Genomic DNA, 72,089 nt, shown 5'->3' on the forward strand with positions numbered 1-72,089 from the left:
TTTATTACACCTCTAAGTTTTTCATATGACTCACTCTTGTATGTATTTCCTATTAATTTATTTTCTTGGCCTTACATCACCCAAGTATAATAATCACCAACAATGTCCTCAGAAAGTTTATACTGGTACTGATGATGTAATGTCAGCCACAAAAGATCCCACATTTCTTTTCATGTATATAGTTGTGAAACATTTATGCTTAAACCAAAACAAAGAGAGTTTTTGGAGAGCATAAAATCACTGGGAATATGACAGCCAAAATAAACGGGGAAATTGTGGAGAACACAAAAATCACACGGGATAATGATGTTTTTGCAATTTAGTGACACAAACTTCTATGGATTCTCTTCCATCACTCACATGGGTTGGCAGGAATACTGCAGATAGATCCAAGATCTTTAAGATGATTACTGGGGTGAAATTTTATAAACAGAATTTATTGTAGACGAAATAAATCAACCAGAAGATTCCTGCGACAAGGGCGATTCTTCCGCGAGTTTGCAGTCAGACAGAACTGAATGAATTGTGGCTTTGAATTTAAAAATGTTCAATTCAAATCTGCTGTAAGGCAAATAGATTCAGAGATTCATGCAAAAATTTATCATATATCTAAATCTGAAGTATGATATTACTGGTAACGTTGTCGGTTTTATGTCCTACTAACTACTTTTTCAGTTTGAGAAGATGTTGACATGTCAGTAATTTTGTTCTTTTATGTGCCAGGAAATCTATGAACACAAGACTGGCATATCTGAGCACCTTCAAGTATCACAAGAGTGAGCTAGGATCAAACATAACACCTAAGCCAGTTGGCGTGGTTGTGATCATATTACTGTTATCCATTGTTGATTGACCACACTTCAGAAAGAGAGGAGGAACTGGAACTCACCATTCTCCATGTGAGTGGTCAAGGAATCATGTGTAGATAGGAAGAGAAACTTCTCATCTTGAATATAAATATACTTTTTTTTAAAGTGCTATATTTACATCACAGATGCACAACAGGTTCTTTTACATTCACTCTGGAACTGTGTCGAACAGTACCAAAGTTCTTTGTTCTATAAATTAAATCCTAAACTACAATGCAAAAATAAATAATATCAGTCCTTGAGGAATAAAATAACTCTTATGGTAAGAAGTTCTGCCCATCATTATATCACCTGATTGGCAGAAGCAGGTGATGCAAGAAGCTTACTTCTACCTGCTCTCTGCTGCTCTGAGCTTGGAGTTGTTTGGTTTGGATCTGTAACAGCACTGGTGCTATTTGTCTCTTCTGTTTCAGTTGCGTTTGCTCCTAATTCTGCTCCTCCAAAGTTTAATCCCAGAAGATTACTGAAGAAAGCAAGACCTTCCTCCGCAGATTCATTGACAGCAGCAATCAGTTCTTCTTCACTGAGTTGTTGTGATGTTTCCTCAGTAGAGGTTTCAGTTGTTGACTCAGGTCTGAAAAATATTCACAGCGAACAACAGTTCAAATTTATTGCTTTAGTCAATCACCCATGAATGTATAATTTGAAGGTGAGATGACATTTTTAAGAAGATGGGATAATCAAGAAAGGACAGCGTAAGAAATAATTGTTTGTTTTGGATGATTTCCTACAAAAGTGTAGCGTTACAAAAATGTAGCAAAGTTTGGGCTGGGAAGACTTGGGAGAAAGGAGAGGAGCTGCTTGACTAAGTGGCATGTGATATAGATGTTGATTCCCATAGGGAATCTGAAATATTTGTTCTGAATGAGTAAATTTATAATACCAATGTAAATGGTCCGTTATTGGACACTATAAATTTTCCAGCTAACTAATTCCTGGTTGCCAGTCTTTCACCCCCATGTGCTAGGCTGGGCTCATCAGTTGGTACCTAGCACACCTACCAAGACGCTGGCTAGTGCATACTGTGGAGGCCACTGCGCAGGCTGTGTTAGGGGTGCAAGTTCATCAAGTAAAGTGACTAATTTGACAAAATAAAATTGAACTAATAATGTTTCATTCAGCAGTCCTAAGAGCGTGTTCATCAATCCTATTGAGGGTGTCCTCATTTTGGGATTTCAGAATATGGCAACCCTACCTGGAGTCAGAAGAGGTCATAACAAAGACACTCAAGATAGAAAAACAGTGGGAAAGGAATAGCAGGGATGTGTATCAAGCAAAAGCAATAAAGAGCACAGATGGTAAAGTGTTGTACAAAGACATTTTCAACTGAACTCAGACTCTTCTACACAAGAGAAAGATAAAGCTAGGTAGAGGAATGGGGGATTGCTAAGCATGCAGTTATTACTGAGGGTTAAACTGATTAGCTATTCAATGAAAGTCTGGGAAAGAGCGCAAAGTGAGTAGTAACAGGAAAGGAGCAGTTTAGATTCAAGCCTGACAGGGGAGCTATTGATGCTATGTTTGTTCTCTGCCAACTCATCAGAATATGTTGTTGCTTGAGTCATCAGTCCATTGACTAGTTTTATGCAGCTCTCCATGCAACTCTACCCCGTGCTAATCTTTTCATTTCTATGTAACTGCTGCATCCTACATCTGCTCTAATCTGTTTGTCATATTCATATCTTGGTCTACGTCTACAGTTCTTACTGCCTATACCTATACTTCCCTCGAGTACCAACTGCACAAGTTCTGGGTGTCTAAAGATGTGTCTTATCATTCTGTCTCTTCTTCTCATAAAATTTATCCAAATCGATCTCCTCTTACCAATTCGATCCAGTATCTCTTCATTAGTGATTCGATTTATCCATCTTACCTTCAGCATTCTTCTGTAACACCACATTTTGAAAGCTTCTATTCTCTTTCTTTCTGAGCTGATTATCGTTCATGTTTCATTTCCATACAATGCCACGCTGCAAGTCTGAATTTTATGCCCCCCTTACTTCTGCCATCGTTAGTTATTTTACTACCCAAGTAACAATATTAATCTACTTCCTTTAAGACTTCAGTTCCTAATCTAATATTTCCTGCATCACCTGACTTCATTCGACTACACTCCATTACTTTTGTTTTAGACTTATTTATTTTCATCTTGTACTTCTTACCCAAGGCTCTCTCCATATCATTCAGCAATTTCTCCCGATCTTCTGCAGTCTCAGATAAAATAACAATTTCATCATCAAATCTCAGGGTTTTTATTTCCTCTCCTTGGATTGTGATTCCTCTCCCAAATTCCTCTTTGATTTCCTTTATTGTCTGTTCTATATAAACACTGAAAAGGAGGGGTGACAAGCTGCAACCTTGCCTCACTCCTTTCTGGATTGTTGCTTCTTTTTCAAAGCCCTCATTTCTTATCATTGCAGACTGATTTTCATACAGATTGTAGATAATCCTTCGTTCTTGGTATCTGATCTCGATCACCTTCAGAATCTCAAATAGCTCAGTCCAATCAACATTATCAAATGCCTTTTCAAGATCTACAAATGCCATGTATGTAGGCTTGTCCTTAATTTGATCCGCTAAGATCAGACGTAAAGTCTGGATTGCTTCATGTGTACCTATATTTCTTCTGAAGCCAAATCGACCTTCTCCCAACTCAGTTTCACCTTGCTTTTCCATTCTTCTCTATATAATACATGTTAAAATTTTGCAGGCATGAGATACTAAACTAATGTGCAGAAGTTTTCACACTTGTCAGCTCTGTCTTTCTTGGGAATATTCTACCAATAATTGGATGGCACTTCTCCTGTCTCATACATCTTACACACGTTGGTTTCTCCTAAGGCAGTCAGTAATTCAAAGGGAATGTCATCAATTCCAGGTGCCTTGTTCCTATTTAGGTCTCTCAAAGCTCTGTCATATTCTGACCTCAAAATTGGGTCTCTCATTTACAACCTCTTCTTGTTCTAGAATCATACCATCTATGTCTTTACCTTGATACAACTGTTGGATATGTTACTGCTATCTTTCTACCTTGTTTCCTTTCCCTAGAAGAGGTTTTCCATCTGAGCTCTTAATATTCATACACCTAGTTTTCCTTTCTTTAAACGTTTCCTTATTTTCCTGTGTGCAGCATCTACCATTCCTAGGACCATATAACCTTCAACATCCTTGCACTTCTCCTTCAGCCATTCTTTCTAAGCTGTCTTGCACTTTTTATCCACTTCATTCTTTAATCACCTGTATTCCTTTCTGTCCTCTTCATTTTTGGCATTCTTGTACTTTTGTCGTTCATCAGTCAGGTCTAGTATCTTCTGAGTTATCCATTGATTCTTAGTTGATCTTTCCTTTCTTCCTAACATTTCTTCAGCCATAGAGACCTCATTCTTCATGACTGTCCATTCTTCATCTATTGTGTTTTCTTCAGCCTTTTCATTTAGTTGTCATGCAACATTTTCCTTGAAATAGACCCTCACACTCTTTTATTTCAGCTTGTCTAGATCCTATCTCCCTGCATTCCTTTCTTTCTTCAGTTTATTCAACTTCAGATGGCATATCATGACCAACAAGTTGTGGTCAGAATCTACGTCTGTTCCTGGGAAAGTTTTGCAATCCAGCACCTGGTTTCTGAATCTCTGACTAATCATAACAAGTCTATCTGATACCTTCCAGTGTGTCCAGGTCTCATCCACATATACTGCCATCGTTTGTAGTGTTTGAACTGAGTATTAGCAAGGACTAAATTATGATTGGTGCAGAATTCAACCAGCCGGCTTCCTCTTTCATTCCTTTGTCCCAATTCGAATTCTCCTGTTGCATTACTTTCTCTTCCTTGGCCTACCACTGCATTCCAGTCTCCCCTCACAATTATATTCTCGTCACCTTTTACACATATATATATATTACTTTATTAATTAATTCCAACGAGCCAAAGGCTCATATACAGGAACTGTACAATACAAATTGTTTAGCGTCTAAAATTAATATGATCCCTTCATATCTTCATCATCTGCTGAACTAATAGGCATATAGACTTGCACTATTGTGGTGGGCATTGGTTTGGTGTCTATCCTGACAACAATAATCCTTTCACTATGCTGGTTGTAGTAGCTTACCCACTACCCTATTTTCTTATTTATTATTAAACGAACTCCTGCATTTCCCCTGTTTGATTTGGTGTTGATAATTCTGTAGTCACGTGACCAAAATCCTGCTCTTCCTGCCAATGTTCTTCACTACATCTAATTTTAGTCTATCCATCTCCCTTTTCAGATTCTCTAACCTACCACAACGATTCAAACTTCTAACATTCCAGCTCCAACTCGCAGAATGTCTGTATCCATCTTCCTGATGATCGCCCCCTCTCGTGTAGTCCCCACCCGGAGATCTGAGTGGGGGACTATTTTACCTCCAGAATATTTTATCGAAGAGGAAGCCATCATCAGTGCATCATTCATAGAGAGAGAGCTGCATGTACTCGGGAGTTAGTTACGGTTGTAGTTTCCCATTGCTTTCAACCGTGTAGCAGTATCAACACAGCTAAACCATGTTGAGTATTGTTACAAGGCCATATCATTCAGTCATCCAGACTGCTGCCCTTGCAATTTCCGAAAGGGTGCTACCCCCATTTTGATGAACCATTTGTTAGTCTTGTCTCTCAACAGATACCCGTCCGATATAGTTGCACCTGGGGATCGGCTATCTGATTCATTGGCATGCAAGCCTCCCCACTGCGGTAAGGTCATATGGTTCACAGAATATATGGAGAGGGAAACAAAGAGCTTTCAATGGTATTCATTGACATGGAGAACACATTCGATAGGATCCCAGGAGATAAATTATGGAGGTACTTGAGGAAGAAAGGTAGGTGTACTTGAGCAGAATTCTCCTCACTTTTATCTTTGGACATGAACAATTCCTCCAAAATTTAGTAATAGCTGAGAGATAAACAAGACTAGTAATTTCCTCTCAACTAGAACTACACTTTACTCTTTCTATGTACAAAGAAATGAAATACCATCATTAACTAGAAGAAAACTTTGACCAACAGATCAGTGAGAAAGTGAATTCCCCTTAAATTATTTCACTTCCAGACAAACAAGTACTGAAATGATAACAATGAGCTGACTCATAGCTAGCATACTTAAAATGAACATCATACAGCTTAAAAGTGTCCTCTACACAAAATATACAATTGAAGAGCTTATTTCCAAAGTGATATAAATCCAAAATTGATGATTTTATGATTTTTGCCTTCATAAAATAGTTTATAGGTTCTCTCATCATATAGTGCAGTGTTATATCTCAATACGGGGTGGTCAGAAACAAAATGAACTGGGTATATGAGCATTAGAGGATTGGTCATACCGATAAATAATTTGAAAATTATAATTTGATATCTCGCAGTGTTGTCATTTTATCAGCTGCTGAAGTTAGCCAATCAGATCGTTTCACGGGTGAATTCAAATGGTCTTTGCGGGGTGGTGTTGCTAAATCTGCAGGTAGCTTAAGACCACCTTGAAAGCACCAGCTGAAGAAGGCTTGCATTGCAGTACAAGTCTATTGTACACATACCACGTGGCTGCTTAACAAACATTTCCGTAAGTGACCACTCGCCCAGCAGCTACCGATGCAGAGAAATCAACATCAAACACAAACACACTGTGGATTCAAGCAGGTGTCACCATAGCGTAGTCACTATGGCGCTTGGAAGATCATGTTCAAATCCCTCCCCTGCTGAATATTTTTCTTTGATTGGTGCTCTGAAGCTGGTTTTAAGCCTTGTGCCAATTTAGCCACACCGCCTTGCAAATCCCTTGCCCGTGAAGTGCTCTCATTGGCTAACTTCAGCAGCTGATAAAATGACAGCTGCATGAGATATCAAATTATTTTTAAAAATTGTTTATCAGTATGACCAACCCTCTAACACTCATATACCAGGTTGACGTTGTTTCCAACCACTATGTATATCTTATATCCCATGCTAGTACAGATAAAACTACATTTATTTGGAAAGTGACATAACTTTAATGTGTATTTGTATTTATTTCCAATGTCGGTTATATCCGCTTTGACCAATCTGCTGGCTCAGAGTATAACAATATTTTTGGAGAAGTTGGTACAGTAAATGTTCTTGGCAGGGACTGGCACCTCTACACGTGGAAAACCTCAGATAGGGAGCTGTTGAATCAAAATTAGATTTTAATATCTCAGAGTTGAAATCTATTCAGATAAGCACAAACCAAGTGTTCTGAAATCCGCATTTTCAAGGCTGTCAGGATGTTTTCACACATTGTTGAAGAGGGGTAAATAATGGTTATGTCTCAAGCCCAGACAAGAACAGTTAGGCCATCCAGTGGAACAGGAGAAGATGAAAGACATGAAAATGATTCTAAATAAACTCAGCATAATGGAGGATTCATCCTACAATGCCATTTTATCAACATGTATTTGCTCTAGCTGGCAATATTCATAATGATGCTGACAAGGATGGAGGTGATTGAAGATGGTATAATTTATTGTATGTTTTGAACATTATTATAAAATATGTTTCGCTCATGTAAGTGCTGTAATAACTGTAATCAACTCACAATTACTTTTAATATTAATTTATTTTTTGTATACCCTACTTTGTCCTCATGGCCAATGTCTAGTTGGGGAAGCAAAGCAAAGCAAATTCATCTCTGTACAGGACATGAAGGCCCTTGGAGGGGTGGAAGGTAAAGGCTTCTAATATCTGTAACCTCGACACTTGATGGGGTAGAGTGGTTAGCTCTACGCCCAGCTGCCTTTGCCCCCAGGAAATAACCTGGTACTCATTTTGGTGTAGGCTGAGTGAACCTCAGGAACATGTGCACCTCCGGAAGTGGAAATATAGTTTTTTAAATTTTACGACTTCCCGACGGGGATTCAAACCCATGTCCTTCCAGGTGAACCGAGCACGCCTTTACTGCCTTGGCCAGGCAGCCCCTCTGTTGGGGAAAATCAAAATAAATAAAATTAAAACTAAAACTTTCTTTATGATCAGTATTTCAAATGTAGACAGTAGTGGCTCGTGAGGTATGAATTGAAGCGGTCACACAGATGAGAGCATAAATAAATGAATAAATGAATAAATAAATAAATTCAAACCTCACAAGGCACCACTGAACATTTACAGTTTTCAGAGATACCAAAGGGCCAGATTTTTGTCCTGTAGGAGTTCCTTTACATGCCAGATGTATTTGAGCCAGTTTTGAACCAGCCAACTTGAGCTCAGACGGCCAGCATTCTACCGTCTAAGTACTCAGCCTGACATCATCATCATCATCATCATCATCATCATCATCATCATCATCATCATCATCATCATCATCATCGTCATCATCATCATCATCATTTGGATCATTTAACTTTACAGCAGGGTTATGAATATGCAGAAATGTGAATTTGATGCACAGAATAGAGTACATTGTATAGTAAATTGTCAACTGAATACACAAAGTATATTGTATAGTAAATAATGAACACCGAATTAAAGACAGCAACATCATTCAGACTGTTTTCATCCTTACGAAAAAAGTACTAAATGTAATGATTAAATTGTTGGATTTATAAATATTACACACTGCACTCGCACTTGCTTTCACAATTACTACAACAGCAACTTTCCAGCCTTCAAACAGGACTCCAAAGTGAAAAGAGAGTACCATTAGAAACCCTCAATCTGCCGTCCACCACAGTGCTAGCAGTCAGCTCCAGACACGTCGAGCTTGTGACTGAGGCTCCTGTAAAGTTTAGTGTTCTGCCTCGTCCACATGCCCAGTGGCAAAGTAGCGGAAAGGTTTCCTTATACACTGCTCCTTCAGTCATAGAGGGGTTATGTCCAGCTGCTGCATTTAACACTGGGACTTGTAGAATAGAAGCATATGATGTATGTAATTGGCTGTATTTATGCCATGATAATGTAAATACCTTAATTTCAATTATTTTCTAATTTTAATTTCTACCTGAAAAGCAAGGAGGCTCATGTCTTATAAGAGCGTGGGGATGGGAGGCATGTGACCCTCTGCCCTTAAAGAACAGCCGCCACTAAATGCAGGTAGCCTATACATTGTTGTGTTTGAACCATTTAAATGTTCATAAATGTCACTCAAAATATACGTCAATGAATGATTTAGTTCCAAAACAACCTATCTCCAACTTACACGAGATAATTACCACCATTTTCATCAATGAGAGGTTTTTAAAATACAGTGTCAGGATGGGTATAGAAGTAATGAATGAAACTACATTATATTCATAATCATATAAGAATTTACTTATAAGAAATTAAAAATCTTTACGTTTCACAGAGACCTTAGCTCCGCGTCTTCAGAAGCAAATCTCGACTGTTCACGAGGATGTCTTCTACAATAATAATTATAAAAGCATGGGGATGGGGGGATGTCACATGATTCTGTGCCCTTAGAAGACAGCCACCACTGAATCCAGGTATGCATTGTTGTGTTTCTATAATAATAATTAATGTAGGAAACTTCCTTGTGAACAGTCTAGATTTTCTTCTGAAGACATAGCAAAGTTCTCTGCAAAACAATAAGAGTTTCAGCTTGTTTTCTTGACATGGCATAAGCCTAAAAGCCCATATCATGTCTAAAACAATAGTGATTTATCAAGTTTCATGGATTTATGTCAGTTTGGAAATAACCTCTTCAGTTCTATGGAGAATTAAGTTCTTCAGGGGTTCCATTCTGGGGTTAATCAGATAAATTGGTCAACAGGGTTTGTTAAAAGTTTCCTTACCTTTGCTCAGGTAGAGTGGTATTTGATGGAGGATCAGGCACCATACCCATTGGTCCCATGCGGAAACAACCCAACTGGTACTGAGCTTGAACATCTCCGAATAAAACGGGCTCTAAGTGCAAGCACCAGCGGAGACCATCGCTTGTTGGAGCCAGATCGCTGAAGCGAGCACACATCTGTGCTAAGTCTGAGATCATGTCCAAACACGCAGGTTCAGGGTTGGCTCCTGTTGAGGAAATAAGAATTCATCCTTAATAAAGAGATCTTTTTACTCAGTCAAGATATCAAAAGTCTATAGCAGTGTTTCTCAACATTTTCACACTTGTGTACCCCTTTCAAAACATTTTCTATAAATTGTACCCCTTGATTTTAAAATACTGTCATAGGCAGTAGTGGCCAGCCTTTAAGAACTTCCAGATGGTGTCCTCCCTAGAGAACAAAAAGAGTTTTTATCTTCTCTCGACAAATTTAGTAAGAAATTAGACTCGAATAATGCTAAGAAAATTACATTTCATTAAAAGAATAAGGAAGACCGCTCAGCGATACCAAACTTAAATAACTGACTTTTAGTGTGCAGTTCACTGGTAAATTATTTCAGGTTGAAGATACTGTGTTATGGGCTCTTGAGCTTCCATCCAAGGATATAATGATGGTGACGGGATTGAGATGTAAGGTGGACGGTTTCTGAGGGACGATGGGTGAGGAAAGAGGCTTTAAGCTCAGCAGTGTCTGTAGCATTAAAGGTGTCACCACAAACCCCTTTACATGCATGTGCCACCCAAATCTCCATGGATGCATATAATAAAATTAAATAATATTTCATGGCATTGTTTGTCTTATTATTTATATTTGAATAAGAAAAATAATAAAGAATTATATTGAAACATAACATTTGAGACCAGGAATTTTTATTCAAATTGCAAACTTGAAGAAACATAGGCCTCTGGCTTGCATCCAGCATTTTGTGAGGGTTGTCAGCAATGAGTTAGTTTGTTTTTGCTTGGAAGACTTAAATGAGTAGGTTTGAGTGGCCTTGCAAGGACCTTAGCATTATTAGCATTTTCTGAGCATTATTCGAGTCTAATTTCTTACTAAATTTGTCGAGAGAAGATAAAAACTCTTTTTGTTTTCTAGGGAGGACACCCTGTCTGCCAACAACTGCGACATAATTTGGATGGTATTTGCTGCCCCCAGCTGCTACGCAACTCCTAGGTAGGACGAAAGCATGCACTCGAAAACTGAAAATTATATTTCGTGCTTTAAAAAAAAAAAAGATATTTGTTCATGGCGTCGACCTCTAGCCCCAGGTCAGGGATATTAATCATTTACAATTTAAAACCCCTGACCAGGCTAGGAATCGAACCCGGGGCCACAGGGTGACAGGCGGACGTGTTGCCCCCTACACCGCGGGGCCGGACATTTGTAGTGCTGGTTATTACTGTACTCACATGGAACGCACAAACATTTCTCAAGATTTGAGTTCACAGGCATAGTGATTGAATAAATGAAGACAAGCTCAAAGGGATTCATGTTTTGCTTTACCGTGTTTACCTCATTTCAACATCAGATTCTCAGTGATAGTATACTTTAAATAGGTATAATCATCATTATATATCCAAATGCTAAAAAAACAGCTGATAAGGGCAGCCTTAATTGCTCTTCTTTTTTTTTTTTTCCTGTCAAAGTTGTCAAGAAAGAGGTGTGGGAAATGGTACTGTGCCCCTCCCACCCGACCTGAAAGTTCACCGGCAATGACTGGTAGTAGGTAGTTGTATTTTAAATCGCTGATTCTTTTGTTCAGTGCCTATTTTAATGTAAAATAGAAGAAAGGAAGTAAAGAATTTATAAATGAAAATTGCGTAGAGTGCAGATATAATTTTACAGTATTTTTAACACAGAAATTAGTTCATTAATATTAATTCAAGTACATGTTGATCAGATATGCCTTACTTCATGGACATGCTTTTGGGCTGGGGTCTATCTGAAATTAGCATCATCAATTTAGTGTAGACAATTTTGCATGGTAGCCAGGCAACCAGTGTTCGTCATCTATCTATACTAAGTCTTTGTTATCTTCTTCCTCATGTTATTACCATATGCTAGAACTCTGCTTTCTATATGCAGTAGGCATACATAGTTAGGTAAAATTTCTTACAAAGAAATCACAAAGCTCATCCACCTATTCAATACAGTAATATGACATTCACAAATGTAGATATTTGACCATAATTGGGCCTTCTTCAGCTGAATAATGAAATCAAATTAATAGTTAAATAAACATGTTATAAACAAACAGAATTAATAATTTATCACCAAAATATTAATACAGGTCAAAAAGTCTGAATACGTTAGGATCTTAAAATGAAATAATTTAACTAAATTTTATTAAATGGGACATCAACATTTTAATATCCACTATAAAACTTTGATTAGGAATATTCAAAGCACTTCAACCTTATATTATTTTAATGTCCGACTCGTTGGTTGAATGGTCAGCACACTGGCCTTCTGTTCAGAGGGTCCCGGGTTTGATTCCCGGCCGGGTCGGGGATTTTAACCTTCATTGGTTAATTCCAATGGCCCGGGGGCTGGGTGTTTGTGCTGTCCTCAACATCCTTGCAACTCACACACCACACATAACACTATCCTCCACCACAATAACACGCAGTTACCTACACATGGCAGATGCCGCCCACCCTCATCGGAGGGTCTGCCTTACAAGGGCTGCATTCGGCTAGAAATAGCCACACGAAATTAAAAAACCCTTGCATGTCATAAGAGGCTGCTAAGGGAACAACGAAAGAATCTGTACTCGCTCTGTCGTCTTCTAGGCCCAAAAACTTATCCAAGATTCTATGCTTTTCTGTGTGGTGGAGAAATGTACATATATCATTTTATTATGGGCAAGTACATGCTTATTTGCTGTTTAAGAAATCTGGTATACTCATGAGTCACTTTCGACACATCAGTTTTTATTTTCTATATTTTATATTTATTCCATTGCTGCGGTTAGCCAGTAGGTGCCAGGCCAAGAGTTTGTTGATGCAAAGGTAAAATCAAAACTCACTATTTAAAATATGATGTCTACTTGTGCCTGTCCAAGGGAAACAACTCTTTTAAATGATCTATACAAGTGTGTAATGTTGAGAAATGAACTGCTAGAAACAGATTACATGGAACATCTGACTAAACCTTTTTTATACAAATTGCTCCAATTATGTTAAAATTTGCCTGCACTATTATTTGTTGTGTTTTTATTTGGAATTTCTTACTCAAAGAATTAGTTACAAGAAATTTAAAACATTTTACTTTTATCATAGTTTTGTGTCAAATAATGGCAAAACATGCTCAATAAACACACAACCAACATGACAGCATGACAGCAGAAATAATTTTTTAAAGTATTTTTCTCTTTTACAGACCTTATACCGGTACCCATCCCAAAAATGTATTTTTAATGAAGATATTGAACAACCAAAAAGTTTTCAGTTGGAAAAGGGTTACGTGAATGAAGTGGAAACAATTGGCACTGGATTTGTCTGTAATATGATAAGAAAAAAGAATCCAGAAGAAGATGACTGGACTTATTATTTAACAATTTCACACACAATGAAGGAAAGGAAATTGAAAGTAATTTCAGTCCATAGTAAAGAATTCAGATGAGAAGGCAATTCTTATGATTTTCTGACAAAATTGGCAGCCAGCAGGTGATTTGAATGCAGCAGTAGCCTATATCTAAGAAGTTTCAGTGAGCAGAAACTGCTTGGGGAAGGTTTGAATCTCTTGACTTATCATGTGTTTCTTGTTTAGCTTTGTTGTTGTTGTTGTTGTTGTTGTTGTTGTTTTTAGCATAGAGGTTAGGATTTTACTACAAGACTAAGTTTGTTGGAATCATTTATTAACATTCTTCAAAAGTTTATCATGAATGTTATTTTTCTCTATAAAAATCTATTCTCCACCTTAACATGGTGATAAAACCAATTTGAATGAAGCATTGAGATACTGAGGATGCAGCCTTCTACAGTAGTAAAAATGAAAAATGAAAATTAACAATTGAAAAATTAAAGACCTGATATGAATTAGGTAAGATGATTGATGAAAGAATGTTTGATTGTTAAGGTAAGAATAATTTTGTTATTTGGAAACTGTGAAACTACTAGGCCTACTACTACAAAAGACTTTTCCACCCACAAAAGTAAGAAAATAATATGATAGGTACATTTTTCTCCTGTGATTCCTGTAAATGATATCACTACATTGTTTTCTCTACAGCTCAGATACAATATGTGTATTTTTGTTGACAAATACCCTCAGCAATGATAGATGACATTTAACAGTATCAACATTTATGTCAAATTTGGTCTTACCTTATTTTTAAAGAGCTCTTCTTGTGATTGTAAGGAATCAGACTTAATCAGTTTTTTGATCTGCCCATTCCTTACTACATACCTTTCATTGAGTCACTCAGAAGTAGACTTTCTCCGTAAGAAATATTCACTGCAATGCCTTGCGAAGGGGAAACGTATTTCATTGCCACGCATCCTGTAACAGAAATTATGGAACTGATTTGATCGATATTAGATATACTATTGTATTTCTGAAATCAGTATTAAGAAGCAAAATAATAAATATCTTATCTTAGGTAATCAGGGAGTATTGACATATGATGAATGTCTTCCTTGACATCATTTTTACTTCAATATAAGCCACTACGTCAGGATAATTGATATCACTACTTCAACCTCCCTGTTTGTAACCACATTTTAATCCCAGTTCTTTTTAAGTAAGAATAAACAAAAATGGATTTTAATTATGAGAGATTCCTTTTCAAATCAGCCGTTATGATTGTAAGATCTCTCTCCTTCAAACATTATAACTAATGTAGAATTCTACTTTTTCAGAATACCGAGCTTCAGAGCTGCAGTTGCTTAAGTGCGGGAAGTATCCAGTATTTGGAAGATAGTGGGTTCGAACCCCACTGTCGGCAGCTCTGAAGATGGTTTTCCATGGTTTCCCATTTTCACACCAGGCAAATGCTGGCTGGGGCTGTACCTTAATATTAAGGCCATGGCTGCTTCCTCCCCACCCCTAGCCCTTTCCTAACCCATCAAGATGCAAGCAGTGCATGCATACCAACTGATGAGCCCAATTTAGCACACGGGGGCAAAACACTGGCAACCTGGGATGAGTTAGCTGGAAAATTTATAATGTCCAATAATGGACCATTTATATTGGTATCAGAGACTTATATGCCCACTAGCATAGCACGGATCAGCCGATGGGGGTGATGATTGTAGTTACAAAAATGATAGAACACGCTGAAGGTGCATGAATGACTTGCCATTATAAGGATACTGATACAAGTGAATTACAGTTCTGCTGGCTGTACAGTTATGTCCTTGAATATTTATTTAATTTATTGTTTGTTGTTAGTTTTAGTATATTTTCTTTTTTTAAAAATTCCATGGGAGGTTCTAACCCCCCCATAAATCCCCCTGGCTGCGCCCCTGTATATGCACCCTCCTTTACATCCTTACTACAACCCCCAAATACTCTCCTAACCATGTGAAGAGATCTGTAACCTTTCTTAACAACCTCATTAACATGATTACCCCAGTGAAGATCATATTAACACCTACCGTAGTTCCCCATGAGGTACTATCATCATCATCATCATCATCATCATCATCATCATCTCTTCCACAAGTCAGTACAATCTCAACAGGTCCTATTTATATAAACGCCATCCTTAGGTTGGTCATCCTTCAAGAAATTTTCATCATCATCATCATCATCATCATCATCATCATCATCATCATCATCATCGCTGAGGCAATATTTCAGTGGGATGATGCTAGACTGAAAATTCAGCACTGATACATGCCTTCTTCCATCAAAACGGCTGCTGCCCTGACCTACAAGATTGCCTAACTTGTCACTCATTCGAAGTATCTGGCCTTGGAGAAGTGAAAGTAAGGGGAACTTGTAAAAGGGGATTAAAGCCCTCTCAGGTAATTCCTACGAGCTGGGAATTCCTGCTGTGTTAAAGAAGAGAGACTTGTAAATAAACGGCAATTAGTAAGTTGGCCATTCATGGTTGAATAGGATTGCCTGTGTACATATGTGTGTGTGTGTGTATGGTGTGTGCATTTATTGGGTCATCCTGAAATAAATTAGAGCAGGGTGCAAAATCACAGGGGGGGGGGGGAGGGAGGGATTTCCTCCCACCGACGATTTTATCTCAAAGGTTCCCCCCCACTAAAATTACCCGAGGGGGATTCTTTCATAATAAAATTATGAGGAAAATGTAGAACACACATAATTTATGACTGAAATTAATGACTTTTGCTGTACATATTTTTATGAGAACATCTGCAATAATTCAAGTGACTGCCAGACCTTCAGCAATAAAACAGCGTACCAGTGGCATTCCGGTCTGAAACCTGGGAAAAAATACAGATTACTTGAAGCGTTCCTCCTTTGTCATTTCTCTAAGTAGCTCGAGCTTACACCTCTCCTGTACTTCTTCGAGAGGGTGTGTTTCCGATAAGTATCCAATAGTGTATAAACCGACAATTTTTTTCAGTCAAAACTTAGCCCTGATAGAGGAAGGTTTCACCAATAAAGCTATAAATCAGGACAAATCGAGCCTCGTCTGGCCTTTCGTAAGAAAGCGACAGTCTCTCAAAACTTCTCAGCTGATTGGAATAATGTTCTAATGTTTATCATTCTCGTTATAATAACAAAATTCAAACAAAAAGATCTACAATTTACATTTGTCTGGGGGGTAGGGGGTAATTAAATTACAGGAGAAATTTAAACCCTCCCCCCTGTGAAATACTGTCTGAAATAAACACTAGTAGTTAAGCCCTATGTCCCTTCCCCCCCACCATTTATTTCTGATTTTGCACCCTGAATTAGAGTAGGTAATAAAATGGACAGTGTTTTATTTCTAACAATATACTGCTACATGGATGTTGTATGTTATATTCCCACAAAAATAAGTACCTCAGACCTATACATCATTGCAAGCAACTACCAAGAAACAAAACAGTGCTACTGATCAAACATACAAAGAATGATAAATGCAAATGTCAAACTAAATGTAGATGTCATTAAGGATGAAGGAAATATTTATCATTTCTGATCATCCTTTAACCTCTCACATCCTGTTTCTAGATAAGTGAGGTTAATCATGGGTAAATTTAAATTAGAACTAGTGCCAATCAAATTACCTGGACCTCCAAGGTCAATATAGGTGAAGTTCAAGTCCATACAACAGCGGCAGGTGACATCTTCACAGGAGCAGTTTCTCCCAAATGAGGAGTCTTCATTTGAGCTATCCCTTTTGACACCTTCTCCATCATCTGTATCCCACAAGAAGATATCTGTGGAAAAATATAATATCTTATCAGGGTATATGAGTAAATAAAAAATCTGACACTCAGTTATGATAAAACTATAACTATTTGGACAATTTCATTTTCTTGATGGATTTGCAGATAAAATTAATTAAATAACACATGCACTTAATCAATGACAAGATTTTAAGTAGACTATTATTATGCAATATCTTAATAACACTGTTAGTATCTAAATAAGTGTTATCAGACTCCTGAAACTGAAAAGGAGAGATAATTATTCCTGTTATAATAAATAGGCCGGCCCCATGGTGTAGGGGTAGCATGCCTGCCTCTTACCCGTAGGCCCCAGATTCGATTCGCGGCCAGGTCAGGGATTTTTACCTGGATCTGACGGCTGGTTCGAGGTCCACTCCTCCTACGGGATTAAAGTTAAGGAGCTATCTGATGGTGAGATAGCGGCCCTGGTCTAGAATGCCAAGAGTAATGGCCGAGAGGATTCGTTGTGCCGATCACATGATACCTCGCAATCTGCAGGCCTCCAGGCTGAGTAGTGGTTGCTTGGTACCCCAAGGCCCTTTGGGGCTGTTGTACCTTGGGGTTTGGTTAATAAAAAATGACCTCCATGTAGAAAAAGCAGCTTAAGTTCACACCTGATAACAGTGGCACCAACAATAGTACCGGTACACTACCGTATTAGAGTTTATGAACCTGGGGAGACATCTTTGATCCCAGCTTGTGGTGGTATTTGAAGGTGTAGCTGTTAATCAAGTTGTAGTTTAGGGCTCAGGGTTCGATTCCCGGCCAGGTCAGCGAGTTTTACATGGTTCTGAGGACTCATTTAAGGTCCATTCAGCCAGTGTGAGAACAACTGAGGAGTTATCAGATGGTGAGATTGCGGGTCCAGTCTAGAAAGTCAAAAATAACGACCGAGAGGATTCATCATTCTGACCATGCATCATCTCGTAATCTGCAGACCTTCGGGATGAGCAGCGGTTACTTGGTAGGTGCAGGCCCTTCAGGGCAGTAGTGCAATTGGGGTTGATATATCAATAGAATAATAATGCAATAAAATGATAATGGCAGGATTCTTCATATTCAGACGAAACACTACACTACCAACCACCACAGAAACACGCAATACTGATTATACAGGGTGTTAGGTGTATACGTGCAGATATTTCTTGTAGCAATGGAGAACGATGTGACGAACCACTATATATCAAACTTTTAGTACTCCGCGGAAGTTATTTCCGAGAGCAAAGTGATACGATGTTTTTAGAATAGGTAGTATGCCTCGTTCTGCGAATGAATAGCTTTCCGTTGATAACAGGCAAGTCACGCGCCATCCGTGCCAAACTGGTTTCTGTTTATGTTTCAGAGCAAATATACTACTGTAACAGCTGAACGCTACCTTTGCAATGCCACGAGATGTTACGTAATATACTTGCCAAACTGGTTTTATGTTTACGAGCAACTGAACTGCGATAACAGCTGAAGGCTGCTACCGGTGTTCACCATGTTACGTTACATTCTCGCCAGACTGGTTTTGTTGTTAGTATTTAGTTTCCGTCAGACAACCCTAGTTATCGGTTTTGGACCCTGGAGCTGTATCGCATTGTCAGCGTTAATACTGGTTCATTTGCTGTTACGTCATTTAGGGGATTGGGATATCTGTGGTCGTCAGCCCCGCGGTCTATTGAGTATGGAAATGACCTGAAAACCTATGTCTTTACGCCAACGAAAGCAAGCATGGGATTGAATTGAATTAGGCAAGCACAGCCAACGTTTTACTTCAAACGAATAATGGACATGTTATACAAATAAATAAATTAAACGTACCTACATTTCGTGCCTCCTGCCGGGCTGTGTGGCTCAGAAGGTTGAGGTGCTGGCCTTTTTACTCCAACCTCGCAGGTTCGAACTTGGCCCAGTCCGGTAGTTTTTGAATGTGCTCAAATACGTCACACTCGTGCCGGTAGATTTAGTGGCACGTAAATAGAACCCCTGCGGGACTAAATTCCGGCACCTCGTCGTCTCCGAAAACCGTAAACGTAACGCAAATACCATTATTATTATTATTATTATTATTGACTACTCGCCAATAATGTCTGCCTAGAAAATACTTCTCATCGTTTATAACTATGGATCTCGACAGTTGTATAATGTCCTAATTATGATGATTTTCAAAATTGGCTTTAAGTCGCACCGACACAGATAGGTCTTATGGCGACGATGGGACAGAAAAGGGGTAGAAGTGAGAAGGAAGCGTTCGTGACCTAAATGAGGTTCAGCTCCAGCATTTTCCTGATGTGAAAATGGGAAACCACGGAGAACCATCTTCAGGGCTGTCGACAGTGGAGTTCGAACCCAGTATCTCCCCGATGAAAGTTCACAATTTCGCGCCCCTAACCGCACGACCAACGTATTTCAAGCTCTAATGCTGGGCTGAGTACCTTGGACGATAGAGCGCTGGTATTCTGATCCCATCTTGGCAGGTTCGATGGAGGCTCAATTCGGGGGTATTTGAAGGTGCTGAAATACGCCAGTTTCGTGTCTGTAGATTTACTTGCATTAAAAAAAGTCCTGCGGTATAACATTCCAGTACCTCGGCGTCTCCAAAACCCACCAAAGTAGTTATTGGGATGTAAAAAATTACATTATTATTTCGTGCTTGCAAACGAAAAGCATATGTGTAATGGTAAAATAAAGCAAAATAAAAGTGGCCAGTCTGAGTTGCTCAGACGTTTAAAGCACTGGTTTCTTGTTTCCAACTTAACAGGCTCGATCTTGGGTCCGTCCGGTGGCATTCGAAGGTGCTCGTCAGCCTCGTGTCGGTAGATTTACTGGCACGTAAAAATAACTCCTGCGGGACTAAATTACAGCACCTCCAGGAACAGTATGAGTAGTTAGTGGGACGTAAAGCAAATAACATCACCGGTATTATTATTATTATTATTATTATTATTATTATTATTATTATTATTATTATTCAGTCTTATTATTATTGCTAGTACTCATATTGAACTTCTTATTACTCTTTTTTCTCGTTTTTTATTATTATTATTATTATTATTATTATTATTATTATTATTCACCTGTTCATACTTTCGTCTTATTCCTCTTTTTACTCTCCTTTTAAGTCGTATACTTGTTATTCATATTTGATGTTTTGTTATTATAATTATTATTTTTATAATTATTTTTATTATTTAGTTTATTTCGTTTATTTATAACATCTCTTTAGCTTCATGTGACACAATACTTTTTCCGTCTTTAATTCACCTTTTGTGTCGTGTGCCGGTGTACTTCTATGTTTCTGTCCTGTGCTTCAAGACAGTGCTGCAAGATCTGTGTTTGTTTCCCCAGCCCGGGTGTGTTTCGTTTCTCATGTGACAGAGTTACATCTTACGTTCTGTTACATGTTTAAGTTTGGCCTTGTGATACATCGCCTTTAATCTGCTCTGTAGCCTTTAAAAGTGTAGCATGGTCAATGACCTCAGTGCTTGTTTTGTTCACATATCTGGACTAAGAACTCGTCTCACTCGGCACAGCAAGTTCAAGGCCAACCACTTCTATCTGTTTGTTTGTTTATTTATTTACCCAGGTATGTATGTCAACATTGTACTATGTCAACATCGTACCATGAAAATTTACTCAATAAACGGGGTGTTTGGGGGGTCTCTGTCCTGGGTGGTGTGTTCTGCGGGCCTCCTCTGGGGTCCGTGTTGTTGCTGCGGTTATCTCTCTGCGCGTTCAGGTATTTACTAACATGTTCAATTCAATTTGTTGTATGTACAAGACATACGTCCAACTTGATTTATTTCATCCTCACAACTCTACTTCCGTACTCCATGGCCCAAGAGCTACACGTATAGCTGACGGCCCACCCACCCCTCTACGAGTGTGGGAATGAAATAACTAATTTGATTGAATTTTTTTCATATTTCAGTAGTGATGAATATAAAACAAGCATTTTTTGAATTTTTATACGTGTTAATGATGATGATTGCTGTTTTAAGGTCATCGGCCCTTAAAAACGCAGTGTCTTCTGTTTTAACTCGTAGTGAATAAGAAACAAAATATAAATTTCTCGAACACACGTAAAGAACCAAAAAACCGAGCTCGATAGCTGCAGTCACTTAAGTGCGGCCAGTATCCAGTATTCGGGAGATAGTAGGTTCGAACCCCACTGTCGGCAGCCATGAAAATGGTTTTCCGTGGTTTCCCATTTTCACACCAGGCAAATGCTGGGGCTGTACCTTAATTAAGGCCACGGCCGCTTCCTTCCCACTCCTAGCCCTTACCTGTCCCATCGTCGCCATAAGACGTATCTGTGTCGGTGCGACGTAAAGCAAGTAGCAAAAAAAAACACATGCAGTGTAGGATTGAGCAACTGCCGAAATGCGTTCAAGGTCAATGTCTAGCGTTTTAACAAGCACGTCTTCCGCAGTCGCGCACTGAAACTCTCGATTTATAATTTTTGTTACCGGTACATCAGTTTCCCTGCTCGGATTTATGAGAATATCGACCTATCGAGACTCAAAATACTATAACGATACTGAACTGTACTGTACTGCCAAGCCATTACGTTGCAGAAATGGCGTAACATCTGACATACCAAAGTAAAACTTGTAGCAATTGTTCAAAGTGATCACCCTGGGCTTCCCTGCAGGCTTCACTTCTCCGAATCCAGTTGCGACGCATTCGAGCCAAGACACCAGGGTTGTGTCCGACTCGTTGGCTGAACGGTCAGCGTACTGGCCTTCCGTTCAGAGGGTCCCGGGTTCGATTCCCGGCCGGGTCGGGGATTTTAACCTTAACTAGTTAATTCTAAAAGCACGGGGGGTAGGTGTATGTGTTGTCTTCATCATCATTTCATCCTCATCACGACGCGCAGGTCGCCTACGAGAGTCAAATGGAAAGACCTGCACCTGGCGAGCCGAACTCGTCCTGGGATATCCCGGCACTAAAGCCATACGACATTTCATTTCATTTCATTTCATTTCATTTCACCAGGGTTGTTCAGAATATTCTCTGCTGCTTAAACAATACGTTCACGGAAGTCGTCCGAAGTGGTTACTTAGGTTCGATATACTTTGTGTTTCATGTTCCCCCAAACATTAAAGTCCATTGGAATAAGGTCTGGAGATCTGGCTGGCCAATTGATAGTTCCACATCGTCCTGTCCACCGTTGAGGAAATGTCTGCACCACCGTGTAAAATCCACGTGGTTCTGCGTAGTCGAAGCGACACGTCCTCTGAAAGCTCAAGTAACGTACTGTATCTACAGGAGCAAGGTAACATTAATAAAAATATGATTAGTCCACGTAACCGACTTCCTACTACACCCATCCAGGTATTAATTCATAACCGGTGCTGGAAATTGCCTTCTCCTACTGAATGGGGATGTTCCACAGCCCATGAGTGGGATATAGTGGATTCGAACTCCTCTGTCGGCAGCCCTAAAGAGGTTTTCCGTGGTTTGCCATGTTCACACCAGGCAAATGCTGGTGCTGTTCCTTAATTAAGGCCACGGTTGCTTCTTCACGATCCTAGCCTTTTCCTGTCCCGTCGTCGCCGTAAGATCTATCTGTGTCGTGGCGACGTACATCAACTCGTAAGAAAATGGTAATCAGCTGTCAAAGACACTACACCCGTTGAATATGGTCAGGATGCACTCGTTTTTCATGCAGTGTCCTACGTACGGTCCAAGTTGGTACACCAACGGCACGTGTTATACTACGCGTACGGCGCCCGGGATCATCGTTTACTATTGTTAGGATGCCCGGCTCCATGGCAAAACGGTTAGCGTGCTGGCCTTTGGTTACAGGGGTCCCGGGTTCGATTCCCGGCAGGGTCGGTATTTGAACCATCATGGTTATTTTCCCTGGCATGGGGCTGGGTGTATGTGTTGTCTTCATCCTCATTTGATTATCATCAAGATGCGCAGGTCACCTACGGGAGTCAAACCAAAAGACATGCACCTAGCGAGCCGCACCCGTCCTGGGATCTCCCGGCACTAATATCCATACGCCATTTCATTTCCATTGTCAGGATGTCTTCTTCCGCGTCTAGAATTACACGTGGCCGTTTAGGCCATCGCTTCTGAAAGCGTAATGTAACACAACCTGCATCGCGAATACGCTGCAGTACAGCAAGTATCGTTGTTGGATTCGGCACCCGTCTGTTGGGAAGCCTTTTCCGATAGATTCATGGAGGGCGACCAGTGTTCTGTTATGCCACATGATACACTAGCAGCATATCATGGTATTCGTGGTTTTCATACACTGGCATTATTCAAATACTACGACGTTGTGCAACACATCTGCGCAGCGGTTCATCATATATTCGCGGGCGTTTGACTGTCGCGACCGATCGGACCTTGAAAAAATAGCCCTCGTACTACTACGAAGTAACTCGCGTACTAGTACGGACGATAATTCGTCTCTCTGACAGCTGTTATTCAGGTCAAGGTCAGACAGACAGCTCATACCTCTAGTCCGGTGGTTTCATGTAGGGGCGGGAACCCGTCCCACCACATCCCCATCGCTAGGAACAGCACACGACCGAACCGGCACGTGACAGGTCTAGTGAATTTGTCAAACTGCTTACGTGAAATATTCTCCCACAGTGTGATTTCAATACCATGGATTCTTGGGAGACCAACTCGCCGTATGCAGAAATACCCCGTGTTGACGTGTACGTAAATAAAGTTTCTTACGTCAACGAAAGAATGCGTGGGATAGGATTTCCAAGTGAGTAGTATCAGAATTGAATTGTCAAAGCACATCGAACGTTTTGCTTCATATCAATAAGGGGCATGTTATAAAAATAAATAAATTAAACTTACCTCCTTTTCGTGCTTCCAAACGAAAAGAACTTGTTTAATGGTAAATTAAAGCATTCTGCTTTTGCAGTGCCTATTAAACGTATCAAAATAAACGTTGCCAGGCTGAGTGGCTCAGACGGTTCAAGCTCTGGTTTCATGAACTTAGCAGGCTCGATCCTGGCTCAGTCCGCTGGTATTTGAAGGTGCTCAAATACGTCCGCTTCTGATCGGTAGAATTACAGGCACGTTAAAGAATACCCGTGGGCAAAATTCCGAAACCGCGCGTCTCCATTGGCACGTAAACATTTACTATTATTATTATTATTATTATTATTATTATTATTATTATTACTGAGCGAGTTGGCCGTGTGATTAGGAGCGCGCGGCTGTCAGCTTGCATTCGTCGTAAAGCCACCTACCAATATTATAATAAAAACTGTGTTAGTCCATTATTATTATTAACTATTACGAAAATAAAAGTTAAACGCCCCACTCAAACTTCGTAGCTGGTAATCTGTCAGAAAACACTAAAGAAAATAGTGAACTTTTAACAAGTCCGAATTATTATTAATCTTATAATTGCGGACATGTCTCCGGAATTACCGAAACATGTACTTACAAATTGTTTTACGTCGCACCGACACAAGTAGGTCTTACGGCGACGATGGGAGAGAAAAGGGATACAAGTGGGAAGGAAGCGTTCGAGGCCTTAATAAAGGTACAGTCCCAGTATTTCCCTGATGTGAAAATGGGAAATTACGGAAAACCATCTTCCCGGCTGCCGACAGCGGAGTTCGAATCCACTATCACCAAAATGCAAGCTCACAGCTGCGCGCCCCTAACCACACGACCAACATATTCTAACCTCTAATGCCGGACTGAGTAGCTCGGACGATAGAGCGCTGGTCTTCTGACCCCACATTGGCAGGTTCGATGGCGGCTCAGTTCGGTGGTATTTGAAGGTGCTCAAATAAGCCAGTCTCGTGTCTGTAGATTTACTTGCATTAAAAACACTGCGGTAAAAATTTCTGGCATTTCAGCGTCTCCGAAAACCGTGAAAATTAGTTAGTGGAACGTAAAGACATTATTATTATTATTATTATTATTATTATTATTATTATTATTATTATTATTATTATTAGTAGTAGTAGTAGTAATATTATTATGATTACGGAAGTTCTAATGAAGCGGGTCCATTACAGTCATCACTTTACCTATCGGCACTTACTGTCCAGTAATAAGCCTTCTGTCCGCCTCTGTGGTATAGTGGTTAGTGTGATTAGCTGCCACCCCCCGAAGGCCCGGGTTCGATTTCGAGCTCTGACACGAAATTTGAAAAGTGGTACGAAAGTTGGAACGGGGCCCATTATGCCTCGGGAGGTCAAATGAGTAGAGGTGGTTCGATTCGCACCTCAGCCATCCTGAAAGTGGTTTCCCGTAGTTTTCCACTTCTCCTGGCAAATGCCGCGATGGTACCTAGCTTAAGGCCATGGCCGCTTCCTTCCATCTTCCTTTTCTATCCCTTCCCATCCCCCGCAAGGCCCCTGTTCATCCTAGCAGGTGGGGCCGCTTGGGCGAGGTACTGGTCATTCTCCCCAGTTGTATCCCCGACCCAATGTCTCACGCTCCGGGACACTGCCCTTGAGGCGGTAGAGGTGGGATCCCTTGCTGAGTCCCAGCGAAAACCAACCCTGGAGGGTAAACATATTAGGAAAAGGAAGAATAAGCCTTCTATTACAAATGCCCGGTGGCAATTCCACAGTAGCTCTTTTTCCTTCGAGCAATGTTCACGATGGATGAAACTACGGTTTTTGAAATTTGTCTCATTAATAACAATTTCAATGAATACTTATAGCCTTTTCTTTCAGTGTCCACCGTCCTTTCATTGACCTGAAAAGTTTATGAATAAGCATAGACAACTCGCATTGTCTATTGTCAGAAGTTCATCGTAGACTGTCGCAATAACAGCACAGAAATGTTGCGCCCATTTTTCATTACTTATTAACTATTTCCTTTAATTTTGTCAGCTTGGATTACTGAGTAATGCCAATGACGTCTTATAAATCACACACAACTACACAACACTTGATTCGCATGCATGTGCTGGTACAGGGGGCATGTGTTCATAGGGCCCACAAAGACATTCTATAGTACAGTATACCTGAATACGTAATTTACTTTATACCGAGCGAGTTGGCTGTGCGGTTAGGGGTGCGAGGCTGTGAACTTGTATTTGGGAGATCGTGGGTTCGAACCCCACTGTCGGCAGCCCTAAAAATGGTTTTCAGTGGTTTACCGTTTTCACATCAGGCAAATGCTGGGGCTGTACCTTAATTAAGGCCACGGTCACTTCCTTCCCACTCGTATTATATGTCGCCGTAAGATCTGTCTGTGTCGGTGCGACGTAAAGCCAATTGTAAAAGAAAGCTTATGTTTGAAGTGAGCGTAATCTGTGCTAATATAAATTATGCAATGTAAACACAATTCTTTTCTTTTTGTGTTGATGTAACATGTGAACATCACTTACTTACAGATGTGATTCACGTTGCACATGACGATGCAACTCTCTATTGGAATGATGCGTAAACTGTGTGATAGTACATATATCACACCCCCGAATTATATGTAGAAGTTAGAGATATTATTGTCAGTATTCGATTTATTATTATTATCATTATTATTATTATCAGTATTTCATTTGTATATTTTGCCATTTATAAGCTGGAAGATATCCACATATGTAGGTATGAGTAATTTGTTTTGCACGAGTGGGAAAACATTGCTTTAATAACTCTGGTAATTTGAATGAGTCATATGACTACCCCAGTGTTTGTTGATGTACTTGTGTCAGGAAATTCCATTAGTCATGTATATATCCCAGCCTGATGAGATGAGCTTGTTGTTGTACCAGGGAAATTTGATGATTCATGTAAAACTCCCGAGTGTTTGTTTATAACTTGGGAGAAAGAAGAGGTTTACTCATGATTGGCTGGCAAGCACCAATCCAGACGTCTCATCTGAGAGGAGGGGGATGTTGATGTCTATAAAGGTTGATCATACGGCGGCAACCAAGACATTGTATGGGACATTGTAAGAGTGATTGTAAAGGTGAAGGTAAAGGAACGAGAAGGAAGATAACTACAACTACAACTACAACTGACGCACTGTACGGGAAGGAAGTGGTGCTGATACACGGTACTGGAGTGACACGGCTGCAATGGACTGGACTTCAAACGTTCGTGGAGCGTAGTCTTGTTATGTTCGTGGAAAGTGGATGATTGTGGAGAGTGCTTGCGCATTAAGTATTGTAGCACTTGTGGCGGCCTAGCATTATATGTTGGTGAAAGCTATCTCAGACTTTCCATAAATTTATGTTGAGGATCGACAGACGTGTGTATATATCTTTACAACAAGTGTTAAAATATGTGAACACAGTAGTACAAGGTACAGTGTCTGTGTGATGTGATAACTACCGATTATGAGAATCGGTAAGTCGAATTGATATAGAGACAGTGAAGGGTATTTATCTTCATACATGTACATTGTTCATCGGACTATCTACAAATGGTAGCTTAGTTCTCGCTTTCGTTTTCCCACGATTTTCATTATTATTGTTGTTGTTGTAAATATGGAGTCTGCCAGCAATATTTTATGTGTGTATTATATGTATAATGTTGTATGTTGATGAGGTGCTCATGCACGGAATTTGTTAAGAATATAGTTAGCTATTTTAGAATCAGTGTTATTGATGAACCTAGGTGCAGTTCCTACCTAATTAGTCGTTTTCAGGAGGTTACGTAAGGCCTGCAGCAGATGTACCAGTACGCAGCATTATGTACACGCCCTGGGATATACAGTTTATCATGCTCTTATCTAAATTCGAGGGATCCATTCTGGTGAACTCTGGCGCCCATACTACGGACATTTCGGTTAATTATGCTTATTAATTTTATTAAGTTTTTGAGTAATTTTATTTATATATTTTTATTTATTTATTATTATTATTATTATTATTATCATCAAAAAAGTTACAACTGATGCGATAGAGGGTTGATGCAATTTTGGTGAATCCCCGAGCTGTGTATCAAACGGGCACCTGGGCTGGGCTGGGATGGGACATGCACGCACAAACAAAAACATCAACACAGTGGATCTGATTATCAGTCAGTGTTGCCAGTTTCCTGACGTAATTTCCCGCTATCACCGTAGGTTGTAGGGTTGGATTACGTCATCTCTCTCCTCACGTTGAATTCGAAACTCACGTAGCATCATTCAAAGGGGAATACCCGACCTGCATTTAGAATCAGATCAGTACAGAGATTCGGAGTCAGTTATGTTAAGTTCAGTTGGTGACTTGATGACGTGTGCACAAGCTTATATTATGAGTTCAAGTACCGGCAAATCCAAGAAAATCCAAGCGGTTTCCAAAACTGCAAGAAAGAACGTGAAAAGGAAGAATCTGTTAAAATTTGGCAAAGAACTTGTCTCTTAAAAGTGTAGGTGAAGCTTTCTTGCCAGTTTCCAGCAGCAATAATGATGTTACGTCTTGTTTTAAATCCAAGTCTGGCGCGTCGGTTGAAAATGTGAGAATGCAACACAGAAGTCAGCGAAATTCAATGACATTTCAGCGTAAGAGAGTGATTTTGAAATTATAGTGTGAAAAATGTAATTGGCACTGATCGTGTCCGGTACAGATAAAGATTTGAAAATAAAATCTGTGACCTTTCAACTGTAAAAGAACTGGCCGTTCTTCTGATAGTAGAAAACTCGGCCTTTGCTAGTGGTGTGCCTGATTTGTGTGCAGTGCAGCAACTTAATTTCACTTTACCGATCACAACAGTACCGGCCGAGCGATCGTTCAGAAACTAAAACATGATAAACACATACCTGCGCAGTACCATGTCACAGAGGAGGATTGGCTTTACTCTCCACTGGGAATGATGAAACCAGCAATATTAATGTGGGAAAGTGTCAGGGGCATAACGTTAGGACCTGCAGGGCCTGCAATGCAGGCGGGCTCAGAAAATTAAGGGGCCGCGAAGACTCTTTGAATAAAATATATATATACAGGTTCTCTCATATAAAACCAGACCAAACGCAGGGTGTTTGTACTCTCCGCTACGGCAGTTGCAGTATGGCAGCATAGTTCTTGACCTTGCATGCAGACTGCACGTGTTCGACCTGGTAAGCATGAGTCGCCATTCTGAATTTCAGCTGTTAACATGGTGAGACAGTTATCATTGCCGCACTGTATTTTCGTATGTAAAAGTTATTTTAAGTACGAGTCGGCTCGACGGGAACGCGATGCATTTGTTCAGCAATTTCCTGGTGAAGTGCCACCTTCTCGAGCACAGATTCACGTAATTGTACATAAATTTCAAACCAATGGCTCAGTGCTCAATAAAAAAAAACATGCGCGCGCATGTACAGTTTTAACAGAGGGAAAGCTAGATGACGTTGGTACGAATCTTGAATGGTCACCGAATAAATCTCTCACAAAATTAGCACAACAAGTAGGAGTTTCGGTTTCTTCTGCACACAGAGCAACAAAGCTGTTATGCCTAAAATCGTACAGGTTTACACGGGCCCATTGTTTAAAACCTGCTGATCCAGCCACAAGAGTGAGATATTGTGAGTGGTATCTTGTATCATTGAAAGATCATTAATTTATTGGACCCACAGCTTGTGTTATTTTCGGATGAGACCTAGTTTCATCTTAATGATCGTATGAACAGTCATAACTCTCGCTTTTGATGTACAGAAAATCCTAATGATGTTTATGAAGTCCCTCATTATGATAGGAAGATTGGTGTTTGGTGTGCTGATAGTGCAAGACGAATAATTGGGCCTAATTTTTTCGAGACGACAGTAAATGCAGAGAGGTGCCAAGATGACATTTTGACGCCATTCTTCCATCAGTTAACGGAAGAAGAAAAATCGCGAGGATAGTTTCAACCATATTCAGCCCTTGCTGACACAGCAGGAGATTTCCTTCTTACAATCTCGGATGTGTTTGCAGACAGAGTGATCAGTGCTGGTTTATTTCCCCCTCGTTCTCCAGATCAAACAGAGTATGAATTTTACTTGTGGGGTAAACTGAAAGAAAAAGTGTATCGAGCAAATCCTCACACATTGGAGGAACTGAAAGAAAACATTACGATTGAAATCAGAAAAATTACAGTTGCAGAACTCACTCGCGTCATCCAGAATGTGGTTACCAGATACAACGCCTGTATAACACAGGAAGGACGACACTTCTAGCATATTTTATAAGGTAAGATATCATGTACGATTGTATACACGTTTAAAGCCGGGCGACCGCGCGCGACGTACGTTCGGCTGAGGCAGCTGCTATAGCGCAGGGTACAAACACCGTGCGCTCGGTCTGATTTTATATGAGAGACTCTGTATAGGCCTATGTAGTCTAATGTCACACTGCACGGAAATGATCGGGGTGGTTTTGTAGAATCAGTTTGTACGTGGAGGAATTTCTGCTTGATTACATCTAGCAGCAGTTTGTTGTGTTGAGTGTAACACATACAGCTGTAAACAATGTTTGCTCTCGCCGTCTCTCACAACACTGCCACACGCTCCTCAGAAAAGACCTGCACCAAATTATTTAAATATTGTTCCAGCAATGAAAGTTGATAATAAAATTTAATATTTTAGTTAGAAAATGATACTTTATTGATGCGTAGTGCACTTGCACAAATTTTCAGAACATTTAACTTTTGTCACGCATTTATTCTACAACCATGGACAATCTAATGGTTTCGTAAGAAAATATTTTCCACCTAATCGATATCGATATCTTTTTTATTTTGCCTTTGACAATTTATAATATCATAAAAAGTAACAGTACATGTTTTGATCTCTTTGCGATCATCATCAGCTGTTTACACAAATGCTTAGATAAAAAAGCATTAAAGTAAGCACATAATAAAATCCTTGTTGATTTTAAAACTATTGTTGATAAAGGACGTATGGGTTGGAAGGGTAAGAGGGGGGTTGCGGCGGGAAGGGGACGGGTGTTACAAGAAGTTAATGTAAAATAAGTTAAACACTTCTATCTTATTGAGCTAAAATGTCTTTAGTAACTATTTAAGCCCCTAAGGTGTAATTAAAATCAGTTATTGTTTTAATACTAAAAGTTGGTGTTGTGATCTTGAAGAAATGTTTTTAATTAGAATGTCCTTCTTCTTTAATTGAATTCTAGTATTCTTCCTAGTCGCATTGTACTGTGCTGGAAAATGTATAGAAAAGGTTGATCCACTTGTTTGTACTTTTTTTTTAAGTTCAAAAGGTAGATTCACTGTTTATTTGAGTTAAGGGGGGAGACCTGGCTTAACACAGGAAAAATAGGCCAATATTCATTCGATTGTTATATATGCTACAAACATAGTTGACAAATGCTGCACATAACCCAGTACTGGCATGCTTCAGAGCAATCAGAAGCAACTTCAATAATGTCAAAATTCTAATTACAACATTTCGAAATAAAATGTTCAAAATTTCCCGCCTTTTTAACGGGTTCCTTCATAACTCCCTTACTGTTTCACGGATAATTATGATTTTTTCAGAGTTTCCTCCTATAGTGTTGTACTACAATCTGTACCTCATTGAGATCATTGGAATTTAAATTAGATTTTATATAACAAATTTATTACAAAAATATTAATATTTTCTGGTGCTCGGAATAAAAACGCGACAAAAAATCCAAATCACAGTCTATGTTAATGATTGAGGTTCATGTTGTAGCTGGAGTTTTGATACACACTTTAAAAAGGAAAAGTACGAAAATTCTTATAAAATTGGAATTTATAAGGGAAACAGTGATATACGGTTAAAAGGCAGGACATTTTGAACATTTTATTTTAAAATATTAAAATTATTAAAATTTTGATATTATTGAAGTTGCTTCCGGTTGCCAGGAAGCGTGCCAACACTGGGATATGTGCAGGAATTATCAAAAACAATTGTAGCATATTTAACAATCAAATGAATATTAACATACTTTTTTCCTTTGTTAAGCTGGGTCTGCCCCCTTAAGAGTTGTGTTCATAGACGTTTCAGGTTGTATAACTTATTGCACAATCCCTGTCCGATCCACTGTTTTTACTCCCCATGGTTACGAGTGTGGGTCTGTATCTACTGTCCTCGACCTGGTGGCCATTTGGCTTCGTTTATGTTTTCCTTAATCTTAATATTGTGGTTAATTGTAGCGTGAATGTCTTTAGTTTAATAAATCCTTTTTGCCCCTATTTATGTTTCCTTATTCATATAGTTATGTATCCGATTTCTTGTCCATATACCTATGGTATTTGCTTCATATTGAGGTTAGATTTATTTGCATCGCCCATTTTTATTACGAACGGTTACCACGCGATCTTACCGCTGAGTCTGGCATAACCTGAGGACGGGAACGTTACAGTCTCTGGTACGTATTTGACCTGTTTTTACGACCAGATGCCATTCCTGGCGCCTATCACCTGTGGAGGGATGTTTTAACTATTGCACATTTCTGTAGTGGTTGGTGTGTTTTGTATAGATGAAGAGAAGTGTGTTAAGACGAATACAAACACCCAGTCCCCAAGCCAATTAACAATACCCACTTAAAATCCGCGGCCCGACAGGGAATTCAACCCAGGATCCTCTGAACGGAAGGCCAGTTTGTTGACAATTCATCCAAGGAACCAGATGCTTATCTACGCTATATAGTATTCTATATTTCACATTTTCCCTCCTGTTATAATCACGTTGTTTATTGCTTAACATAGCAAATCTCGCAGAATTTTATAATATTTCATATAATGCAACGTTGAATTAAAATCACGGTCTACAATTCTCGATAGTGGGTTCGAACCCCACTGTCGACAGCTCTGAAGATGGTTTTCCGTGATTTCCCGTTATCACATCAGGTAAATGCTGGGGCTGTAACTTAATTAAGGCCACGGCCGCTTCCTTCCCACTCCTAGCCCTTTCCCATCCCATCGTCACCATAAGACTTATCTGTGTCGGTGCGACGTAAAGTAAAGTTTAAAAAAATGTGGTCAGTGAAAAGTAAATTATTATTATTATTGTTATTATTATTATTATTATTATTATTATTATTATTATTATTTATGTGCATCGTTTCATCACTCGAGTTCATTCCTAGATAGATTTACTGATACAGAAGATAACTCCTGCAGAACGAAGTTCCTGTACCTCAGTACCTCCTGAAACCTTCTTCGGTTGGCGTGGGAAGAAAACCCAAGAACGTTATTATTATTATTATTATTATTATTATTATTATTATTATTATTATTATTATTATTATTATTATTATTATTTATGCGCATCGTTTCATCAATCGAGTTCATTCGTAACTTAGCCTTTATCTCCTCATTCAAAGCGGCCTCATGCCATTGGTACCACCTGTTTGTACCTTCAATCATTCTCGCTACTTGCATATCCGTTACTTCTAACTTAGAAGATATGATAATGTCCATTTTACGGTGGAAATTCAAAATTATTTTTGACCTAGAAAATGTTGCGTGTACACACATTTAAAATAATTTTAAACATTACATTTTGAAAAGAGTCTACATGCCAATATATTTATCAAACAACAAACTTTGACAATGGCATTTGTTAGCGTAACTATCCATCAGATTTTTGAAAAATTTGGTGCCAAATGGAAACAGAATGGTGCCAGGGACTTTGTTTTATCGATGTTGATAAAAATGAAATTAAATAAATATCCTACTCAAAAAGTTTCATAGGTACAATATTGAAAGGTAGCAATATCATTAAATCAGAGGAGATACAGTATACCTCAGAAGAAAGGTGAAAATTCATTGAGGAGTATAGAAATTTGACTTTAGTGTCCCCCTAATTTTGGAACTAATAGTTTTCATATCATACTCACTACACCTCTTTTGAAACTTAAATATATTAGATTGCAAAATTTCAGAACAGTCTACTATTAAGAGCAAGTTGTCCGTATAGGCCAAACATATTTTGGTAGTGGTTTAATGTCGCACTAACACATCGATAGTTTTTCGGCGATGAGAGGATGGGAAAGAGCTAGGATTGGGAAGATAGCGGCCATGGCCTCAATTACGGTACAGCCCCAACATTTGTCTGGTGTGAAAATAGGAAACCATCTTCAGGGCTGCCGATGGTGGAATTCGAACCCACCATCTCTCGAATGCAAGCTCACAGCTATGCAACTCCAACCGCGCAGTCAAATCGCTCAATGTCAAACTGTTTCACTACAGTAATTCTATCGAACTAAACCCCTCCTTGACAATTTATTCTTTTTTCGGTGGTTAAAATAGCATTAATGTAAGAATGATTCTAGGACAAGTCTTGCCAGCTAGAAGGAAATAGTGGGCGTGCATGGTATGTTCATTGGCGGGGAATGGAATCTGTGCCTGTAGCTAAACAAGTTTAAATGCACTACACCTGAATCGTTGACCTGCACTGGATCATATTACAAGGTTAGCTGAAATTACAAACATTCTGGGAAAGATTCGGGAAGAACCGCATTTCATACCTCGTTAACACTATCTTTCTAGTCCGACTCGTTGGCTGAATGGTCAGCGTACTGGCCTTCGGTTCAGAGGGTCCCGGGTTCGATTCCCGGCCGGGTTGGGGATTTTAACCTTAATTGGTTAATTCCAATGGCCCGGGGGCTGGGTTTTTGTGCTGTCCCCAACATCCCTGCAACTCACACACCACACATAACACTATCCTCCACCACAATAACACGCAGTTACCTACACATGGCAGATGCCGCCCACCCTCATCGGAGGGTCTGCCTTACAAGGGCTGCACTCGGCTAGAAATAGCCACACGAAATTATTATTATTACTATCTTTCTCTACTTAATTCTCCCATATAAATAACTGGCAAGACCACCATTAGATTATGGTTCCGTTATTTGGGACCCTCATCAGGATTACTTGATTCGAGAACTGGAAATAATTCAAAGAAAAGCAGCTTGATTTGTTCTGGGTGATTTCCGACAGAAGAGTAGCGTTACGAAAATGTTGCAGCAAAGTTTGGGCTGCGAATTCTTGGGAATAAGAAGACGAGTTGGACTAAGTGGTATGTTCCGAGCTGTCAGTGGAGAGATGGCGTGGAATGACATTAGTAGACGCGAACTTCTGAGTGATGTTTTTGAAATTAGGAAATATCAAAATGTGAAGATAAAGCTGGAATTAAAGAGCACAAATTGGGGCAAATATTTGTTTATGGAAAAAGGAGGTAGGGATTGGAATAATTTGCTAAAGGAGATGTTCAATACATTTCCACATTCTGTGGAATTATTTAAGACATGACTAGGAAAACTACAGATAGGGAATCTGCCAACTGGGTGACTGCCCTAAACGCAGATTACTGGTGGTTGATTCTTTCTTTCTTTTTCTTTCTTTATTGAACGATATGTATTCACAATCTTATTTGAATGGAAGTTACACTAGTTTGGCCATATTTATAACTGTTCACCAAAACCAGATTATTAGAATGTGTGTCAAATAAAGGGAACAATAGTGGAATTCAAGTTCTGAAACCTTATTTTCGTGGAAACCCTGCCTCGTAGTGTTGCAGAGGACCTACAGAATGTTGCTTAAACGATTTTTACTATCTCTTAACACCATTCAATTATTTAGTTCCTTATTTATGCCTATGGGGTCGTTAATGGCTTTATGTAATAGTGTTTTTTCATAGTTTTCTAACATTAACAGCCAAATATATTAAAAACGTTAACTTTGGTCTGAATAGAAATGAAAGTTTGCATTGATTCGTACTCAGAATTTGATCTATATGAATGCCAAGATGTATCTTTAGCAGCATTATATCACAACATATGGTTCTGGAATTGGTTTCTTCGGCCTCTTAAGAATCCATAATTGGCAACATTGCTACATTTGGAAAACATCATTACACTTGCCAACGGCTATGGTGATAATGATTATGACGATAATAATAATAATAATAATAATAATAATAATAATAATAATAATAATAATAATAATAATAATGAATATGTGATTATAGTCTAATCTGGCACGAACACCACTTCTTACTTTGCCTAATTGATGTATATGTGGTAAAACTCTATCTCTTATTAGCACAATTTAACTGAAGAATTCATGTTTATTTGTAAAATCAAGCTGCGTTAGAAGACAGTTGTGAAATTAAGGACATATTTCTAAAAGTTTACGTCCTTGGTATATTATAATTTTAGTACAACTAAGATAGCAATATTCAGTAATATTGATGTGTAGGTATTCTAATCTTCTACGGGCATTAACCTCATATTTAGCCTATTTGCTGTAAATATGCATAATGAACATTGAAATTGTTTGTTAACATTTCTGATGGCCATTTATTCAAAGAAGAATGCTTCATAGATCGTGATGAACAAAGACGATGTAGTTATGTCATGAAGTCTGTCTGATAGCGAGTGTGGCATGGCAATTTTACCGGCATTTGTAGAATTTAAAGTATATCTGAACATACCTACATGTTAAATTCTAAGTAAGAATCATTGATCACTTCTTCAGTTTTATATAGACCAGATCTCAATTTTATTAATATAATTGAATGTTAACGTGAAATAACTATCGAAAATTAAACCAATTTCCCGTACCAGAGTCAACTATGTATTCATCATCATAGGCATTCACTGGATGGCGGGTATAACGATTGTCTTACGAGTGTATCAGTCTTGTCAATTATAGGTATGTAGATGGCTGAAGAGGCTGATTCTCGAACTGAATTGTTCTCCTGCAAGGTAGACACATCAAATCTACCAAAGATCCTTGTTGTTTTAGACGCAGGTGATCAATTCTTCTCTGATTTTCTCGTTATTTCCTACGATCCCTTTTAATGGGATTGTTCCTCAGTCACTATTGTTAAATAAATCATATCCTGTAAGTAAAGAAAACAACATGGCGCTACAGACCCGATCGGCTTTGGCCTACCAGGCAACCGCAGCTCTGCCCGAAGGCCTGCAGATTACGAGGTGACGCACAGTCAGTACGACGAATCGTCTCGGCCGTTATTCTTGACTTTCTAAACCGGGGTTATCATCTCACTGTCAGATAGCTCCTCAATTGTAATCACGTAGGCTGAGTGGACCACGAACCAACCCTTAGATGCAGGTAAAACTCCCTGATCTGACCAGGAATCCAACTTGGAGCCTCCGGATGAGAAGCAGGAACACTACCTCTAAAGTGCGTGGCCTACCCTATAGGTCAAGGTTTTCTATTTGTAAACGACACTATTTTAACAATAACTGGTTTGCCTATTGTACTGTGATACAGTGTTGTCAAGTCAACCAATTATACAAGTGGAGATTCCAATATGAAAAATCTCTAGATTGTAGCAGAATTTACCGCTACCTAAGGCTACCTAAGAAAAATGATAACTTTCTATTTACAACATACGATTTCGAACTATTTAATTTGCATTAAATCAGCAACTAAAAATTAAAAAAATGGGCAAGTGCTCAGCGAATAAGGACCAGTTGTAATCACAGCCCAAATAAAATTTTTAGTCTTCATAACTCTCGTACATATCATTGCGAGCTTTCTTCAGTATAGAATTCGTCACGTTAAGGGGTCTGCTACAGCTTATGACCTTCAATAAATCAATATTTCAAAATATTTTTTATTTTATGCTCCTATCCATTAGGAACATTTTCTATTCTTTCTTTCTTTCTTTTCATCTCCGTACAGGCCATGAAGGCCCTGGGAGGAGTTGGGGCCGATGACCTTCGATGTTAGGCCCCTTAAAACACCAAGCATCATCATCATCAGGCCCTGTGAGTGGTGGAAGGTAAAGGCTTCCACTATTCGTAACCGCGGCACTTGATGGGGTAGAGTGGTCAGCTCTACGCCCGGCCGCCTTTGCCCCCAAGAATTAACCTGGTACTCATTTTTGGTGTTGTAGGCTGAGTGAACCTCAGGGCCATATGCACCTCCGGAAGTGGAAATGTCATTTCTTAAATTTTACGACTTCCTGACGGGGATTCGAACCCACGTCCTTCCGGGCGAACCGAGTACGCCTTTACCGCCTCGGCCAGACAGCCCCTTAGGAACATTTTGGTGAAAATAATATGTCATTATGTACCATCCGGTCTAGAAAGCCAAGAATAATGGCCGAGAGGACTCGTCTTGCTGACCACATGACACCTCATAATCTGCAGGCCCTCGGGATGAGCAGCGGTCGCTTTGTAGGTCATGGCCCTTCTGGGCTGTTGTGCCATGGGGTTTTTATTCTGCACCATAGTGTGGAGTGCCACACTGCCACGCACCCGCGTGCTCTTTCCATTTCATTTCATTTAATACACATACACTACGAACTCAAAATTATGGAAAATTTGCCCTAAAACTGGCTTTTGTGGGAAGAAAATAGTGAAAATTGCTACAAATGATGAAACTATCACATTCAATGATGGCATGAAGAGTAGACTGCTTGTTCTGAAAGCTTTAAGGATAAAACCTTGAACATTTTGTGAACTTGCTCTACGTGATGAAGATGATACAAGAGTAGCGACGGCAGAAAAAAGGAAAAATCAAGAGACAAAAGAGGCAAGAAAAAGCAAGAAGAGACTCAGATTGGATGAAACTGCACAGAAATCAGAAATTGAAGGAACAACGGAACAACTTACACTGCAGGCGCATTTTAACTTCAGTAGCAAGGTTAATGATATGTGATTAATGAACAAATGTTTATCACTCATTTTCTCAGAGTTGTGTTTTTGACATCCGTTTTAATGATAACTCAAAAACGAATTGGCATACACTAATAACATTTTTGTGTGTGTATTTCTGATTACTATATCTACAAAATGATGTAAATTCATGCCTCTCTCTAAGATAGTCTTTTAAATAATTAAATGTAGAAAAAATGTTGTAAAATTTTGACATTTTCTTTTCAATATAAAAGCAAAAAATATTATTTGTTAAGATATGTTGCTGAAAGTACTTACATTTCTAGAGGAATATGTTTACAATGAAATAAAATTAACAGAACATAAAAATGTTGAAAATTAAACGCTGCCTCCTTGTATGATGAGCAACCACCATTTTGAATTTAAAAAAAACGTGATGGTAATGCGTTTTGCATATAAAATAATGCCAGTGTTTCATGTGTACAATATTTCATTGCTGTAACTGTTGTGGTTTTGAAGAAAAAATTCATAATTGTTAAAATTTTACCATGGTAACCTGTACCAGACCCCTTAAATAAAAGGCACTTGGATTTCACGACAAGTTTCTAGAATATAGTAGTCCATATTATGTCTTTGTAGACAGTCCACTCCGTATTTTGTGTTCATTAAGTTGGCCAAGGGAGTCCAGTTGTTGCGAGGAGCGTCTTTAACGCCTACTAAAGCAAGGTGGGATGGTCCGTGGTCAAAACACATGGCGCAGGCCCTTGTACATTGAGAGAGTTCAATGAGCGGATAAGGATGCAAGGGCTTCATTGAAGGCATAGGCTTTTCTTTCTACTCTAACACGGTTGTTTACTGTTCCCTCTGATTCCTGGAAAGCTCTTTTTGAAAAATGCTGTGAGAGCTTAAAAATGATTAGATTTATCTTCGTTTTTCGATTTTCGAGCAGTAGATCAGTAGATAGTTACAATGGAGATCTACTGAAAAATCAGTAGACCCGGCAACGCTGACTGTGAACTATAAAATTTCCGCCATTAGTCAGTGAGAGTCCTACAGCTAACCATTTAAACATAATTATTAAAGAACGAACAAAATTGACATTTCATTAGATATAGTAGATGAACGCTTGATACTTGCATAGATTCATGATTTTAGGTCAGCAAACTCACTTTCTTCTTACAAAAAATATCGTTCGGTATTGTCAAGAGCTTCACTGTTTCTGATGTCCATTGAGGTTCTAGTTCAGAATCTCGAGCGCAGTTTTAAGCGAAACGTCGGCAACTTCAAACCAACTTGATCACGACCTACTGTTCTATTTTTTTTTTTTGCAAGTTGCTTTACGTCGCACTGATACAGATAAGTCTTATGGCGACGATGGGGTAGGAAAGGGCTAGGAGTGGAAAGGAAGTGACCGTGACCTTAATTAAGTTACGTCCCCAGCATTTACGTAGTGAGAAAATGGGCAACCATGGAAAACCATCTTCAGGGCTGCCGACAGTGAGGTTCGAACCCACTATTTCCCGAATGCAAGCTCACAGCTGCGTGCCCCTAATCGCACGGCCACCTCGCTCGGTCTACGATCTACTAGTTAGGAAAACGTCTCGTAATATCAATCATTTGTTTCCATTTTGTGCATGACTACATCGAGAATTACTTGATTCAAGAATTGGAAAAAATCCAAAGGAAAGCAGCTCGATGTGTTCTGGGTGATTTCCGACAAAAGAGTAGCGTTACAAAAATGTTGCAAAGTTTGGGCTGGGAAGACTTGGGAGAAAGAAGACAGCTGCTCGACTAAATGGTATGTTCCGAGCTGTCAGCGGAGAGATGGCGTGGAATGACATTAGTAGACGAATAAGTTTGCTAGGTATTTATTTTACGTCGCACCGACACTGATCGGTATTATGGCGACGATGGGAGAGGAAAGGCCTAGGAATGTGAAGGAAGCGTCCGTGGCATTAATTAAGGTACAGCCCCAGCATTTGCCTGGTGTGAAAATGGGAAACCACGGAAAACTATCTTCAGGGCTGCCGACAGTGCGGTTCGAACCCACTATCTCCCGGATGCGAACTCACAGCTGCGGGCTCCCAACCGCACGGCCAACTCGCCCGGTGAATAAGTTTGAGTGGCGTCTTTAAAAGTAGGAAAGATCACAATATGAAGATAAAGTTGGAATTCAGGAGGACAAATCGGGGCAAATATTCTTTTAGAGGAAGGGGAGTTAGAGATTGGTATAACCAAGGGAGATGTTCAATAAATTTCCAATTTCTTTGAAATCACTTAAGGAAAGGCTACGAAAACAACAGATAGGGAATCTGCCACCTGGGCGACTGCCCTAAATGCAGATCGGTATTGATTGATTATTGATTGATTGATTGATTGATTGATTGATTGGTTGATTGAGTATTCAAAAGAGCTCAAAAATCTTCGAGGAAACTCGTGATAAAAGTTCGTAAAAGATCATAAATTCCCAGTGCGGTCATCTTTTCGATTTCACAAAATAAGTGAACGTACTTGACAAGAAGGGGCTTGGTTGTGATGAAAACAGATGATAACACCTTTAATCTTTTTCATGTAGCCCAAGAAACTCATTGTCAAAATGACTGTTGTCCAATCAGTTGGCCTACAGATATTGGAGATTCAATGGATGACATCTTCAGTTGTATTGCTTGGGTTACTGACCGGGTCCACCGCATCTCATGTCAGACTGCTCGTTCAGAGTGAAAGTTTCTCTGCTCCCAGTTCAGGATTTTTTAAAAAAAGCTTCCAATAGTAGTACGAATCAATGAGAAGATATACCTTAGTTCATCCATCTCATCTCTAGTGACTATATTATAATAGTATAAACACTTGAGTCTTAATGGCTGAATCAGTAGTTGACTGTCCACCTCCGTAGCCTAATGGTTAGCACTATTTGCTGCCGTCCTAGGGGGCCCGGGTTCGATTCCTGGTACTGCCAGAAATTTAAGGATGACAGGAGGGCTAGTATGTGGTCAATATTGTACATGCAGCTCTCAACTCCATTGGGGGGTGTGCGTAAAAAGAGCCGCACCTCCTCAGGACGAGTTTATTTACTGGTAGTTGACATTCACCTTCTTATACCGCTTTTTTCCACACCTATGGAGTCACGGGTGTGAACTACATCGCACACACGGATGTAGTCCTGTTTTACGTCCGGATGCCCTTCTTGACGCAAACCCTATGTGGAGGGATGTAATCACTGTTGGCTGTTTCTGTGCTGGTTGGTAGTGTGATGTAAATTTGAACACAAACACCCAGTTTCCGAGCCAGAAGAATTAATCAGACGCGATTAAATTCCCTGACCCGCGCACTGACACCTTTAAGTAATACATCCACTGTTACGAGGCCGGGCAGAGGTTTTACGCTTACGTTTATGAAGACAGCACATACACCCAGCCAGCGAAATTAACCAATTATGGTTGAAATTCCCGACCCTGCCGGGAATCGAATCCGGGACCCCTGTGGCCAAAGGTCAGCACGCTAACCATTTAGTCATAGAGCCGGACATTGTTTGCAATTTCATCTCACAGTTATTATAACATAATAATGTTATGCGACTTTAACGCTCAAAAGCTCAAATCGACTCTAAATTTGCCAGAGAGCTGGGGGTTTGCCTGAGGGACCGCATACCGAACCAGGAGATTCGGAAGAGACATTGGAGTCTTGAATGTGATGAAAAGAGTGGCACCATTCCAGTAGCAATGGGTTGGTCATGTTGCAATAAGTGACAACAAATGGACCAAGTCTGTTGTACAGTAGAAACACCAAGATTCACGAAAGAGAGTTGGCCGACCCAAGCAAAGTGGCCATACGATATCCAGCGCCTGGATTGAACTTAGATTGAAACTGTCCAACACAGAACGGCATGGAAGCAATTGGAAGAGGCCTATATTCAGGAGTGGACGTTGAAGGGCTAGCGAAGAAGAAGAAAAAGAATGCTACAGCCCTAGTTCACTATACTCTGCATCATATAATTTCACTTAAATCGGTTAACGCGTATGTTCGCTACGCACTCTCGAAGTAATGAATATTTTTAAGAAACGTTCCCATTGGCGGGCGCATAAACTCTTTTCCTACGTATGTATATTCGCAACTCTGTGCACATGTGAATTTTCCATTTAAATAATGTTATTGATTTAAGTCCCACTAACTACTTCTGACGGTTTTCGGAGACGTCGAGGTGCTGGAATTTTGTCACGCAGGAGTTGTTTTACGAGCCAGAAAATCTATCGACATGAGGCTGACGTATTTGTACCTTCAAATACCACTGAATTGAGCCAGGATCGAACCTACCTAGTTGGAGGTCAGAAGGCCAGCGCCTCAACCGTCGAGTTATTCTGTCCAGCGTTTCCCATTTTGACATCAGATAAATTCTGGGGCTATACCTTACTCAAGGCCATGATTGATTCCTTTCCATTCGTATCCGTTCGTACCTATGTCGGTGCGACGTAAAACAAATAGGAAAGAAAGATTCAAAATTGCTCCTGTGTGCAGCCAGTATACTTTTCACAACAAAGAAGAATATTACAGAAAAATGGATTTATTCTTTGGATTTGCACTTGATTTAATGCAAACTGACCATATCTCTGGAACAAAAATACGAAAAGTTTCCAAACTAATTTATACATTCATTTTCTGGATTCATTTTTTCTGAGGAGTGAATTTTCCGCAGTCGTAGCTTGATTTCTTCGAGCATCGAGAGAAACTCAATACAGGTACATACAATATTTTGGCTACGAACAATGGCTTGAACGTGTCTTTGCGGAGCTGACCTTTTTTCAACTTGTTCGTTGAGGAAAATACTCATTCTACAGAAGCATTAGTTCTAGGTGAACTCAACAACTAACCTAATATATTTGTACGGTATTTGTGGAGAGGAAAAGTGCTTGAAAATTTCCATTCGGCGACATTCCAAGCTTGTGTTTTCAGAGTTCCACTTTGATACTTCATGTTCTATCATGATCTATCGAAAAAAGAAAAAAGAAAATTGCACATACAGATAATCATCAAACACCTTGGTATCATCAGTTGTTTGCTTACTGGAAATTTCTGTAATAAAATCCACACTATGCATTTTTTTGCCAGTGTTTTAACGTTGCACTGACACTTCGAAGGTTTTCGGCGACTCAAGGATGGGAAAGGATAGGGCTGGGAAGGTAGCGTCCATGGCCTTACTTATGGTGAAAATAGAAAACCACGGAAAATCATCTTTAGGGCTGCCAACGGTGGGATTTCAACCCACTATCTCTCGAATTCAAGCTCACAGTTACACTACTATTTGCACGGCGAACTCACTTGGTCAATATGTAAAAGAATCCAACTTAAACTTTAGATTTAAATCATACCGAGCTCGATAGCTGCAGTCGCTTAAGTGCGGCCAGTATCCAGTATTCGGGAGATAGTTGGTTCGAACCCCACTGTCGGCAGCCCTGAAGATGTTTTTCCGTGGTTTCCCATTTTCACACCAGGAGAATGCTGGGCTGTACTTTGATTAAGGCCACGGCCGCTTCCTTCCCACTTCTAGCCCTTTTCTGTCCCATCGTCGCCATAAGACCTATCTGTGTCGGTGCGACGTAAAGCAACTAGCAAAAAAAAAAAAAAAAAAAAAAATTAAATCCGGAAATGCGGGACTTTTTTGGAGTCCCGACAAGTGTTTCTGGAACAACAGGACGCTTAGTCAAAATACGGGACTGTTTCGTATTATACAGTTTATTTAATGTTTCTCCACCGAGCTTCGAATTCCATCCATCAGAGTTTCACAGCCTCATACGAGAGTATATTTATTAAAGTTTAATTGGTGGGTACAGTGTGTAAGAGAAGTGTACACTCACCTAGTAGGCCGGCGTTCACGGACGTCGCCGCCAGCAGCAGAAGGACGGAGAAGAAAGCGATAGGAGACACCATGGCTCGTAGTGCACCGTTCAGCTCCTTGTCAGCCACTGTTGTACTGCGTCCAGGGAGGCGAGTACTTCCTCAGATCCAGGTCATGGGGTTACCTACATCAGCAACCAGCAACTCACTCACTACCTTTGTGTGCTTCTCGCTTCCCTGGTCGTTCAACTTTATCGATGTTGTGGTGTGGGCGGAACAGCACAGAGAAACCGTCCGGAACCACTGAAAATGCAGTCACTTTGGAAAACGAACGTCACATCGGAGAACGGCGAGCTTAGAAAGTTCTTCATCAAAATAATACGGCACGTGAACATTATGCCTTGTTGACTCGTACAACTTTCGTTGACAAGGGTCGCTGTTCCTCTGAGCCAATTCGAAATCAACAGTGCTTCTATCCTTCCTTCCTTTTATTATATACCTTCCGTTTTGCATTATTCGTCTTATTCTTTCCGTCATTTGCCTTCTTCGTTTTTCTATGTTTGCTGGCAGGACCTAGGTTTACAGTGCACTTTGTTTTCTGGTAAGGGCTAGAGCAATTTTGTTACTTTCATAGATCTGTCTCTGTCTTATTCTTGGTTTTGACAATATGAAAGTGACTGAGGTATGAGCGATGCTGGTAATGCCATTCCTTGTGCAGCCAGTATCTACTATGAATGGTATGACAATATTGCTCATAGGGTCGGTCGGTGCATGCATTTCAGTGGGCTTGGCAGACTGATATGTGATAGCAACTTCTGGCTCGGTGAGGAAAGCAACGGGAAACTACCTCACTCCTCATTTCCCTAGTACGCCTCGTCAGTGATGCCTAGGCTGTCTATGACAGCTGATGACAGAGCTATTGAGGATCCAACCAGCATACATGTTCTGCATGTCTTTTTCCTTCCTTCTTCCCTATTATTATTTTCCTTCTTAATTTCTTCTTTTGTTTAGCCATTGTTTTTCTTTCCCTCTTTTCACTTCTCTACTTATTTTTACTTCATATTTTATCTTCTCATTTTCATTACATTATCCGCCTTATTGCTCACTTTAATTCGGCTTGCATTGAGGAGATAGTGAGTTGCAACCCCATTGTCGACAGTCCTGAAGATCGTTTTCCGTAGTTTCCTTTAAATACTAGGACTGGACCTTAATTAACGCCACGGTCGTTTGTAGCCCACCCTACACCTTTCCTCCCATCGTTGCCACAGGACCTACCTGTGACGGTGCGAAGTGAAAAAAAAGATCAGAACCTTCAATTCTTCATTGCATTTCTTTGTTCATTCTTTTCGTTCCTTTCTTTTACTTCTTCAAAGTTGCAATCTATTTTCTTTCTTTCTTAATGTGCTTACCCTCCAGGGTTGGTTTTTCCCTCGGACTCAGCGGGAGATGCCACCTCTTCTAGGATGGCTGAGGTGGAAATCGAACCCACCTCTACTCAGTTGACCTCCCGAGGCTGTGTGGACCCCGTTCCAGCCCTCGTACCACTTTTTTCAAATTTCGTGGCAGAGCCGGAAACCGAACCCCAGCCTCCGGGTGTGGCAGCTAATCACACTAACCACCACACCACAGAGGCGGACTCTATTTTCTTTACTTTCTCTTATTCTTTCTCTCTTTATCTCTAGGTGTAGCGTGCCTGCGTCTTAGCCGAAGGCCCTGAGTTCGATTCCTGGCCAGGTCAGGGATTTTTACCTCAATCTGAGGGCTGGTTCGGGGTTCACTCAGCCTACGTGACAACAATTGCGGAATTATCTGACGGTGAGATGGCGGCTCCGGTCTATGAAGCCAAGAAAAACGGCCGAGAGGATTAGTCTAGCTGACCACACGACATGTAATAATCTGCAGGCCTTCGAGGTGAGCAGCGGTCGCTTGGTAGGCCATGGCCCTTCGGGGATATTGCGGCAAGGGGTTTGGTTTTTAATATTTTATATTAATTATTTTATTTGATAAAGAAAAGAAAAACAGGATTTATTTGGTGTGCCCGATTTCTAGACCCTCTATTCCCATTCTAGATTCTTTAATGTATTCTGATACATTTAATGAAAGCGACAGTTTTAACCCTCTTGGGACTGAGCATTCTGACGTGACAACAGGCTACATATATTCAACATTTAGTGTAACGAAATCATGCGCTCACTCCAGAGCTAAGGATCCAATACGAGTTGTTGAGGTATCATTTGAAAATATGACACTCGGTGGGCCTCAGTTAAATACGCGAAGGAGGGGGTGGCTTTTACAATCTGTGACGGTTTTAAGGTATTAACATACGAGGGTGGTTAAGATCTCTGGAGATAGAGAATTGGACGTCTTTCATTTACATAAGAAAATTGACCTAATCCCGAAAGAGTCCACATTTTTAATTTCAAAAACAACGATTCAATTCCAACCACTTGTGTGCTAAACGATCTCTTCTAAGATGACAGCGGTTACCTAAGGATGTTGAAAAATATAAGTAAGTTATTCCTTAACTTGCTTCATATCGCCTTCTGAATGTAAATTCTGACCCATGAAATGCGTATAACTGGATACAAAATCTTACGCCCGACATAAAGATACCATTGCGGTAAACTTAAGATAATAAGGAAAGAAACTGCAATTTTGAAACATATGCTCAGGCATATCCAAGTCGCTAGGTGACCAGCCAGCTAAAATAAGATAGTTCGCATTAAATAAAATTAATAACACAGCGGTCGTGAATATAAGATCAGTTGATCGGTTTTATCGTCGGTCAATTGAAAATAAAATGTATACACTTAAAATGGAAATTGCAACACCATGAAGGCATTGGTCGTTTGTGTTGATTTTCAACATATGGAACAATGCCATGTAGGTATGTAAACGATCAAAGTTTCAGACCCATTGGATTGTTGCTACAGGTCTCTCCACGTGATTGGTCGCGGAGGAATCAACTCCAGTATACGGTACCTGGTGTAGCGCAGTTTTGCAGTCTGTGCAGTGAAGTGTTCCCCGTCAAACGTGCCTCGACGACATAGAAGGGCACGCTATCAACAACTGGCGCCGTTTGAGAGGGCTCGGATAATTGGGCTGTGTGAGGCTGGATTATCGCTAAGCACTGTCGCTGCACGTGTTGGCCGACAGGCATCTACGGTACAACGTGTACTGTCATCAAGCCGGTAACTCTCTATGCATCAGAATGCCTTTTCATTTCTCTGTAATGTGCACTCGCTCAGTTGGAGCAAATAGATATCTACATAAAATAATCCAGACAAGATAGAGAAGTCTCGGACACAATGCGCAAATGCAGAACTCGCTCCTACGGTCACCTACGACGGGTGGACGACTCTCGATGTACAACGCATTTTGAACAATTTTGGCTCAAGGAAGACCTCGGATGAATGGGCCTGCGATCAGAAAACGCACACAAAAGAGATCTTTTCAGAAAAACATCGTGACTTTCTGGAAGTTCTAAGATGAAAAATGGACAGTTGGTGCAAAGTGGTCGGAGGGACGCCGAAACGACTCGGCGAGCTAGTAAAAACCTACTGTACCATAAAAAATTGAATGGACACAAGAATGTATAATGAAACACCGTGGTTCTTAGTTGGCCTATTAGCGAATAATAATAATAATAATAATAATAATAATAATAATAATAATAATAATAATAATAATAATAATAATAATAATAATAATGGGATGTGGCCTCCGAACAGGCCTGGCTCAGGTCTTTCGAGTTGACGCCGTGTAGGCAACCTGCGCGTCTATGAGGCTAGGGCCCTTCCTATGATTTCTAACGATGAAGAAGGTACACATACCCACTCCCCGAGCCATCAAATTAAAACCAATGAAGGTTGAAATTTCCGACCCGGCCGGGAGTCGAACCTGAGACTCTCTGGACCAATGTCCAGTTCGCTAACCATTTAGCCATGGAGCCGGAAATAATAATAATAATAATAATAATAATAATAATAATAATAATAATAATAATAATAATAATAATAATAATAATAAGGCCCGTTCGACTGCTTTTGATTTTGAGACGTGGCCGATGTTCTATCGAATGAGCAATGGTGGCCTTAGCATCTCTGCTCTGTTGTGCAGAATCTTAGCTACAGGTCTGCCACTAACGTAAAGACAGGTGTTGAGTGCATTAATTGCCCACTGTGGGATAATTGAATATTTGTAATATACTTCAATTTGTATTTTCTACCGTTAAGGCGTATCTGTTGGATGTAGGACTTGCTAAAGATGTCACCATTGCGCTTGCAAAAACTGCTATGTGAAATATTTCACTTCAGATTTTTTTTACAAGTTGGTTTTACGTCACACCGACACAGATATGCCTTATGGCGACGATGGGACAGGAAAGGGCTGGAGTGGGAAGGAATCAGCCGTGGCTTTATTTATGGTACAGCCCCAGCATTTGCCTGGTGTGAAAATGGGAAACCACGGAAACCACGGAAACCATCTTCAGGGATATCGACAGTGGGGTTCGAATCCACTATCTGTCGAATACTGGATACTGGCCGCACTTAAGCGACTGCAGCTATGGAGCTCGGTTTTCACCTCAGAACTTCGGAAATATTCTGCCATCTAAGGTTGAATATTGTACGAGGTGTGACACAGAATCCTCGCTCTTGATAACCTATGTGCTGCGGGACAGTATTCCTCCCACAACATTAATTATCAAAATAATAGCCGTCTTTCCAGACGCAACAACGATATGTTACGTACATATAAGTTATTTAATTCTAAATGTTGTCGATACCTTCGACGGGACGATAGACTCTGTGTTCATAACTACGTTCCCAGTTGCTGTACTACACCTAAAAGGAGCCCCTTGGCAGCGTTGGAACTCATGACCTTCTGCAACTTGATATATTGTACCGGATATCAGCGAATCGCCGAAGTTGTCCGTATTTCTCACGTTTCTGGCAAGCAACAATCTCAGGATGTCAGTTCATTGTCCTGTCGATTCACAGGACGTAACTACGGGCAACGATGAGGCAAGAATTTTCAATTATCCACCTTGCAGTAAACTTCAATACTTGCCATATTTTTTTGTTTCGGATGACAATCTTGTATGACCTGTAATATTCAGTGGTTCCCTATTTTTTCAGTTTACGTCCCCTTTGTAACCTCAGCAAATTCCATCCTCCCCACACGGTTATTACACTTATCTCAGAAACTTATATTTGAATAATGCAGAATGAATAAGAGGATTTAAAAATTCATAAAATTTCAGTAATTACTCTTAACAAAATGTAGCCTATGATCGTGACTGTTACATGAATATAAATTGAAATGCACTACGGTATATAAACATAACCACACGACGACAAAGTGTCAGTTTTAATTGCCGTAAACTGGGGTTACTTTGTGACAGTTTTGATGATTTCTTCAATATAATCGGAATAATATAATTATGGATTAAGGTTTTTCTATATTACCGTATGCGTCCATCCTTTATTTATGTTTTGCAACAATTTTTAGACGCATATTTGCATTTAATCACCCAATATTTTAAGAACAACTTGTCACAATGTTGCCCCGTTAGGTGGGGTTACTTTGTGACGCGATCTTTTTACTATTACATTTCCACGTTTGGTGCAGGTGTCACAAAGTTACTTATTTATTTATTTATTTATTTGATAATACGAAGGTACACAGGCTAAGCCCAATTACGTTCCTTCATGACATATAGACTTTAAATTGTAAATACATCAAACAAAAATAATAACAATAGTAAAAATAATAGAAAGAAGTACAGCAGAAAACTAATAAGCAGGACACATTTTAAAATTATTACTACAATTGAAAAACATAATAATATAGGCTATACATCAGCCATAGAAAATTACTAAACAAGTTGAAAAAGAACACAAACAAAAACTTACGAGTACCTAGCATTTCAGCAAAAAGGAATTTAATAATGATTTAGTAAAAAATGGCCTTTATTTGCTTATTGAACAACCTAGCGCCAGCAAATAAATCAACTTGTGCACTAATTGAATTATAAACTGACATTGTTTTGACTAGTGGTGAATTAGAGTGATGAACGCTTCTAGATCTTGGGATGTGAAATAATACTTGCTGTCGTGATGTTACTTGTGGTACATGAAATGGAATGAAGGTAAGTAATTCTTGACAGTCAATGTTTCCATTCAAAATTTTCCTCAATACATGTAACGAAATTAATGTTCTCCTGTTTTTCAAAGACGTGAAATTGAATAAACTTCTTAAATAGTGGGTTGAAATGTCAAATGGACAAAATACATTGAAAGTTTTATAATACAAATATCTTAGGAATTTATTTTGTACAATCTCAATGTGACGTGTTTGGTCCTTATAAAGGGGGTCCCAGATTACCGACGAATATTCTAACTTGCTTCGTACTAAACTTGTATACAACTTAATAATAACTTCAGATTGAGTAAATAATTTGGAATTTCTAATAATAAAACCAAGCATCTTGTTAGACTGACCTATTACTTTTGCAATATGGCTATTAAAATTTAACTTGCTGTCGAAAGTAATTCCTAGATCATTAATAGACGTTACAATTTCAAGTGATGTTTCACCAATATAATATGTCGGATTTATATATTCCTTTTTCCTGGTAAATACTAGAACTTTACATTTCTTAACATTTAGGAATAATTTGTTGCTATCACACCATAATATAATATTATTAATATCCTGTTGCAAATCATTCACGTCACTGCATTTATATATGGTCTTATATAACTTAACGTCGTCAGCAAATAACAAACAATCAGAGGAACGATTCATTCCAGGCAAATCATTAACCATAATGAGAAATAGGAGAGGACCAAGATTGGAACCTTGTGGCACGCCTGAAGAACTTACAAAATTATGTGAAATTTCACTTTTAAAATAAACAGATTGCTGCCTATATTTTAAATAGGAACTTAATAGTTGAAGTAATGATTTAGAAACTCCAAACTGATGCAGCTTTATCAAAAGAATTTTGTGGTCCACCTTATCAAAGGCCTTTTCTAGATCCATGTATATTACATCGGTTCTTCTATTTGTGTCTAATGCATTGTAAATCTTTTGAGTAAAACCCAGCAAATTAGTAATGACAGATCTGCCGGTCATAAAGCCATGCTGACATTCTGATAGCTCTACTTTAATATGGTCGTAAATCCTAGAGTACAGTATGTGCTCATATATCTTCGCTATAGCATTAATTACTGAAACAGGGCGATAGTTTGCTATCATCTCTGAGTTCCCTCCCTTTAGGATTGGAGTGATTTTTGCCATTTTCCACTTTTCCGGGAAGCAGGATGTCTTTAAAGAAAGATTGAACAAGAAGGTTAATTGAGCAACCAGTATGTCAGCACAGCCCTTGATTATGTATGGTGGAATGCCATCAGGTCCACTAGATTTCTTAGGTTTTAACTTTTTATTAATGACTGTTCTTACTTCATCTACCAGTATATGAGTGATGTTCAATTTATCAACCCTGGGAAGAACAAAAACTTCATTCAAAGAAAGATGTTCCACATTATAAGTAAAATCCGTGTTCACATACACCGATGAAAAATACTCAGCAAACCCGTTTGCAATGTTTCCAGGTGTATAACAATTTTCATTCAGTAGAAATGTGTTGTCACATGAACGTGATTCCCGCTTACTTTTGACATATGTCCAAAACTGACTAATATTATTCTTAACTCCATTTTCTAAATTATGAATATAAACAGCATAAGCCACATGTAATTTCATTTTCAATTCCGACCGAATCTGTCTAAATCTCGTATCGTAATATTTCGAAAATCTACTTTTTATAGCACATTTCTTCTTTATTTTTATGGACTGAATAATATCACGCGTGAACCAAACTGGATATTTGGATTTTCGAATTACTTTCTGCTTTGGAACGCAGTTTTCGAAACATTTGTACAGCGATGCATAAAAGAAATCAACAGCAAGATCAATATTTTCGAAAGAATACAATAAGCTCCAGTCGAAGTCTCGTATGTTACAATACAGCCGCAAAAAATCAGCCTTTTTAAAGTTGTAATATTCGCGATTAATTATCGGAGGCAATGGAACTTTTTTAACGGGCGGTAAAACTAAACAAAGTGCAGGGTGATGTAAGTCTTCAGATACTAATGTGAATTCGTCATGCTTCAGTTCAACTTGAATATTACATAATACTAAATCTAATGTCCTGAAATTACAATTTTGAATATTGTTACGTGATGTTAATCCAAGATATGAGATGAACTGAAATAGACGACGACTGGTCATTGATCCTTCATTAAAGTTATAACTGGCATTAACAACTTCAGGTATGTTGAAATCACCGACAATAAGGCAGTCAGATGTTATAAGACCCTCTATGTTTTCAACATAATTGAAGTATCCTTCATATACAGACAGTTTAGAAGAGGGAGTAATGTACACAGCATTTACGAATAACGAGTATGACCCTGAATGTAAAGAGTTATTGACTCGCACCGTTGATCATTATATTTAGAACAAAGTTTGGATTTGTACTCCTTTTTGACAGCTACTAAAACTCCACCACCTCTAGTCTTCCCAGATAAAAACAGATCCCTGTCATTTCTGAACACTACATAGCGATCATCGCAGAACTCACTATCCATGATATCCTGACCCAAAAAACTTTCTGTCAGTACAATTACATCATAATCACTACATATAAGATTTTTAAGAAATACAGCAGTTTTTGTTCTTAGGCCACGAACATTTTGATAATAAATTGTTAATTCATTCTCAGGCATCATCAAATATTAGTAGAAAATAATAAATATTAGAAAATAGAAGCAAATATTTACACACAAATAATTAAATAATTTCAAAGAAAAAATAAATAAATGTATAAGGAAATGCATGGAGATTAGAGCTTACTGAGGTCCTCATTATTACTGATGACATGTATAGGACTACCGTCTACCTTCCTAATCATGATCTTTCCACTTCTACTAACCCAGAGGTATTTATAGTCCTTTTCACGTTGCAACTGCTTTGCCTTTGCAAATAAAACTCTTCTAGCTGGGGCAAGTGATTGATTAATATAGATTGGGTTGGGAGTTGACATGCCGAGCTGAGTTGTGGATAAGGTTCGCTTGACCTTGCGCCTGGCGAGTAATTGCTCTTTATGGGTCCTTCTAACAAATTTAACTATAATTCCAGAAGTTGGACGATTAGAGACCTTTTTTAATCGATGACAAGCATCAATCATGTCCTCCTTCAAATCTAAGTCTAAAGCCTTGCCTATATTGATGACAGTCTGCACTACATCCTCATTAGGAGACTCGGGAACACCAAATATTTCAACAGTGTTAGACCTTGAATATTGCTCAAGGTCATCACACCTCATTGCAAGATTGTTTACCATGTTCGCCAGTCGCCTATTTTCGGTGACCAAATTGTCTATAATAGTTTGTTGCCTGTCTATTATTTCCTGTTGTTTACTAATAAGTTTACTGTTTTCATCCAGTCTCTCATGACAAACATTAATTGAATTGCCTAGTTGTCGCTCGATGTCAGTAGTAGACTTGTTTACACTGTCCAACTTCTCTTGCATAGTTAGCAGTAATTTATAAATATCACCCACAGATGGCACCACTGTCGCATCACTATGTAAACTCGCACGCCTCTTGTTAGAACACTGTTTACACCTCCACACCTGACCCTGTGACAACATATACTCCACATCCGTTTCCTTAAGATTAACACACTTGCTATGGAACCAATTACTACAGTCATTGCACTGAATCTTTGCTGTTACGTCTTGCCTAGGCACGGCCTTTGTACATTCCAGGCAGGTACTCATCGCTACACTCTTTCGATATATCGACTTGACTTGACAAAAGAGCGTGACAGTGAGGATACTCCGACACTTCAATTTAATTAGGTTGGCAACACTGGTGTTTTAATGTTTACATACACATTACGACTATAAAACTGCACGATTAGGCAATTATATGAATATCTACCAATTTAATTTATGTATTGAATACTCCTGTGCAACTTACTGCAGCAGTAGAAACATGTTTTAGGCGTCTAACTTCAATATACACCAGGGAATAACACAATTAATACGGAGCACGAACCGACACGACCTCAGCCAAGCATGACGTCACTTCGGCTAAATATAAAAGGAGAATTTCTCACACAACCACGATAATACAACAGACAGTATATTCATTAAACCCTGATATATAAAAATTTGAAGCATTTGCACCATTCAGGAGAGAATTGTTTACAAACTGTTTACTTTGAGGTGTGTTTTGTGAGTTCTGGAATGTCATAGATTTCAAGTTTCCCGCTTTGTATGGTTGGATTAATTTTACAGCATATTTGTCATCTGCGTACAAGGTTTCATCTTTGATATCTGGCCACTTTCCAGTGCTGTCCATTGCACGGACTACTGCACCTCATTTGTATACTTTCGTTACGATTCCTGGATAGTACTTGCCTTCGAATATTAAAATAACGTGTGTTCCAATTGTCTTATCACCGGATTCGAAGGTACGATTTTCACAAATAGGAAGTTCTTCAGAATCAGAATTGTATTCTTCTTCATGAACTGGATCGTCCTTTGATTCAGTACAGATATCGTCATTGTCCCTTTTTACTTGAACCCTCTGCTCGGATGTCTTTACTGTTCTTTGAACGACACTTCTCGTTGGTGACACTACAGCTAAGAATCTCATCTGCAGTGTCGAAATCTGAGCCTGTCATACCTCTTCCAGATAGCACATATATATATCGCCCCTTTCTTCAGCCATTAGTTGTTATCTCATCCCTTTTGTGATTCAGGTGCTCAATGAAACTTATTTACAGCTTTTTTCACAGCATCATCTTCTACATCCATTGACCTATTGTACAGGTGTTTCAGCATTTCTTCCTGATTCAGAGGGCAAACGCCACATTTCCTGAATCAAGAATGTAGATTATTTGGACAATTTTCAACTAATTCCCAGTCAGATCTTTTTTTTTTTGCGAGGGGCTTTACGTCGCACCGACACAGATAGGTCTTATGGCGACGATGGGATAGGAAAGGCCTAGGAGTTGGAAGGAAGCGGCCGTGGCCTTAATTAAGGTACAGCCCCAGCATCAGTCAGATCTTAACAAGAGTTGGACATTCTTACTTAGGTATAGTGGAACATGGTTTTTGGAGTCCAGATTATTAAGAAAGGCAATTTTAGAACCCTGGAGTTACTTTGCGGAAAAACCATTGTTGTCACAAAGTTACCCTTTAAACTTCTCCTCTTTAATTTATTTGTATATAAATAACTGAAAGAAAGATCAAAGTGACATGAGAATTGTGCATGTTTGTCAGGAAGCATGAAATTAAGATACCCAATCACTTTGGTGTGTGTACCTTATTAACGTTTTCTGTCGCCGACAGAAGTTTCCCGCTATTCACAAAACCACATGCTCAGTACAATACACCAACAGGCTCTCTGCTGTCAACAATCCAACCCTTAAGAAGTTATCATTGTACACACGGGGAGCAGCATTATTGTGAGTGAAAAAATATGCTGTTTATTGTCAGACGATCGATGCATATCCCGTGAAATATGAAATAAATATTTGGTGCGCATCTGTCACGAAGTAACCCATGCAGTCACAAAGTAACCCCGGTTTGGTAACTGTTTTTAACCCAGAGTGTTGGTCTGAAGTGAAGTTAACATAAATATGTAACTAGTTTGAACCCTACTGTCGGCAGCCCTGAAGATGGTTTTCCGTGGTTTCCCATTTTCTCACCAGGCAAATGCTGGGGCTGTACTTAATTAAGGCCACGGACGCTTCCTTCCTTCCTACGCCTTTCCTGTCCCATCGTCGCCATAAGACCTATCTGTGTCGGTGAGACGTAAAGCAAATAGCAATATGTAACTAAATAATTAAATAATTCCGCTCATATTAATTTACCTGACAATATTTTAAGAACAACATTTAAACCTGTACTTTAGTTCAATGACACACAAAGACAAAGCTTAAAATAGAAAAAATAATATATACTATTATGTTAATTTAAATGTGTATCAGGTCACATGTTTATATCTTCTTCTGAGTAAGTTGTCTACGCCACACTTGAAAATCACTCACGCTCAAAACTAGGATGATAATGATGAATGCTGTAATTCACAAACTGAAAAGAGCATTTCCTTACACTTCTTTATTCAAATTAATTTAGGAGTTTCAATTCAAAGTCTAGGTCTAAATAAAGCCTGTAGGGTCATAATAATTGTTATTATTATAACACAGGTTTTCAGACAGTTCTACACTCATGCAAGCATACGATGCTGATGATATGCGATTTACCTAGCCCATGAATGAAATGGCGTATGGCATTTTGTGCCGGGAGAGTCCGAGGACAAGTCCGGCTCGCCAGATGCAGGTCTTTTGATTTGACGGCTATAGGCGACCTGCCCAGCCTATGTGCCAGCAAAATTAACCAATTATGGTTAAAATTCCCGACCCTGCCGGGAATCGAACCCGGGACCCCTGTGGCCAAAGGCCAGCACGCTAACCATTTAGCCATGGAGCCGGATAACCTAGCTCATAAAAATATTAAAGCGATTCTACGAATTCTTCTGGTGATTTTGGAGTGGATAGATGAGTAGGAAGGAACAAGTTGTACAATCTTCAGGAAGGATGTTTTATGTCCAAATAGTGGACTTACTGAAAGTAACTTCCAGTGCTTGTGATTCGTCAAAGTTTGACTACATCTAAAACAGTGATATACAGTACTTGATTGTTTCGTGCTTATTTTTAGCATGTTCTATTGTACTTTCTATCTACTTTTACAAAATATATTGTCTTTGCACGATAGTACTACTACTACTACTACTACTACTAAAACCAAACCAAACCCCATGGCACTACAGCCCTTGAAGGGCCTTGGCCTACCAAGCGACCGCTGTTCAGTCCGGAGGACTGCAGATTACGAGGTGTCGTGTGGTCAGCACGACGAATCCTCTCGGTCGTTATTCTTGGCTTTCTAGACCGGGACCGCCATCTCACCGTCAGATAGCTCCTCAATTCTAATCACGTAGGCTGAGTGGACCTCGAACCAACCCTCAGGTCCAGGTAAAAATCCCTGACCTGGCCGGGAATCGAACCCGGGGCCTCCGGGTAAGCGGCAAGCACGTTACCCCTACACCACGGGGCCGGCAATACTACTACTACTAATAATAGTGGTTTGTAGTATCGTTCCTGTAATGAAATGACATGAAATGACGTATGGGTTTTAGTGCCGGGAGTGTACGAGAACGAGTCCGGCTCGCCAGATGCAGGTCTTTTGATTTGACACCCGTAGGCGACCTGCGCGTTGTGATGAGGATGAAATGATGACGAGGACGACACACATACCCAGTCCCCGTGCCAGCGAAATTAAACAATTGTGGTTAAAATTCCCGACCTTGCCAGGAATCGAACTCGGGACCCCCGTGACCAAAGGCCAGCACGCTAATCATTCCGCCATGGATCCGTAATCACGTGTTACTTCGTGAACAATAGGCAAAGACTGAGCTGCTATGAAAAATAAGTGAGCAACTCTCCCTGTGCTCAGGCGGCAAGGACTACCCAAGTCACAGGTGGTCCCAAAACCATTAGAGTGAAGAATTCTCAATAGTAGGATGTGTAATTAAGGCTAGCAACCTACTTCATAGAAATGTATCGAGCACTGTCAGAATGTTTTTAACTAGCCTCGGGTCTATGGGAGTGACTTCCATTTGACTGACCAGGTACTCGTTGGAAATATCTATTTTATTTCAAAGTCTAAACAACAAATATGTCCCTCAAAACGTGTACTTCAGCCACAATGCGACTCGCTATTAACGGGGCTTTTGAAAGAAAGAAAGAAAGAAAGAAAGAAAGAAAGACAAGATTTTTTTGTTTTACGTCCCACCAACTACATGTTAATGCTTTTTGGAGACGCCGAGTTCCAGGAATTCTGTCCCTGAGGAGTTCTTTTACGTGCCAGTAAATCTACCGACACGAGGCTGACGTATTTGTTAAACTTCAAACACCGCCGGTCTGAGCCAGGATCGAGCCTACCAAGTTAGGCTCAGAAGACCAGCGCTTTACCGTTCGAGTTACTTATCCCTGGGAAATAAATAAATAAATAAATAAATAAATAAATAAATAAATAAATAAATAAATAAATAAATAAATAAATAAATAAATAAATAAATAAATAAATAAACAGTATTCTGTAAGAAGGAAGTGAGCTCCCAGACGAAACTATCTTTACTTCGGTCTGTTTTCAGACCAACTTTGCTGTACGGGAGCGAAAGCTGGGTGGACTCAGGATATCTTATTCATAAGTTAGAAGTAACAGACATGAAAGTAGCAAGAATGATTGCTGGGACAAACAGGTGGGAACAATGGCAGGAGGGTACTCGGAATGAGGAGATAAAGGCTAATTTAGGAATGAACTCGATGGATGAAGCTGTACGCATAAACCGGCTTCGGTGGTGGGGTCATGTGAGGCGAATGGAGGAGGATAGGTTACCTAGGAGAATAATGGACTCTGCTATGGAGGGTAAGAGAAGTAGAGGTAGATCAAGACGACGATGGTTAGACTCGGTTTTTAACGATTTAAAGATAAGAGGTATAGAACTAAATGAGGCCACAACACTAGTTGCAAATCGAGGATTGTGGCGACGTTTAGTAAATTCACAGAGGCTTGCAGACTGAACGCTGAAAGGCATAACAGTCTACAATGATAATGTATGTAATGTAATAAATAAATAAATAAATAAATAAATAAATAAATAAATAAATAAATAAATAAATAAATAAATAAATAAAAACTGGCTTAGTCAGCAAAGAGGACGCGTCTGTATGTATTACGAATAAATGATAGCCTATTCTGGTAAAGGGCGATAATATGAAAGAATATCGTTGTTCAATTTGCTTATTTCTGTGGCGGAGCCAATCAGTGGTTGCCCTTCTGTTCCCAAGATAGCGCATTCAATCACATCTGAAACTGGTGGCGGTTGAGATCTTTACATTTGGTAATTCCTTATCGTAACTTCTGGAACTTTAAATAATTCTTGCAAGATAAATTTCCGATACATGGGCAGGTCAGATGCATAGCGACGTTAAGCAGATAAGAATTATTGAGCCCACTGCACCACTGGGGCGAAAGGCTGGTAAATTCACTACTGAAAAGGCCTAAAATGCTTGAATGTTTGTAATATTTGTAATCTATGAAATTAGATTATGGTTTCTTCTGGGAACTTAACAAAACCGATTAAAACTTGAAATATTATTTTTTTATAAATAGTTATCTAAATGGCTCTTTATACATTTTTCCATAAGCCATCAAAATAATAAATAGTGCCAGTTTTATGCACAGGAACGACTATAGCATGTTTTAGTTTAGTTCCCTTTTGGAAATATGTCGTACAAGGAACAAAAGCTGAAAATGAGTACAAGCGGTTTAACAATATAGCTGATTAATGAGGCAGTTCACTATTTCAGAAGATTCATTTAAGGTATTGGCAAATTTGATCAGTTCATCTTCCGTAGTGGGATGGAAGAACAAAGAGGAGGGTAAGTAAGATATCTCACCATACAAGCTTATTTGTTACACTGGAGGCAATGTCGTGACCAAAATTGGTAAAATATGAATCACTTTCTGTGATTTCATTTTATCCGATATTCCACCATCTTGGTGTATATTTTACTGATGTATGCATTCTTATTAGTTTCTATGTTTGTTGCTTCTTTAATGGTTTGCCAGTTTTTTTAGAACCATTTCGATTACTTCCTAATTTCTCCGAATACAATTTAGTTTTCATTATATTTATAATATTTGTTAATACATTTTGATACTTCTTATAATTGGTGCTGCTTATGATTTATCCTCAATTTTAAAACTTTGTAAGACGATACTTTTGCTCAGGGACAAAAAGGATCGAGCCTGCCAAGTTAGGCTCAGAAGACCAGCGCTTTACCGTTCGAGCTATTCATCGCTGGGAAATAAATAAATAAATAAATAAATAAATAAATAAATAAATAAATAAATAAATAAATAAATAAATAAATAGGGCCACCTCTGTGGTGTAGTGGTTAGCGTGATTAGCTGCCACCCCCGGAGGTCCGGGTTCGATTCCCGGCTCTGCCACGAAATTTGAAAAGTGGTATGAGGGCTGGAACGGGGTCCACTCAGCCTCGGGAGGTCAACTGAGTAGAGGTGGGTTCGATTCCCACCTCAGCCATCCTCGAAGTGGTTTTCCGTGGTTTCCCACTTCTCCTCCAGGCAAATGCCGGGATGGTACCTAACTTAAGGCCACGGCCGCTTCCTTCCCTCTTCCTTGTCTATCCCTTCCAATCTTCCCCATCCCCCGCAAGGCCCCTGTTCAGCATAGCAGGTGAGGCCGCCTGGGCGAGGTACTGGTCATTCTCCCCAGTTGTATCCCCCGACCAAGAGTCTGAAGCTCCAGGACACTGCCCTTGAGGCGGTAGAGGTGGGATCCCTCGCTGAGTCCGAGGGAAAAGCCGAACCTGGAGGGTAAACAGATGATGATGATGATGAAATAAATAAATAAATAAATAAATAAATAAATAAATAAATAAATAAATAAATAAATAAATAAATAAATAAATAAAACTGGCTTAGTCAGCAAAGAGGACGGCGTTTGTATGTATTACTAATAAATTATATTCTGGTAAAGGGCTGACAGAAGATGATAATATACAATAAACTAAATAAACATTCAGAGACATAATTGTAGAACCAACAGATCTGTTGAATCTATTTTCTAAGAAGCCTCGAAAGTTGGAATTTAGATAGTAAGCAGGACACACATTACCCTTCTCTGCAAAATCGTTGACCTTGATTGTATTGTTCTTGTTCTGTACTTTAATGTAAGGTATTGTAATGTTCTGCAACCTGAATATCAACTAATAATAATAATATTATTTGCTTTACGTCTCACTAACTAGTTTTACTGTTTTAGAAGACATTGATGTGTCGAAATTTTGTCCCACAGGAGTTCTTTTACGTGCCAGTAAATATACCGACACGAGTTGACGTATTTGAGCACGTTCAAATACCACCGGACTGAGCCAAGATCGAATCTGCCAAGTTGGGGTCAGAAGGCCAGCGCCTCAACCATCTGAGCCACTCAGCCCGGCTGAATATCAACATAATTCACTTGTATCAGTGTCCTTATAAGTCTGACATGCGCACACCCCACATGCACAAGCACCATCACTGTGTTCTATCATCATTTCGTAACTACAACCACCACCCAGACAGTGGTCGAGTTGGGGATAAATTACCACTAGCATGCTAGCTACACCGCTGTTTGGACAAAATGGTTCAGGGATTTTTAGGAGCATTATTTCATTCTCCCTCTTTTCAACCACTTTATTCGCATAGGTAAATGTACTATCTCTGGAAAAGCCATCGAGTGCATGACATCATCTACAAGTAAGTCTCTCTCCCTGGCACAAACTACCTCCCGTTTTTTTTTTTTTTTTTTTTTTTGCGTGTTCCTGAAAAACAACACATGCTCGAATAGACCGAGTGAGATGGTTTAACACACGCGATGATGTGCGGAGGGAGATACAATTCCTCAGCCATCTTGTCTGAACATGCCATTCTTTGGACTGTGAAGTTATTTCATTTCACTTAGTTGAACATATCAATGATATATTTAGAAGAAATGAAACCTCTCGGATAATTATATTGTGGTTAGGCAGAGCAACCCTGTCCAGTTTCGACTGAAGGATATTACTACCTATAATAATGATCACGGCTATTGTATACCTACACAATGAGACAGTAACATAATATTAAAGTATTTTTATTTGCTGCACATTCTATATTCCATTCACATTTACGGACATATTGCTGCACATTCTATATTACATTCACACTTCCGGACATATCTTCATATTTTTATATGCTACACACTGTACATTACCTTCATATTTTATCATGCACATAACACCCACAGCTCCATCTGCGATGGTTAGCTGGTGTACTTCAGGGAGCCCCAACCACGCCCCCAACTCAGCGTGGCGATCAACCACAAGAAGAGATTCACCAACTATTCGAGACATGCGACGCGCAGTTCTGGCACGAGGCAATGAATTACCTCTCGAAGGAAAAGAGAACTCATGTAGTACAATATTGTACGCCATGATACCCACCCTCAGTAGAGAGAACATTGCTGGCTCGTGTCAGAACTCGGATCGGTCTTCGGGCCAGGGCTCACCTTAACAGTTGCTAAGGAAAGGTCTGCACCTGAGTTCTCGGCTAGTTGACGAATCTCATTATCGCCTCCGCTGGGGACATTATTGACTGTGCATCTTATATCTAGTGGGTGCGGACCGCACAGGGAACGAGTCTGCACCTGACGGCATCATTAATATATTTGTATTTCTGGTACATCTTATCGAGTAGCATAACAGCGTCGGTAGATCAAGGGTGAGGATAATCCTCAAGTTCCTAACATAATTTCGATCGCAGATGCGAAGTTTCATTTATAGATAAATGCTGAACACTCTACGCTGTACGCATCAACATGATAAACTCCGTGGTTTGTTTTAGTGTTCGCTCGTGGGACAGAAAACCAGAGTGCGATGTCTGATTATTTAAACCAATGTCAATTATTTAGTGCAAAGGAAGACCTCTTGCATAATTATATTGTGGATAGGCAGTCCAAGCCAATCCAGTTTTTATTGAAGGATATTATTACCTCTAATGATGATCACGTTATTGTTGAACTGTTCCTAAGATACAGTTGAAATCTCGATAGCAATTCTATTTGGAAAATATACTCTATTTCAAATATTTTCAATGATTAGGCCTAATTAGTTTAAGATTCTGCTTTGAATTCATAGCAGTGTTAACCTGAAGGCTAAAAGCCTGAGAGTGAAACAGTTTGAGTTTGGTGCTTTATATGACAAAGAGTGATAGAAGGTGAAGTATTCGTGGGAATGGGTGTTCATTTGTGCTTCCTGAACCCAGTTTTGTTTTGAAGTGAGTGTGGCTGAAGAATATTGGTGGCATTGTAGGATGTGCCGCTTCCGCCTAAACTTCATGACGAGGACCCTAACATCCAGGTCATCGGCCCCTACCTATTCTTCATTTCATCTCGTTTATTATCCAGTATCTGAAGACGCTCCTTTCCGAAAGCGTCAGTTTGCTTATGTATAAATATGCGACACTATCTGAAACGATCACCAGCCAACCATCCGAGATCATCACTAGGCTTCATGACATCTTTGAACCGAAGTTTCTGTCCGCCAACCGTTTTTCTCCCGTCCTGTAATTCATCGTACAAGATATTTTTAGGTAGCTGGTGGTCTTGAATCCCCCGTCCACCGTAATTGATTTTTTTGTGACCGCTGTCTCAATATTTAATAAGTTTTCCCTTCGAATTCCATCAGCATTTGTGACGCAATCATTCCATTTGATGGGCAGAATTGATGTGAAAACTTTCAGGTGGATACCATCTAACATCTTGATATGCCGTCGATGGGGGCAAAGATTATCAGAAGCATACAGAACAGCCTTGACAGTCAGTTTTGTGTATAACTGCTGGCCATGGGGCAAGAAAACGCGTTGGCTAAGCTTCTTCCTCTTCTGCTGATGGGCTGATTCAACGTCCAACTGTTAAAATGCTACCCAGCTACTTTAATTTTTCCAGGGATGTAGCCGACGGGAGGGGGGGAGGGGTACTGGGGGTTAGAATCACCCTCATGGAAATTTTTTAAAAAATAAACAGAAAATAAACAATAAATTAAATAGACATTCAGAGACATAATTGTAGAACCAACAGATTTGCTGAATATACATTTTCTAAGGAGCCTCGAAAGCTGGATTTTAGATTGTAAACTGAACATATCATTCGCCGTTAAACTGTTGACCTTGATTGCATTGTTTTTGTTCTGTATTTTTCAGTGTACTGCAATCTGAATATCAACACAATTCACTTGTATCGGAGTCCTTATGATAACAAGTATTGCATGCGCGCACCACACACTCATAAGCACCTTCATTGTGTTCTATCATCAAACAATAACTCCCCACCATCGGCCGATCCGGGCTACGCTACTGCTTTTGCACCTAGTCAAATGAATTTAAGAATTGAATGAAGCACTGAACATAGAGAGGAAAAAGTTCTTCTTCCTGACCTTCTTCTCTAACTACTGAGATCGTCCAATGATATACTTTTGCTCCATTTTGCGACTGGGTGCCCTTCCCGACGCCAATCCTAAGGAGAGGAATGTATTAACTGTTGCGTGTTTCTGTGGTGGTTAGTAGTGTTGTATGTGAGGAGGAGTGCATTAAGACGTGCACATATACCCAGTCTCCGAGCTAGAGGAATTAACCATACACAATTCCGGACGAGAATCGAACCAGAGGCACTCTGACCCGAAGACCAGAATGCTGACTATTCAGCCAAACAGCCGGACACTAGCACGAAAACGTTATAAAGAATAAATTAATAGCATAGAATCTTTTACCGAGCGTGGCCGTGCGGTTAGGATCGCACAGCTATCAGCTTGCTTTCGGGAGATAGTGGGTCCGAACCCCACTGTTAGCAGCCCTGAAGATGGTTTTCCGTGCTTTCCCATTTTCACACTAGGGAAATCGCACTCCTAGTCCTTTCCTTTCCCACCATCACCGTAAGACCTATCTGTGTCGGTGCGACGTAAAGCAAATTGTAAAAAAAAATGTAATCTTTCTTTCTTTCTTTCTTTCTTTCTTTCTTTCTTTCTTTCTTGAAGATAATATACGAAGGGATGCTTAATATCTGTTTTGCAGTGCCACTCCAGGAGAAGACTGGGCAGCACCTCTATTTTCCCCTCTTTGTCCAGCACTAGCAGTATTTTTATTACACCATCATTAATTTTTAGGTAATACACATTTTTAGTTACATACTATGATACATGTAACAGGGTTTTGCAGCACATATGGTATGGTTATGTGAGTATTCAGAGGTTGTAATAAAAATGTAATTGAGATGGCGTATAAGTCTCCTATAAGACCCCACTTTGAGTATGGTCCGAGTGTATGGGACCCATACCAGGGTTACCTGATACTGTACAACTGGAAAAGATTCAAAGGAAAGCAGCACGGTTTATTCTGGGTGATTTCAGATACGGGAGTAGTGTTACGAATATGTTGCAAACATTGGGCTGGGTAGCCTTTGGGGTAAGGAGACGAGATGCTCGATTATGTGATATGTTTCGGGCTGTCAGTGGAGAGATGGCGTAGAATGATATTAACAGGCGAATAAGCTTGAGTAGAGAAGATCATAAATTATAATTTATACTAATATTATAAAGAGGAAAAAATTGTATATTTGTTTGTAACGGATAGACTCAAAAACTACTGAACCGATTTTAAAAATTACTTCACCTATAGAAGGCTGAGTAACATGGGCTGTATTTTATTTTCAAAACAATTCGAGGTGTAGGGTACAGGGGGGAGATATAAAAATAATAGGCTAATATAGGCAAAATATCGAATTTGTCGTATAAGGACGAGACAAAGCTCAGTTTAACCCCTTTGACGCAAAGAACAAAACTCGGTAAGCCCTACGGGCCCGAAAACCATGTTTTAAGGCCCTAAAACCAACCGTTACGGAGATATTAGCACCACACTACCCCTGCTCTAGGAATCGGATAAAGTAATGAACTGCCGTAACCATTGCAACGTCAGCTCCAGGATTCTACAGCAGCAAAATTATCTACAATATATCAAAAAACCTAAGATGTCACAGGTATGAAAATTGGTATTTGGAATCTCCTTTAAAAATAAAAGAACACAAATGTTCGTTTTCAGAAAATCCACTTAAGGGGAAGGGGTGAAAAGAAGTGAGGAAGAAGTTGAAATATTTATATGAGGATACATATATCTCAGAAAATGAAGATGTTACATACATTAAAATTGGTACTTGGAATCTCCTTTAAAAATGAACACACTTTTCTTGGAAAATCCACTTAAGGGGGTGAAAAGAATAAAATAACGGGTGAATTTTTAAAATGAGTATCATCTTCTTCTACCGCTTTACCCACATCTGTGGGGTTGCGGGTGCGAACTGTGTCACACATGTGGACTTGAAACTGTTTTACGGCTGGATGCCCTTCCTGACGGCACCGTATGTGTAGGAATGTAATAACTATTGCGTGTTCCTGTTGTGTTTGGTAATGTGGTGTGTTGAGTGAATATGAAGAGGATAATGTTGGGGCAAACACAAACAACCTGTCCCTGAGCCAGAAGAATTAATCACACGCGGTTAAAAAACCGACCTAGCCCGGAATGGAAGCCGGAACCCTATGAACTGAAGACCTCAACGTTCGCCACTCAGTGGGTCAGCTTTTATAATGAGTATATCTACATTATATCTCATAAACGTAACATGTTACAGACGTGAAAATTGGTATTTGTAGTCTCCTTTAAAAATAAAGGAACACGTACTTTTTGTTTTCGGAAAATGAACTTAAGCTGGAGATCGAAAATACGTGAAGAAGGAGTTTAATTCTATTTATGAGGATATTTATTTCTCAAAAATTAAGATGTTACAGACGTGAAATTTGGTATTTGGAATCTCCTTTAGAAATAAAGAAAACGTTTTTTCGACATAAAAGAGGACTGTTTCTCACACATAGAGTTCCATGTCCCCTGTTCCAGATTTAGGTCTGCCAGTAGCCTGGTCATCTTAGCCCCAAAAGGCAATGCCACAAATGTGGTTTACAAAGAGGTTCTGGGGTAAGTGAAATGCAATTTTTCGGTGAGTTTTTATACTTCAGGGATTTACAAATAATGTCTTAGTGCCGTACCAGGGAACAAGTATTTTTATAAAATTACGAAATCCTCGTGAGCGAAGCCGTGGGTAACATCTAGTATGAAGATAAAGTCGGAATTAAGGAGGGTAAATTGGGGAAAATATTCATTTATACTGGCGAGATGTAGTATTTACAGTGCACTCTGTCTTCTGGTATGGGCTATATCAGATTTGTTACTTTCATTGACCTGTCTCAGTATCATCCTTGGCTTTGACAATATGAAAGTGACTGAGGTACGAGTGATGCTAGTAATACCATTCCTTATGCAGCCAGTCCCTGTTATGAATGGTATGAAAATATCGCTCACAGGGTCGGTTGGTGCATGAATTTCAGTGGGCTTGGCAGACTGATATGTAATAGCAACGGCTGGCTCGATGAGGAAAACAACGGGAAAATACCTCACACCTCATTTCCCTAGTACGCCTCTTCAGTGACGCCTAGGCTGTTTATGACAGCTGTTGGCGGAGCTACAGAGGATCAAACCAGCCTTCGGGCTGACTACCCAACATACATACAGGGAGGAGTAAGGGATTGGGATGTTCGATAAATTTCAAAGATATTTGAAAATGTTTAAGAAAAAGCTAGAAAAACTATTTATACGGAATCTGTCACCTGGACGACTGTCCTAAATGCAGATCATTGATGACTGATTAGTTGATTGATTGATTGATTGATTGATTGATTGATTGATTGATTGATTGATTGATTGATTGATTGATTGATTGATTGATTGATTGATTGATTGATTGTAAATAAAGGTTACAGATCTCTTCATATGGTTATGAGGGTATTTAGGTGTTGTAGTAAGGAAGTAAACGGAAAGGCATATAAGACCACAATTAGAATATGGTTCTAGTATCTAGTCTCTAGTGTATGGCACCCTCACCAGGATTACTTCATTCGAGAAGTGGAAATAATCCAAAGAAAATCACCTCGATTTGTTCTGCGTGATATCCTATAAAATACGTAGTAGCGTTACGAAAATGTTGTAGAGTTGGGCTTTGAGGGCTTTGAAGACTTGGGAGAAAGGAGATGAGATGCTGGACTAAGCGATATGTTCCGAGCTGTCGGTGGAAAGATGTCATGGAGTAACATTATTGGACGAATACATTTGAGTGATATTTTTAAAAGTAAGAAGATCACAAACGGGAGATGAAATTAGATTAAAGAGGACAAACTAGGGCAAATATTTGTTTATAGGAAGAGGAACTGAGGATTGGTATAATTTTCCAAAGAAGATGTTCGATAAATTTCCAATTTCTTTGAAATTATTTAAGAAAAGGCTGAGTAATGAACTGACAAGCTACCTGCCACCTGGGCGACTGTCCCAAATACACATCAATGGTGACTGATTGATTGAAATATAGGCATAAGCAAGAACACATACAACAAAATAAGTTCATTTTCTTCATGCAATATTTAAGGTGTGTAAATACTGGTGATTTCTGATAACTCGTTAATTGTTAAAACAAATAAGGAAAACAGTGCTTTAAAATCTGATATATTTAGGACGATGCGTCAATTTTCTTCAAGAAACGCATTAAAAGTAATGATTCACTGCCCTGTTTGCATTTTATGTCTGGAATACACTACCTAAGGTATTAGAAAAAATACATTTACTCTCTTCTTGGTACAGTGATAGACAATTTTACGGTCTATCTTATATGTCCACTATGAATTTAAAAAAATGCAAGCGCATAATACATGGCAAAATTCAATTACCAGTTTCTTCTATAAACAAACGTGGGTCACTTAAAAAGGAAAGGATGTTAACTTTCAAAATTTACTAAGATGTCTGTAGAAGGCTACTAATAGTCTCTTGCTCTGTATGATTTTATTTGTTTAAGTTTCCATTCTGTACACTGAATGGGTACGGCGGGCATCATAGAGGGTACCCTCTGTAGGTGGGGGTGGTATAATAACACCCACGGTATCCCCTGCCTGTCGTAAGATGCGACTAAAAGAGGCCCCAAGGGCTCTGAACTTTGGAGCGTGGTTGGCGCCCACGGCGCGCTTATCTGAGTCCTGGCATTGATTCCACTTGTGCCAGGTTCCTCACTTTCACCTGTCCTACACGACATCCCTTGGTCAACTCTTGTTTTTTTCCGACCCCGACGCTGTTAGGTTTCCGAGGGCTACGGAGTCTTTAATTTTCACGCCCTTCGTGGCCCTTGTCCTTATGTGGCCGATACCTCCATTTTTTGAAGTGTCAGATCCCTTCCATTTTCCTCCCTGATTAGTGTTATATAGAGGATGGTTGTCTAGTTGTACTTCCTCTTAAAACAATAATCACCACCACCACCTAGAGGGTAACGCCCCCTCTCAGGCCAAGGAGACTTTAGCGGTGATTTTTAGGTGCGAAGATGGTGAAAGAATAGCGTCCGTGGCCTATAAAAGGATCTGTCCTGGCATTTGCCTTAGTGCAGGAGAATGAGAAACCACTGAAATCTTTGCTCCGGAACAAGGCCCCGGGGTGATCCTTTCAGACCTTGTAGACGTCAGTTTAAACAAATCATGAAGGTGGCAAATATGAACCCCAAATCTGCCGAGGATGAAGAAATCAAGCACGGGAGCTTAGTCAACCCCTGCAACATTCACTCCCTCCTTCTCCCCTTCACCCCTCAAAATCCATCCATTGAGTATAATTTGTGTGAGTGCATGTTTTATTTAAATATTGACCAGTATAGTCACAAAAATCGGTACATAAAATGTACTGCGTGTGAAGGGTTGTTCAGCAAGAAAATAATATATACTCGGACACGAATAACAATCGACGACTAGGATTTACCACCTATAAATAACCTTATGTTCCACTCAAAGTTCCTTGTTTCCAAATGAATGAGCAAGATAACGCTAAAGCACAGCTCAGGACTAATGGATTACATTTACCACTGGCAGTGTTCGTGTACAGTACATGGAGTATCGTCTCTGAAAAAATAGTAGGACTGTTCTCCTACAGAACGCAACACGTACTACGCCATCACAGTGCATCGGGAGTGTACAGCGTCGTACGCCACGTTCTAGTGGGCTTTGGTGTTACATTGGGCCTTTTAATATTGTGAATATTTTGTTTGTTGTTACTTCAAAATTATACAAGTGCGTTTCAATGGTGAGGGGTAGGTAGTCATGCATTTCTGTGGGACATAAAGAATCTGAGGTAAAAACAAAAAACAAAAAACAAACAAACAGCGAAGACAGATGAAACTTGGACAGAAATAGAAAAATAGTCAACTGTTGATGTCTTGTGTGTAAGATTTGATAATTTTTATTGGTGAAATTTGGACTGTACCTAGGCCTACGTTTAATTTTTTGAAAACTCATGAAAGCATTCAATCAAAAGAAAAGGGTACACTGATGTTGATAACTCACTTCAGAGTAGTAGGGGAAAGTTTCTCAGCTTGTGTTCTCGGTGACTTCACTAAGTTGTAACGCTCAGTTCTCAGGTCCACTTTGATGAGGTTCAAATTCGAATCAAACTGCTCATGGATAAATCGCAAATATGCTTTAAACCGCTTCTCTTTATCGAGTAATTTATTACTGATCTATACTTCGAACACATCTTCCTCCTCTGGTACTAAAAATGTGTTACTAACTTTTCTGTACTCTTCATAAACTTACAGAATGTTTCTCTTCATTTTGTCCACGATGTGTTTGAGAATTAGCAAAGCCAACAGGTTCCTTCTATGTTCACCCGAACCTTCATGTCTTTCCAGATACATACAGTCATCCCGAACTCCGCAAAATCATTAATATTATACTGTTTATTACATATATAATTACAAGAGGGTGATGGTAGTGATTATTGTTTCAAGAAAAAGTTCAATTGGGCAGCTAACCTCTAATAACACTAATCAGAGCGAAATGATCGAAGGGGCCCGACATTTCGAAAAATGAATATATCGGCCAAACAAAGACAAGGGCCACGGAAGGAGTAGAAATAAAAGACTGTCTAGGATTCGAAAACCTAATATCGTCGGGGTCGGAAAAGAACAAGAGTTGACGAAGAGATGTCGGATAGGATAGATGAAAGTGAGGAGCCTGGCACAAGAAAGTTGAAATAAAGCCAGGGCTCAGTTAGGACCGCTGTGGTCGCCAACTCACACTCCCAAATTACGTGCCCATCTGGCCCTTTTTAGTCGCCACTTACGAAAGGTAGGGGATACCGTGTGTATTGTTCTACCACCTCCGCCCACACGGGGAATACGTACAAGGTGACATACACTACCTAGATGGACTGTAAAGCTGATGGACACAGAATATCGTTCGTAGTAAAACGCACACATGCGTCTCTCTCGTTGGCTGAGTGGTCAGTTGAGGCCTTCGGTTCACAGGCCCCGGGTTCGATTCCCAGCGTGTCAGGGATTATAATCGTGCCTGATTAATTATTCTGGCTTGGGGAATGGGCGTTTGTGTCTGTTCCAACACTCTGCTCTTCATATTCAGACAACACACCACGGTACCAACCACCACAGAAACACACAATAGTGATTCACCCCTTCATATTGCGTTTGCGTCAAGAAGGGCAGCCGGCCGTAAAACAGGACTATATCCACATGCGCACCCTAGTTCGCACCCGCGACCACACAGGTTTGGGAAAAGTGCTAGAAGTAGAAGAAGGAAACGCACAAATGTAGCGTGATACATTTTACGTACATGTCGACGTGATAAGGCCCTAACCGATTGGCGCTGCGCAACAAACCTACAAATGTAAGTCCTGTGATGTCCTTCTTCGGCGAGCCTCGATGTTGCCATTTCTCCTATCGTAATGGGCCGACTAACGTGGTGACGTGGTAACGTTGCTGCTCTTGTGTGGTTTTGTGGTGAGATTTAGCGAGAATTAAATGTACATCGTGTAATTTCAGGAAAAAGTCTGGAAACTATCAGTTCTCAAGGCAGAGAATTTAG

General features: G+C 39.6%; 1 protein-coding gene across 1 annotated transcript; it reads right to left on the reverse strand.

The window, feature by feature from the left end:
* Window positions 1-1,057: 1,057 nt before the first annotated feature.
* Window positions 1,058-44,449, reverse strand: LOC136872727 (uncharacterized). Its single transcript, XM_067146554.2, has 5 exons — window positions 44,357-44,449; window positions 16,883-17,035; window positions 14,097-14,189; window positions 9,648-9,873; window positions 1,058-1,443 (listed from the first exon to the last, which is right to left on the reverse strand). Exons 1-5 carry the CDS (start codon window positions 44,427-44,429, stop codon window positions 1,152-1,154), a joined length of 837 nt encoding a protein of 278 aa, XP_067002655.2. The 5' UTR covers window positions 44,430-44,449; the 3' UTR covers window positions 1,058-1,151.
* Window positions 44,450-72,089: the final 27,640 nt, after the last annotated feature.

The sequence above is a fragment of the Anabrus simplex genome, chromosome 4, assembly GCF_040414725.1.
Source record: "Anabrus simplex isolate iqAnaSimp1 chromosome 4, ASM4041472v1, whole genome shotgun sequence".
NCBI classification, from domain to species: domain Eukaryota; kingdom Metazoa; phylum Arthropoda; class Insecta; order Orthoptera; family Tettigoniidae; genus Anabrus; species Anabrus simplex.

Excerpts from the sequence above, each read along its gene's own strand:
- LOC136872727 (XM_067146554.2), bottom strand. The coding sequence starts at position 44,429 with ATGGTGTCTCCTATCGCTTTCTTCTCCGTCCTTCTGCTGCTGGCGGCG. Across the intron at positions 17,036-44,356 it reads CGTGAACGCCGGCCTACTAG|ATATCTTCTTGTGGGATACA; the intron begins GTGAGTGTACAC and ends ATTTTTCCACAG. Across the intron at positions 1,444-9,647 it reads ACCACTCTACCTGAGCAAAG|ACCTGAGTCAACAACTGAAA; the intron begins GTAAGGAAACTT and ends AATATTTTTCAG.